Genomic DNA, 72,089 nt, shown 5'->3' with positions numbered 1-72,089 from the left:
CAGGTCATGATCTCACAGTTCGTGAGTTTGAGCCCCGCATTGGGCTCTGTGCTGACAGCTCAGAGCCTGGAGCCTGCCTCAGATTCTGTGTCTCCCTCTCTCTCTGCCCCTTCCCCACTCCTACTTTGTCTCTGTCTCTCAAAAATGAATAAATGTCAAAAAAAAATTTTTTTTAAAAAGAATGACCAACAGTTGATATCTGTTCTCTGAGCTATCTCTGAATATGGTACTAAAATGATCCCCTTGCCTTCAGCTGACATTAGTCAGTGATGGGTACAATAAACACAGGAGGACTGATGGACTTTCGGCAAAAGGTTACCTCACTCAGCTCCGCATCTAGAATATGGTTTTGGGTGATTTCAGCCTACATTTGGTCTTCCTCAAGGGAGACTGCCTACAACAGGCTGGATGCTTGTCCCAATTGGGAGTCACAGTATCTATCCTGCCTTTCCAACTTCCATGGAAGATCTGCCATTGCAAACCCAACCAAGTGCATCACAGCCTCATGACCAGAATGGGTTTCTCGGCATCCTTTATGAATGTCTCAGGCTGTAGGAGAAAACCATTCCCTCTTGTTAAGACAGAACGTGGTATTTAACAAAGATAGCTGGATGAGAAACCAGGACAGTTGCTCTTGGCCTGGTTAGCCACTAATTTGCTCTGGGATTTGGGGCCAGTCACGTCATCTCACTAGACCTCAGCCTGTTTTTGAGAAAAATGGGGACTGTATGAATCTCAAGCTCCATAGGGTGTGAGTTTATGTTCTGCAGGGCCAGTGGCCCCCGGAGGGATACAAAATGCCCACACTGAGCCCTCAACCTTGCTCCTTGCAACGTCAGGGGCCCTCCCACTCCTCCCTGCCCACCATCTGCCTAAGGACTGCCACAGTGCGGGGAGCATAGCCGAGGTGGAAGCCGCTCAGCACAGTGGCTTGGCTCCACCCTCTATCAGCTCAGTGGCTGTGGGCAAGTTCTTCCACCTTCTGCACCCCAGTGTTCTCATGTGGAAGATGGAACAATGAAAGGACCCACCTCCAGAGCAGTTAGAGGATGAAAAAGGGCATAACACACACTTCGAGGTGCCTGATGCAGAGCAAGTGCTGGAAAGACACTGGTTTTTATTAAGGCATCTATGAGAGACAGATTGGCAAGTTCTGGTTTTGAAAGGTGCCTTCAGCCCTCACACTGTTGGCATGAACCTGGGCCGAGGAGGGGAGCCCTAGTGGCTTGAATTAAGCCAGTGTCTGGATAAGGGGAGCCCAGTCCCAAAAGCAGGTCTTTAGGAGTCTGGCAAAGCAAAGGCCTATCATGGCTTTCCAGCCTTTCTGGACGTCTCTTTCTCTATTGCCTCCCTTTGTCCTTGTGGCCCTGCGGGTGCTTTTACCTGAATAGAAGGGCTCTGACCCCTGCCTGGGAAAGGGATGCCATCCTCCCACGTGGCAGTAATTGAAACCCGAGGCACAGCTATAGGGCTCTCTGGGCCCAGGAGGGCTGCCTCACTCAAGGGGGCTCAGAGCTGCTGGCTGCTCCATGTCTGAACATTCTGAGAAGGGCTTTGTCTCCAACGAGCATCCCTTTGGCTACCAGACTCCTGCATGTATTCATGGCATAAGGTGCAAAATAGGCCACTGCCCAGAGAGAAGAGAGAAAGGGTGGCTGTCCCCCTGGCAGCGAGGAGAGGAGCTCTGGGTTGACACTGCAGAGGGCTCAGGCCGCCATAACAAGGTACCGCACACCGGGGAGCTTGAACAGCAGAGACCGACTGTCGTATAGTCTTGGAGGTCGGACATCTGAGACCCGGGGATCAGTAGGGCTGCTTCCTCCTGCGGGCTGTGGGGGAGAGTCTGTTCCCAGCCGCTCTTCTAGATTCTGGTGGTTTCCTGGCACGCTTGGGTGTTTCTGGGCTGGTGGACGTGTCAGCCCTATCTCGGCCTTCACCTTGACACAGTGCTCCCCCTGTGTGTGCGTCTTTGTCCTGACTTCCCCCTTTTATGAAAACACCAGTCACGCTGGATTAGGGGCCACCTTCCTCCAGTGTGACCTCATCTTAACTAATTGCATCTGCAGTGACCCAGTTTCCAAATGTGGTCACACTCCAAGGTCCCGGGGGTTAGAGCTCCTGCATAAGCGTCCAACTTACCGCAGTTGGTTGTTGCATGGGGAGGGGGGCAGTACTGTGCCTTCCTATGCCTGCGCATCAAAGCTCAGGGGAATTCACACCTATCCTTACAACCATCTAGAGAAACCGGCACTATTATTGTGCCCACTCTACAGATATGGAAGGTGAGGCACAGAGAGGTCCAGTACTCTGCTCACAGTAACAGGAGGCTTGAGCCCTAGGCAGGGATTTCCAGGACAGGTAATACTGTCCCCAGGAGGTGGCAGGGACCCTGGGATAAAATGGTTGCTTCTAAGTGTCTATCTGCCCTTTACTGAGAGGAGTGGACCAGCCTGACCGCCCCTTGTCCTTGGCTGCTGCAAGTATTTACGGGTGGTCTCCTTTGTGAGAAAAAACAAACTGTTAACCATCAACCCTGTTCTCTCCTCTGCTTGAAGGATGTCCTTACTTTGACATCTTTCTCGAGAAGATACTAGAGAAATCCACAGAATTACCCAAAGTGTCCAGGGGTCTCCATCTTCCCCTCCACACCCATTAGGACGACCCTGGAGGGGTTGATCTCAGTTTTCCAGCTGCTTCTGGAAGTTCTGGGAGGTCCTTCAACCTGAGCATCCCCAGAGGCCCATATGGGAGGTGGAGAGGTCCCCACAGTTCTTGTCATTAAAACTCAGACCAGGCTGGGTACGTATGAGGCCCCATGGGCTGTGACAGGTGCCCTGGGCTGGTGTTGGAAGATCTCAATGGTATTCTGTCCAAGAACTTGAGGGCTCTCTTTGGACTGGTCATCTGGCCTGGACAAAATGGGATGTTTTAAGCAGTCACGTGAGAGTGAACAGGCAGTGGTGGGCTCTCAGAGGAATGAGGTGAGCTGGGCAGAGCCAGGGAGGCCGGGTGACCACAGACAGGTGACTCACCTGCTTGGGGCTCCCCCGTCCTGGGTGTGGGCATCACGGTACTTGTGGAGGTGGGGGCGGGGGGTAGAGGATAAAGCACGGTGTGGAACACGTTTCTGGTGGCCAGTACTGGCAATGTGGACAGCAAGCGGAGGCACACATTGGTTTCCTCTCCCAGATGCCATGCACTCCGACCTGGGGGGCAAGGCAGAGGCACCTGTTGTGTTCCTCCACCTCAAAGAGAAGTTCAGGAAAGTAGGGTCTGAAGGGAAGAAACACTTGGAACGTGATATGAAAACTAGGCAATTCTAACCAAACTTCACCATTTCATTGGATTCCACTTCTTACTGGATGAACGTCCTTCACCGCATGCATTCTGGGTTGGTTCCTCACCCACATTGTGAACCCTCTAAAGAATGGGGAATGGGCAGGCCAAGGTCAAAGTCAGAGGGAAGGAAGGCAAATCCCTCGTGTTCTGCCCTCCCCACCCTGACGTCTAGGATGAGCCTTTTCACTCAGGTCACTGGTTTTGCCATGCTTTGTCCTCTATCTCCGAGCCCCCCAAGTCCAGAGACCCTCGGACTCCAGAGACCCTCTGACCAAAGGTTTCTTCCCCACCCCCGGACACGGGAAGTTTTAGCTGAGGCCAAGGAGCAAAACAAACAAGGCAATATCGGCTTTGTAACCATCTGATGGCACCAAATTTGTGTCGAATGAAGATTTTACATCATTTATAAGGGCCCTGCAGAAATGTACTCTTTGTTCCTCCAAGGGAGGCAAGCAGTTTGATTTTTTCTTTTAAAGCAAGGGTAAAAGAACAATATAATATGTCAGAATACAAGGCTAAAACATGTATTCTTCCAGAAAAACAATAATAACCTATTTATAGTGCATTGCTAATGGCTATCAAAAAAGTCTTTCCAGGAAAATTACCGCCGATGTGAAGAGCTGTAGTTGAACATCTTTATACAGAGTGTGGTTGACGTTACTGAAACAATGAAAGTATCGTGGTTTCTCCCACCGGTTCCCTTGTCAAGTTCAAATTAGGATATAAAAGTAATGGGACGCCTGGGTAGCTCAGTTGGTTGAGCTTTGGACTCTTGAATTCCGCTCAGGTCATGAACCCGGGGCCATGGGATCAAACTCCACATCACGCACTTAGCTTGGAGCCTGCTTAAGACTCTCTGTCTCTCTCTCTGTCTCTGTCTCTCTCTCTCTCTTCCTCTGCTCCTCTCCTCTCTCTCTCTCTCTCAAAATAAAAAAAAAAAAACAATAGTAAAGCATAAAGGAGGTTCAACAAGATTCTGGTTTGTCTATGATAACTACTCTAGTATTTTTTTGAAATGTCAAACATGTAATTCTTTAACTTTTTTTAAATGTTTTTATTTATTTTTGAAAGAGAGAGAAAGACAGAGCATGGGCGGGGGAGGAGCAGAGAGAGGGGAGACACAGAATCGGAAGCAGGCTCCAGGCTCTGAGCTGCCAGCACAGAGCCCGATGTGGGGCTCGAACTCACAGACCGCGAGATCATGACGTGAGCCAAAGTCCGGACGCTCAACTGACTGAGCCACCCAGGCGCCCCAACAAGCATGTAATTCTTTAAAGACACAAAGATTTCCTTGTTTTGCTAACATCTAAACACGTACTTAATTTTATCTCTTTGTGATTTGATGCCCTCATTCCTTAGAATGACTCGCCTAAAAGGAGCTTTCTGAGCCCAAGGATATGCATCTTTGCAACGTTTTGAAGACGCATCGCATCGCCAAATTGTCTTCTAGCAACCACACACAAGTTTGCATTTTGTGGGGTGACCTTAGCTCCACACCCTGTTTACTCACCCAGTTAGGCAAAAAGAGGCTCATCTTTGTCTCCATATGCATTCTATTGACTAAGGAGGTTGAACCCTTTTTTCATATGTTAATTGGCTATTTACATTTACCGTGAGAATAGTTCTTATGCTGAGCTATTTGTTTCTTTCCTAGCCCTCTGTCAGCGCTCTTTGTATTTTAAGTATATTAAACCTTGTGTTTGTCATGTATTACAGCGATTTCCCCAGATATAATTGACCTCTCGTGCTTTTTTTAGATTTATAAAACTAAAATATTTTTCATAATCATTTCTCCCACTATGTTGTTTTATTGATTTTTCCTTTGGTGTTATGCTTAGAACATTTTTCCTATTACAAGATGATGTAAGATTTTTACCCCATTTTCCTTCCAGTACTTTGATGCTTTTAAAAAATATATGATCCATACGCAAATTATTACCATGGATGTTATGAGGAGGGAGTCTAGCTTGATTTTTTCCACATGGTTAGCCAGTTATTCCAAAATCATGTATCAGGTGACTCAACCCTTCCCCCATTTAATTGGACCGCCAACTTTATTATCTCTTGATTACTTATGTCTAGTGAGAGCTCTTTCTTTGTTTTTTTATTCTGTTCTTTTTCTTTGTTGGTTTCTAAGATAGTATCAGTCTATTTACATTTTTGTCACTTTAAAAATGTTTTAATATCCAACAAAACAAGTGCCCTTCCTTCTTCTAACAAACAAACAAATAAACAGACTGACCAGTTCCACACATTCTGCTAAATCAACTTGGAAATCATTGTCAAGTTCCAAAAACAACCTTATTGGGATAGAGGCTGCAATTCTAATGAGTAAACAGAATTAGTCTGGGATGAATAAGTATGTTTTCAGTGTTAAGCTCTCCCAACTCTGTTCTTTCTATTTCTAAAGTGAGCTCTTAAAAATTTATTGAGTAAAGTTTGTGGTATTCTGGTCCTAGCTCCTGTATGCTTTTCCCCTCAGTATTTTATATTTTTGTCGCCATTGTGAATGGATTTCTCTTTTTTTCCCTTCTGTTTTCCAGACACCCACGGTGGCTGGTGGGGTGCTAGGCCATCCTCAGGCCATTCGAGATCACCTTTCCCCTCACTAATGTCACCGCTGAGCAATCTGATGGCAGGTTCTTCATAGACTCAAATTCATTGGACGCTGCTGGGAATTGGTAGAACACTCTTTCAGGATCTCTCAACACCCCTTCGATGTGATAAAGCAAAACAGGTATTCCGGACACATTTCATGTTACTCTCCGCAGGCAGTCTGAATTCAATTTCCTCTTCAGCCTCTCCTTAAAGGAGGACCAGATACCCCAATTCCACTCTAGGATGTCCAGACAGAAAGCTCTTTGATGGTCTGTTTCACACTTCTGTGCATCCCTCAGGCTTAGCACCCCGATGGGCACAAAATCAGGACTCAGCATAGATCCCTGATTTGGACCACTTGGACACCAGACCCTGTTCAATGGTTTTCAACCCTGACTTAATATTAGGATCATCCAGGGAGTTGGAAATACTACTGATGCTTGGGGATGCTGGCTGAACTGTTCTGGGATTGAGTATCAGTATATTTTAACCCCCTACTGCACCCCGGACCCCAGGGAACTCTAACGTGCAGCCAAGGGTTAGAAGCACTGCTTTAAACGAGGCCCAACCTTTTTTGTCAAATTCTAATTTACAGCCAGCAGAAAGAAACGATGGATAATATGTGCAAAAAAAGGGATTGATTTAAATAATATTTATTTTTTTAATTTTTTAAAATGTTTATTTTTCAGAGAGAGAGAGGGATACACAGAATTCCAAGCAGGCTCCAGGCTCTGAACTGTCAGCACAGACACAGTCTGTGTAAGAATATGGTTATAAAATCTAATTTTATAATATTTTCCATAGAAAGAAGAAATCAATTTTTCTTTTATCAGAGATGATATAAATGTCTTTTTTAAAGCAGTCTTTTTAATATGGTTTTAGAGTTACAGGACGATTATGAAGATAATACACAGAATTCCTATAACCCCTCACCCATTTTCCGCCATTTGCATTTATTACAACTAATGAAACAATATTGACTGATACATTACTATTAACTGGGCTCTGCACTTATTTGAGTTTCATTAGCTTTTCCCTAATTTCCTTTTTCTGCGCTAGGATGTCACCCAGGATAGCATGTTACATTTTGTCATCATGTGTCCTTGGGCTTTGCCAGACCGTGAGTTTCTCAGATTTTCCTTGCTTTTGGTAACCATGACAATTTTGAGGACTACTGGGCAGATATTTTGTAGAATGTCCCTCAGTTTGGGTTTGCCTAATATTTTCCCCTGGTGACACTGGGATTGTAGGTTTGGGAGAGGAAGACCACACAGAGAAAGTACCAGTTTCATCCCATCAGATGTTAAACTTGGTCACCTGGCTGAGATCCAACTTTGTTTCAGATTACGTACAAGTTTTGAAAGTTCCTTTCGGCTCATACCCATCACTGGCAACGTCACAAACCGTTGTTGGATTGTTGTCAGATTTGGGAGAATCTATCGAATTTCGTTTGTGATGTGAAGCTTTGGGAGGATTTTCCCTAGACCAACCTCTGACTCTGTGCCTTTCAACTCTTGCTGTCCCCCACTCTCCACGTGGTTGCAGGGCCTGGCTCAAAGGACACATCCACACTGCAGTACAAATCCTCACCCTGTACCTTCATGTCGGAGGCTCAGTGAATTGGCACTGTAGGGGGTAGAAGTGTTCCTCATAGCGTTGTGACCCCAGGGTGGTTAGCAAAGGCTATGGAAGTAATTACGAACTGCATAAATGTGTCACACTAAGCCTGAACTAGATGTGTCCCAGCTCGTTCCCCAAAGTGCTGCAGCCACTTCAACCCCACGCAGCACAGAACGAAGTGTTAACAAATGGTTGGTTGGCGTGGAAGGGGACAGCAGTCTTAACCAATTGCAGAAAAATAGCTTGCTTTTACAGATTTTATAAAACCATGTGAGCGTGGTGTTGGAACCCATTTTTGGTCCTATGAAGAGGCTCATGCAAGCGAGGAGCCCTGAAATTGGAGTGTCATTAGACTCACCGTCATCTGGCTCCACCAGTGCCTCCATATGCATGCTGACCCCACTGGCCCCGAGAAGCTGCAGTTTGAACCCCTAGCACCGCCGTCTCTGAAAATGAGACGTAGAAAAGATTCTCCCCCTGCTTGCTTTGCTATGTCAACACCTTCTGATTCAAAATCTGGAGAGAGGGCTTTTGATGGACGGTGCCTAGATCACATGTCATCACCCTGGCTGCAGGGGAGGCTGGAAATGTATCTAATCCGAGCCTGTGGTGGGGAGGCGAGCTCTAGTTTCTAACGGGGGATCCCCCTAACTAAAGAGGAAGGCGCACTGCTTATATTTGCATGAGGAAACATGAAATGATACAAAAGCGGTTACCTAGAGGAGGAGGGTAGATGTGAGATTAGGAACACGACTTCTTAATGTGAACATTTGCATATCATTTCGAGTTTTGAAACATGTGCGTAGATTACCCAGCGACCAAAAATCTTAAAGAGTAATATAATCACATTGCCAACTGTCACAAATCTAGGTAACATTTTTCTTCGATCAGCATTCTCGGCGAGGATTAAAAACGCGACAATACAAAGTACGCTACGTTTAAATCTGTGTTATTTAATGCCACCAAATCCATCAGGCCAGTTTGCTGCCTTCCTTTCTTTGCCTATTTTGGCTTGCTCCCAAATGACTCATCTTCACAATAGCACCATGAACTGGCAGTGATCACCCTTGCTAGAGGGGGAGAAATGGTGTGGGTTTCCCATACAGTGCAACGTAACATGGCTTGGTTTCTTGTTGGGAGATTTCAGAACAATTTCTCACAAACAACGAGCCCTGTCACAACCAAGCACCACGTTAGGCTCTGAGGTAGAATGGACTAGTGAAATGATCGTGAAGATTTGTTTACTGTCCAGACATGAATCCCTAGGGCTTGTCAAGTTGGGCTGGTGGCAGGGGCGGGGGGGGGGGGGGGGGGTTGGGGGTGGAGTGTGGAATTACCATCCAGGAAGAGATATGGAAGTTTCCAGAAAGTGTCCTCTGAGGTCATCTTTGTCCATCAGGAAGACCAGATTCTTCTTTGAGAAGAGAAAGCCCTTGGTAGGGAAGATAAGGAGAAGACGCAGCCAGGATGATACTCAAAATACTTAACAACTTGTATGGGATGAAACTGACCAGTCAAGTGGACTTCAGTTGTTACCTTAGTATCATCTGTACTGCTGATTTTTTCAACCCTGTCCTTAATCATCCACATCAGCATTTCCACCAAGGTTTCTAGAGCTTCTCCAAAGCTCTAAAACACGTGATCCAGGAAGAGAAGGTAGAGAGACAATTAGATCCTAACTACTACCTTTCATGGGGCGGTCAGATGACACCACACGTAATCCGTATAGACCCTGGACAAAGAAGAGAATGCGCTCCTTGCACTTAGCGGGTGTTCAATAAATGTGTTTGACTTTGGGAGAAACATGGGTTCCTTAAGAGTGAGCTTTAAGGTGATACCCCTGAAACTCAGTCCATTGTCAGGTACACAGAATGTGTTCAGTAAGTATTAAACACAGATCAATTAAATAAATGTGGTGGCTACAGTCTCCGAGAAAGTCTTTACACAAGGGTCCTCCACCTGATTTTCGTCTTAGAGACATTCAATTCTCAATAATCCCATTCCAATCCAGTAGGGCCTGGTCTGAGAAGTGGGGGAGGATCTTGGTTCTGAACTGGATTTTTTTCTTGGCAGGATGGGCGTGAATCTGCTATTCATGAGTTTGTGAAGAATCTACCTGAGGAAGCTGGGATTCACCTGTGGTCACCCTTGCTTCCCACCCCCAGGAGAAGGGAAGGCGTCCTCTCTGGATACCATTTGGAGCCTCTAATCTGCTCCCACACCCAGGTCCTGTGCCTGGCCATCAGCACACGTGGAGTGTCAGTTATCACGGATATAATTATCTGCTCCATAACCAGGTCAAGCTATATATAGCTTGGAAATTTTCAGGTGCTCAGATTCGTTATCATAACCAATGAGATTCCAAATACTTATCTGTTTGGATTTTTAAAAAGTTTTTTCGGTTGGACCACTCCAGTCCTGGGTTTTTTTAAAATCAGAGAGACCCATCCAAGCATCACAGGATAAGCACCCAATAAGAAGGAGCTTCTGGTATCTCAGCGACCCTCTGAGGGTATGACCCTCTTCTTCATGTCTGCTCGCTTTCCCTTTCCAGGATTTGGGGCTTTATCTCCTGTGATAATCCTGAGATTGTCCCTTGGATACAAGAACAGTTGAATTTCTGTCGGAGCCTCCGCCGCATATTTGATCCTTTGATCTTCCCTGGGGATAGGCCTTCCTGATCAAGAATGACACTTGTGTGCAGTATAGGATTTACCTTGCTGAATAAAGGTTTGGCCTTTGCCCTACCCCCTGGAAGATAGCGTCTAAGTCCTTGGGATGTCCTGCCTGATCAGAGTGCCTTTGCTTACCTGGGGGCCTTAGGCCATGCTGGAGAGTCTTTGCTAATACTGTGGTTTATGGTGGGGGACCTTGGGCCATATGGTATCAATCTGATGTCTGGAGGAGCTGGAGATAAAGGTCAGCCACGGAGACAGTCAACCATCTCCATGACTACATGAGCATAACCATGTCTACATGACTGAGCTCCAATAAAAACTCTGGACAGCCAAGCTTGAACTTCCCTGGTCAATAATAATGTGTTGCCTGTCATCACACATCATATTGTATCATGGAGAAATAGGTGCTCTTGGCACGACTTGTGTCTGAAGACTCCTGGCCCCCGCCCATATACCTCTTCCCTTGGCTGATTTTAATCTGTATCCTTTTGCCGTAACAAACCATAACTATGAGCACATGAATTTACTCAGTTCTGTGAGTCCTTCTAGCAAATTACTAAGCCTGAGGGTGTTTTTGGAGACCCCTGAACTCTGCAACCCTAAAAGCAGAACAGCAGCATCAACCCACCTGGCCAGAACTCCCATGGGAAGCAACGAGTATCTCCATCCCAAACCTTGGGGACATTCTATTCTTATTCTCATCCTGGTTAACAGGTGTCTTCTCAGTCACCCCATGCTTAGAACAGTCTCTTTCTACTACTGAATTTTGCAGGCATCTCTGCCTCAGTCACAAACCATGTCAAGCCATCCTTCTTTCTGTTTATCTTTTTGTAGAAATGCCTCCCTTTTCTGTATTACCACCTTCTTTTGTCAAGCACACACCCCAGGCTCATACCTATCCAAATGAGATCCTCCTTCTAAGAGTCAATTCCTCAGCCATCAGAATTCATCATTTCCTCATGCTAGCATTTGTATATCATACCAGCTTGCTCAATAAGTTCCAGTATACAGGCACAGTAAAAAAGAACCCAGGAAATTCACTATTTATCACAGAACCCCATGGAGAGGTCTTGATGTAAATGCAAGAAAGCAGGAGGCTCCTGATTTGTACAGAAAGAAATGACACGAGAATTAAAAAAGACAGTTCTGCAGCTTTTGTAAGACAAATCCGTGAAACGCAAGAGAGAAAATTAGATTTCCTATTCTGTTTTTTCAATAGCGATCCGATTAATACTTGAGCTAAATGCCATCTACAATAGTATTCATGTTTCTCGAAATCTCAGATTAAATGCTGGAGAAGTGCAGGAAAAGCACAATAATTTGAATCAATTGGTAAAGAGCTCCATAGGAGTCAGCGACAGAATTACAGAATATAGTGGCAGAAAAACAATTATATTACTTCCAAAAAGTTACATGAATTTTTGAAAAAGATGGTACCCAAATAGATGTCTTATGGGTCAACTGTAATGAGTAGACAATTTTCCTATGCCATTTGACATTATTTAAATACAAATTGGTGTTACTGGAGTGCTTTAATAATGTAGAAAATCATTTCCATTCTTATTAGGTTAAATATTTTCCTCCCAAGGCATCTAGTATTGTTTGGTAAGCTTTGCAAATAGTGATTCTTGTCTCTCATGAAGACAAAATTTGAGGGAGGAGAAAAGATGGGGGGAGGCCGAATTAATAAAGAATTGCTTGATTTGAATGTGTTGGCATATTATAGCTCAACACAATCAAGAGATGGCTTGCTTTCCACAGATAAAAGTAGATACACACACTGGGGGAAAAATGATCCAAAAGGTACTAGGAACTCTTCACTTCATCTCTTTATTTATTCTTCCATAAACTCATTCATTCGGCAAACATTTCTTTAAGACCTATGTCGTGCCAGGCCCCCTGTTTAGTTTTGGAAATGCCAACATGTGTAAAACACTGTGTCCTCAGGAAGTCCACTGGGGGTTCCAAAGGACTACAATTTGGGATAGATGGCCTCCTGGTGTGTTCTCACAGAGCCCAGGATAGGAGACACTCACCCTCTTCCTGAGCTTAGAACGAGATATTTTCTAGCCTTCTTTTAAGGTCATATGTAGCCACATGACTCAGTTTTCACAATGGAATATAGACAGGTGTCATGCTGGCTCCAGCTGGGTCTAGGCTTTAAGAGATGAGCATACTCTCCTGCACTCTTTCTTCTCCTTGAAACTGAGACACAGTGGTCCCGCTTTGGCCACAAATGAGGGCAACGTCCTTGGGTCTAGGGAATGACGGAACAATGACTGGACAACCTGGAAGAAATTGAGTCCCTGCCCACCAGCCTGGCACCCCGGAAGGAACAGATGGAACAGAAGTGCCCACACACTTGGCACACTCACTTTGGTTCTGTTACTTGAGGGGAGGGGGGGAAACAACTATAGTTTTAAAGCCACTTTCTGATGGAGTCTGTTTATTTTTATTATGAAAATGTTCAAACATATAGCAAAGCGAGAGGAGTGACACAGTGGACAGCCATCTGCTCACAACCTGGATTCCACCACTAACATTTTACTATACATTTCTTCATTATTACACATCTATCCATATTTCCACCCATCTATTCATCCATCAGTCCTTTTTATTTTTTGGACATAATTCACAGTATATTGCAGATTTCTAAGTATTTCACCATGCATATTATTAACTAGGCTTCAATAATTGTTTTCCCTCTCTCTCTCTCTCTTTTTATTTTAAAGAGGAGGGAGAGAGAGCGTGAGCAGGGGAGAAGGGCAGAGGGAGAGAGAGAGAGAGACAGAGACAGAGGCAGAGACAGAGACAGAGAATCCCAAGCAGGCTTCACATTCAGTACAGAGCCCGACGCAGGGCTCCATCCCACGACCTTGGGATCATGACCCGAGCCGAAATCAAGAGTCAGATGCTCAACCAACTGAGCCACCCAGGCTCCCCCATAATTGTTTTTCTCTTGATGAAAACTTTATATACAACAAAATGCACAAACTGTAATTGTATAATTATAATTGTTGAGCTTTGACACACGTTACACCCACATTCCAAAACCCCTATCAAATAAAGTTCATTTCATTTCTTTAGATGTTCTTTTAGAGTATTTCTGTTACAGCAATTTAGCTTTACCCTAACTCACACAGAGTAATAATTTTAATAATAGCTCCATGAGCTGAACATCTTTTATGTGTCAGGATTATATATGCATATCTTATTTAATTTTTATGATAACGTTATGATGTAGGTATGATTAGCTCTGTCCTGCAGATAGGAAAACGAGGCATAAGAAATTGTTCAGGTTCACCCAGCTGGTAAGTGGCAAAGGTGGGCTCTTGAAACCAGGTGTGTCTGATTCCAAGGTCTGCTAACTTCTCACTATTTCCAGTGTGACTGACCTTGCCCAGGGACTCAAAGAAGCTTCGCTTTACAGAGGAAGGACATGGGAGCCACATCTTGAGCCTCAGTCCTTGAAGACAGAGCTGAATCCACTCACTTAGATGGACAAAGCAGGGATGAGCCTCTCAGGCAGGCGAAGCATCCCACAAAGGCAATGCAGTGTGAGGTTGTAACATTTTGAGAATGGCTAATGACTTCATCTGCCCACAGCTTATGGCAACGATGTAGGGGCAGCGGAAGATGAGAGTTAGAAGTTGACCAGGATTCTAGTGCTTTGCTAAGCAGATTGGACTTGGTTCTGTAGGCAGTGGGGGAGCCATCAAAGGGGTTTAAGCAGGAAACTGACATAATTAGATTTGTATTTTACAATGCAATTTTAGAATACTGTAGGTGATATAGAAAATTATATGGGAAAGATACATGAGCTAAAGAGACCAATTATGACACGGGTGAAATAGTCCAGAGGCTTAAGGACCCAAACTAGGGCAGTTACTATGAAGATGGAGAGGACAGCTGGGGAGACAGATCAGAGAGTCCTGATCAGGTTATTCCTGGGCAGACTTCCATCTATTCTGTATGTGCTCTGGCTAAGAAAATCTTTATTTATTTTGTGGTAAGGACCCCACATGGTCCTTTACTCCCTTCCATAGTCTGTGGCTTATCTTCTAATTCTTTTGTTACTGTCTTTTGCAGCACAGAAGTTTTCATCTTTACGAAGTGAGTTTCTCAACTCTTTCTTTGGCATCATATCTAAAATGGCATTACTATACCCAAGGTCATGTAGATTTTCATCTGTTCGCTTTTAATGTTATAGCTTTGCGTATTACATTTATGTCCAGGATCCACTTTCAGTCAATTTTTGTCACCGTCTGATTTTTCAACTCTTGTTTCCTCTTCTTGCCATCCCTATAAGAGAGGGCAAGGAGACTCAGCCGCACAGGCGAATCCCAGCCCTACTGCTAACAAGATGGCACCCTTGGACAAGGCAAATGATGTTCACGGCCATTGAAGGGCTCAGGGCTTAAAAAGTGCAACTTATTTGGTCTGGAATTGGGTTTAGAGGGGATTCCCTGCTTCTAAACTGTAGAACGAGGCTTAGCTGCAGCATCAGTTGTGTTTATTATACATGTCGAGAAACCGTTCTCTCCATGGAGCCTCCTTTGCCAACTTGCTCCCACCCGGTGAGGACTGTGCTGCAAACCGATGGACCGTCCCTTCCAATCCTGCAGCCCTGTCCAACCAGGGAGACTTTGTTGATGCACAGGCTGTAAGGAAAGACATGGAAAATGAAATCTGTGTTTCCGGATGGATGAATACCTTTTCCTTCTGGGAAGTGTTTTGTCTGTATTTCCTTTTCAGCAGGAATCGTCTTGTCGAGCAAGAGTTCTTCCTCTCTTTATCTTTCTGTCTCCAAACCTCAGACCAGTGGTTTTCACTTCACAGTGGGCGAGCATCACTAGAGGAGCTTTGCAAAAACATCAGGTCCCTGTACCCTATTGTCCAAGGAATCAGAATCCGTTGATCTGTGGTGGGGTCCAAGAAGTGGTATTTTGAGAAAAGCCCTCCTAAGTCAGTTTTTATGGAGAATGCTCTGGATAGAATGCATGGACCCTAAACTTGGCTAATATTTTCTGTACAATTAACAACATTTAGTAGCACAAACATTTCTTTTTTCTTTTAAGTTTATTTATTTTGAGAGAGAGAGAGAGAGAGAGCACACGAGTGGGATAGGGGCGGAGATGGGGGAGAGAGAGAGAGCATCCCAAGCAAGCTCTCTACTGTCAGCAGAGAGCCCAACATAGGACTTGAACTCAAAACTGTGAGATCATGACTTGAGCCGAAATGAAGAGTCAGACTCTTAACCGACTGAGCCACCCAGGCGCCCCCTAGCATAAACATTTCTGATGGAGAAGGAATGTCGGTGTCTTGTTTTGCCCTGGCATGTGGAAAACCCGGAGTCCGGGGTTCACTCCAATTCGGCCATACTTGGTCGTCCCAGCTTCACTTGTTCTGAGAGCAGGGACTGAAGGGTTTTCATTTCAACCCATTTTAGAAGCAAAGTCTGTTAAACGTCAAAGACGTTGAAACATCCTGAAGTCAGAGTTTCCACTCTGATGAAATTTCAAGAATTTTCAACCCGTGATCATTTTCCTGACCACAGGTTGAAAAGAAGTACAATTTTCGTGGTTGATTTGTGAAAAGCAGACTACCTGCCCCCTCTCCCTCCCTTCCTTGCAAACCTATCTTTCTTTTTAGATACGTCATTTGGCTCTTGGCAGGAGAGGAAAATCTTTCCCGGCCTGGAATAAAAGCACTCCATCTCTTGCAAGAAGCAAGTAGACTTTTCTGAAAAGAACCCTCCCTGTTCCCCTGGAAATGCTCTAGAAAGAGGAACTGTTTGTTTCCCCCCTGGGGACTTTGATGTGTTCTGATTTTAATGAACGACCAAGGATTTTCTAGATCTAGCTACAAAAGCACTTGTAGGGGAAGGGAGTTTTTATAAAAGGGGATGTGGTAGAAATGGAGGGGGACAGGACGAGGCGAATTTAAGGCATTCTGAAAACATGGCCACGACCAAACTACAAGGGGCCCCCGTTTTGGAATCCAGAGGCCACCAAGAGCAAGGATCATAGTCTGCTGACGGCTCCAGAGTCATGCATGAGCTGTGAATGTGCCATCACCTGCCAGTGTCCTCGCTCTGGGCCCTCACCTCTTCTGCCACACCCGAAGAGTGGGCTCTTCACCAAGGACCCTCTCCATGATCACTCAACCCCCATGACCTGCCTACCTTTGACTAGGATTAGCCAGCTGCACTGTGGGTCACCTTCTTGGAGGGCCCCTAGCGCCCATCCCAGAATCTTGTGTCTCAGTTTCCTGGAGCTGCTGTGACCAAGTACAATAAACCAGGTGGCTTAGAGCAACCGAAACCTACTGTCTCACCGTTCTGGAGGCCAGAAGTCCAAAGGTGTCGGCAGGGGCGACTCTCCCTCTGAAACCTGTAGGGGAAGGATCTTGCCTCCCCTCTTCCGGCTTTTGGTGGCTCCAGACATTGCTTGGCTTGTGGTCACATCATCCCAATCTGTCTCCTTCTTTGCATGACTGTCTTCCTTTGTCTCTGTGCCCGTTTTGAAAGAACACCAATCTTGGTATTTGCAACAATGTGGATGGCTCTGGAGGGCATGATGCTACGCGAAATAAGTCAGTCCGAGAAGCACAAATCCCAGAGATCCCATTCACGTGTGGAATTTGAGAAACACAAATAAAGAAGACGGAGACAAACAGACAAAAAAACCCAGACTCTTAACTGTAGAGGACAAGCTGGTGGTGGCCAGAGGGGAGGTGGGTGGGGGGATGGATGAAATAGGCAAAGGGGGTTAAGAGCACACTTCTCCCGATGAGCACTAAGTAAGGTATAGAAGCGTGGAATCATTATACACTGAAAACTAATGTAACACTGGATGTTGATTATGCTTCAATAAGAAGAAGAACAGCAGTCATGTCGGAGTTGAGTGGACTCTACTGTATGACCTCATCTTAACTAATTACATCTGCAGTGACCTTATTTCCAGATAAGGGCACAGGCTGAGGACCTCAGGGTTAGGACTGCAACGTATCTTTTTTTTTTTTTTTTCCCCTGGTGGTGGTGGCAGTGAGGGTCAGTGTTATAATTTAACCTGTAACAACTGGGATTAGAGGGAATTTGAATTGGAAATGCCGGAGCCCCTAAGCTGAATTAATAGGATTCCCTCTCCTCTCCCTCCCCTTCCTCCCCTTCCTCCCCTTCTTTCCTTCCTTCCTTCCCTCCCTCCTTCCTTCTTTCCTTCTTTCTCTACCTTCCTTCCTTCCTTCCTTCCTTCCATCCTTCCTCCTTTCTTGTTTTTCCTCCCCTCTCACACCTTCTCTTGCTTCTTTCCCTCTCTCTCTCATCCCCTCGTTTCTTCCCTCCATTACCTCTGTCCCTGCCCCTTCCCTCATCCATCTGTCCATCCATCCGTCTCCTTAGGAGGCCCAGTGAGATGCACAGATGAGGAGTGTCAGGCTACCCAGAATGGCATCAGCCGGACGCAGCTCGCAGACAGCTCGCAGGCCCTAGGGAAGGGGGAGGAGGCCAGTCTCAATCTGAATGTCCTTCTGCTCTGCAAACTTGTCTCCTCTGCCTGTTTTAGCAGCAGCTTAACTTGCAGAGACACTGCCCTGGCCCTGGTGCTGTCATCCCAACCCTGCGGGCGGTGCTTGGCTCTCCTACCCCACTGTCACAGGACACCCGCTGTCCCGCTGACAGCCAGCCTGCTTTTCTGACATTGTGAGGGATCTGCCTGGACAGCCAAGGCCGGCGCTGCAGTTGCCGTGGCAACCCAAGTGCCTGTGGGGACGCTAGTGGGACTCTGATCGACCGCTGGAAAGGCCCTGGACAAGATGTCAAGAGTTTAGGGACAGTGATCAACCCTCTGTGTTAGGTGTCGTCTGTGGCTCAAGGGACGTCCTCACTCACCTTCACGGGGCCCCAGCTTGCTTCTCTGGTGAAGAATTACAAAACCTGGCTACCTGCTCGAGATGGGGATGACAAGTAATACACAAAAGACGAACACAGACTCTTAAATATGGAGAGCGAACAGGTGGTTGCCAGAGGAAGAGGGGGGGGTTGGGTGAAATCGATAAAGGGGATTAAGAGGCACACACTTCCAGTTACAAAATAAATACGTCACAGAGATGGAAAATATCTCAAGGGGAATACAGTCAGCGAGACTGTGAAAACGTTTGGTGACCGACGGGGACCGCTCTAGTGGTGAGCACTGAGTAAGGGATGGAATTGTTGAATCACTGTGTCGTGTACTTGAAACCAATGTAACGGCGTGTTAATTATACCTCCGTAAAAATAAAAATAAAAAGAGAAGCACAACCACAAGCTAACACTTAAATGGACCACCTTGCCAATTGCCTGGGGGCTTTGGGTTTGCCGCCCACGGGTGCTTGGGGTTATACTTGTAGGAGGGAGTGATGGGGAGACAGAGAGACGGAGGAGCGGCAGGTGCCGAGTTCCTCCAGAGAGAGAGGCACAGGATGGGCAGAAGGCTTGGTTTTGAACAGAGGCACGTTGGGTCTTGCAGCCCCCACGGCACCAGCTGGGGCCTTGGAGATTCAGTGTGGGGCGGGGGCCCCTCGACTCCCTCTTTTCCTCAGTTTTGTCCCCGGTCATGGTGTAGCTCAGGACCTCTGAGGGCTTTGCTGCCTTGACTGGAGAACATCGGGACCAGGTAGCAAGTGCTGACGGGCTGGTGCCCAAAGGGCATGTCCCTTCTGAATCTGCCAGGCTGGTGAGCGGCCTTGAAGGCCTTGCAGGGACCACAGACGGGCCCCGGGGCTGGAGACTATGAATGAACGCTTTTAACTTTGGGAAATATTCACCATTGCAGTGATTAGCTAGAGCTTCCTACTTAGGGATTTTTGACAACCTGCGATGTTCGTTTATTGATTCACTGGGATGCATGTCGTTTATTGGTTACCGAACACGCTCTAGGACCTGCTCTCCTTTCCTCCTGGTAGGAACAGAACCGCCCAGCTGGATGACATTTCCCAGTTTCCCCTGCAGTGGCCATGGCCACGTGACTAAGCGCCAGCAATGGGGGTGATGTTGCGGAAGTGACGTGCGCCGTTTCCAGGGTCCTGCCTTTCAAGGAGGCTGCTTGCCCTCCACGCATCTTATCTGGGCTGGAAAGTGGACTCGGGGACAGTGAAGTGGTTCCAATGAGGATGGCATCACAGGGCGCAGTGGAGCAGGCGCAGGAAGGAGTCTGGATCCCTCCACGCCCTGGTGGCTCACAGCTCCTGCCCTCCCCCTCAGACTGCCCCGCACAGCTCAGACTTTACACGAGAGAATACTAAACCTTCTATCTTGTTTAAGGCACTCCTATTATCATCCTGTTAAAGCATCTGAATCAGTAGATCCTAAGGGGATCAATAAGTAATCTGCTTTTTATCACTCACGCTCATTGGGCGCCAAAACCCACGAGCGTTAAACTTGAACCTACCTGTTCCTGTCGAAAGTTCTGCTCTCGTGTTGCCTGTTTTTTTTCCTGCTAACCAATGCAATCCACCACTTCCCTACAGAGGTGTTCTTACGTCCAGGAAGCTGGCCCAGAAGTCTTTTAAAAATATTCAGATTCTCAGATAGCCCAGGGAGAGGTCAGATCAGATGGTTCCATCCCAGAGAGGAAACTTCAGAGGGAGCTTTGCGTTCAGGAGTTGTAGGAAGCCCTCGGGGCGCCATGACCGTATATCCCAGATTTTTATGACCATTTGAATTTAAAATATTCTGGCCCAGTTTACAGAAATGTCTTTGTGATTGCGTGTGCCACGCTTTGGGTTGAGAATTGTGGTCACGGTCCCCCACGGCCCCTCAGCTGGACAACATTGCGTTTTGCATTTTGTCCTCCTGGTCCTGGGACAGTCAACCCCGGAAGGTATATCCTCAGCAGACTGGGGACCGCTCCCTCTGAGCCACTCGCCCTGGCCTGCTCTCTGACTTACTTTTTTCTGTTCTAAGCCTTGAACTGAACGGCACTTATCTGTAGAGAAGTGCTTTTGCCTATTTTTTTTTTTTCTTGAGAAATTAAGCTCCTTTAAAGATTAAAGTTTGTCTCCCCCAGCCTCTTTACAAACTCCCAGGATGAAAACTGGGTCACAGAAAGTAGTTGCTCTGTTTTCTAATCAGACAATAGCTTCAGGCCGTGCCAGGTTCCCCTCCCCTGGGCCCAACTTCTGGACAGGTCTCTGCAACCTTGCCTCCTCTCCGGGCCAAGGGCACTCATCCTTGTCACTTACCAGCAAGAGCTGTGATGTCCCCTTTTTCTTGTCATCACTAATTTATGCTCTTGGCCTCCAGGGGTCCCCTCTCTGCCCCTCATCCCTTCTGTTCCTCCCTCCTCCCCACGGGAGGCATCATGATAAAGGGCGAGGACATTTTTTTTGGGTCATGGTGCTAGGGGTGGAAATTTTTGCCTGTCCTCGAGGGTTTCGTGCTTTGAGACTGTCTTAGATGGTGTCATTAAAAAATAGATGCTGGTCCTTCCAGAGGGAGATGATGCCCCGTCGTCACCCTCCCCACCCCCAGCATTGGGTTGGGCGGTCACTGCCACTTGCTCTCACCAACAAATGCAAGCAAAAGTCATGTGACATGTGTGATGTCCAGGCAAAAGCTTTAGGAACCAGTGCCTGGGGTGCTAGGGGGTCTCCTCCCTCTTCTACAAAGTGGACATGATGCAGCAGGAGGCACTTTATCAGCCTAGATTCCAAAACACAAGACAAGAGCAGGGACGTCAACCCAAGATGGACACTCAGCTTGAGCAAGAATTAAGCTTTCGTGGCTGTAAGTCACTCTAGGTTGGGATCATTGTTACCAAGCGTAACTCGGCCTTTTCTGAGAGTTCCAGAGCATATGTGGACACGGGCTCAGGCTGCTCTTCCTACGAGGCTACATTAGCTGGTCTTGGACTGGACAGCTGAGGAGACTGTAGTGTCATGAGAATTACGTTGTGGACAGATTAGTTTACCTCTGCTCTGTGCCTTGGAAAGAATCTCCCCCCGGCCTCCCCCGCCTCCCCCGCCTCCCCCACCTTATAATGGCCTTGGTGTATCCTTGATGTCAGCTGTTTCCACTTGTGCCTTCCGTTTTCATCACTGGTCTGCCTTAAGGCAGGATGTAGCCTCTCTTCCCAGGCCCCAGAAAGAAGGCGGTACCCTGAACTGGTAAGCAAGAGTGACCTTGCTGAATCCTTCACAGGGAAGACAGAGAGGTTTACATCCACATCCCAGTGCCAACCACTCATTCACGTCTTCGGCAGTTCTGCGTGGTATGGCGCACTGGAGCCAAAACACTCGGGTTCAAATGCCAGCTCTGTCGCGGGCAAGATACTTAGATTATATGTCTGAGTTTTCTCTTCGGTAAATTGGGGACAGTAACATTTCCTGTCTACTAGGGTCGTTATTATTGGTCTCGGAAAAGCACGAAAGCTAGGCTTGAGCCAACCCCTTCCTGTTGAAAGCTTGCTTCATCCTTTACTTGCTTTGTCTTGGTAAGCTGAGATAGACACATAAAACGAGGCTGAGTGGGACTACAATGGCTGACACACAATTGCACATTAGCGTCGGTTATCACTGCCATTCGCCTGTTGCTGAAACGTCTTCATCAGAAATTCTTGCCTTCCTCCCACCATGTTGTTTGTGGAAGCATCCTTCCTTGGACCTTCTCCACACAGCATCCAGCCTCATGGGCTACAGTCTCCTTCCTTCTGGATTGTGGCTCTCCCACCCTGACTCCTTTATGGATTGGGAATCTGAGCTCTCTCTCTCTCTCTCTCTCTCCCTCTCCCTCTCCCTCATTCCTCTCTCTCTCCCTCTCTCATTTCTCTCTCTCTGTCAGCTGTTCTACCTTGGAGAAGTTACTTTCAGAGAATAGCCTGGAACCAGCACTGAAGCTCCAGCGGGAAGAGACAGTCTTGAAGGATTACATCCCATAGCCCCAGACAAAGATGCAAGCTGGATACCCTCAGAGCCCGCAGCCCCCCAAGCTGGGTCTTCTCATCTCCTCTGCCGCTGTAGGTGGTTCAACATGGGTCAGGCGTTGTTCAAAAGAAAAGATGTTGGCAATTTGCTCCTCGGTATCTGTGAGTTTCAGTGAAGTTACAATCCAGATCTGGAGTATTTGCCTTTCAAGAATTATCTCAAAAACCCTGGTTAAAGGCGTTCCAGGACGATGGAAAATTCTAGTTAACTTAGGCCAACGAAATGTGACTGTGTTCAAATATCCAGAGCCAGTCCGGGGTGGGGCAGATGACAATGAGATGACAATGAGAACATACCCAGAACTGTCTGAGATGATCACATTTACTTTTTTGATATCTATGTCATAGTTTCAGCTCATTTAGTCTTGTGTTGCACTAAGACCCTTGGCTCTTCCTCATGGGATGCTTAGATTCTGATAAATTCAGTCTTCAGGGGCTGAGAGGTTGTGTGCCCCGTGTTTTAGAGTGTGGGGGTAGAGGCAGCAGACTTCCATTCCAGTCCGGGTTTGCCCCTGAAAAGCACCATGAGGCTGAACAAGTTATTCCTAGGCTCACGTTCTTCATCTGTAAAATGATAAAGGCTCTGAGCCTGTTTTTATTGGAAACTTGGGGGGAAACAGTATCGCGAAGTCAAGTACAGTTGACCCTTGAAATACGAGGCCTTGAGGGGTGCTGACCCCCACACCCTGCACAGTTGAAAATCTGTGTGTAACTTTTGACTCCCCCGAAACTTAACTCCTCTAATAGCCTACTGTTGATCAGAAGCCTTACTGATGGCATAATCAATTGATTACCACACATTTTGTATGTTACATGTATTACAAATAAATACACAATAAGGTACGCTGGAGAAAAAATGTTCTTGAGAAAAATCACAAAGAAGAGAAAATACATTTATAGTACTGGACCGTAGTTATCGAAAAACACCCATGTATGCTTGGGCCTGTGTAGTTCAAACCCATGTAGTTCAAACCCGTGTTTTTCAAGGGTCAAGGGCAGTCACTCTTGCTTATCCTCAACGTCTCTGGTTACTAACCAGGGTTGTGGACGGAGGGCCAGCTTGCCCCGCTTAGTTCACACGCTGCCTCGTACTATCCACACCTGTGGGTCGTCCTTCCTGTCTCATTTCATGGATGAAGAAGTGGCCCAGGGAGGTTGAAACACTTCCCAAGGTCACACAGCCAGAAAGTGGCAGAACTGGGGTATGAACCAGAGTCTATCTAACCCCCAATTTTTTTTTTAACACTTTTCTAGCATGTTCTATGCTCCGGGCACTGTTCTAATGACTTCACAAGTATTATCTCACTGCATCCTAACAGCTCTTCGAGGTAGGTACTGTTACTGCTTTCATTGTGTGGATGAGGAAACTGAGGTACGAAGGGACCAAGTCACTTGCCTGAGTTCACACAGGTTAGGGTAGCAGAGATGGAATTCAAACTCAGGCGGCCTGGTCCTGGCTGCTTCACCAAGCTGTTCCTCACTGCCTCTCGAAGTTCTAGTTTTCTCAGTGGATGGCTGCCTTCCTGGTATAGACATGCCCCCTTCCCGTCTCCCCTCAAGCCACTTAGTGGGGGAGCCAACGCTCCGGTGTTGGTCCCACGAGACCGAAAAGGTGAACCAGTCCCCTCCCCCCGGCCTCCTCCTCAGAAGCCAGTGGCCTCTGGCAGCAAACTCAGGTAGAGCCTGAGGGGGTTAACCGTGAGGTTAGCTGCCAGTGTAGACAGCTCAGCTGTGAGTTCCCCAAGAGAACCATCTTGTCAGTGCTGTCCCTGTTACCGGACCAGAGCCAGCACCCAGTGTACCTGTCCCCTGCAGGGACCCCATCCCCTAGCAGGACTCCTCCTAGGACATCATTTCACAGCATGCAAACAAACAAATTCTTAGAAAGATAACCTGCCGCGCCCAACACCATGAGATTCAACTCCTATCTGCCTGGGCTTCCATAGATGCGCGCCGTTTGGCAAAATAGTCTAGAGACTGTTGTCAGAGGAGACCCACTTTCTTTCCAACCTGGATTTTCTCTCCTTCGCGGGTCCTCCCCGGGCATCTGTGTTCAACGTGCTCTCTGATCAATGACATTATCTTAGTCTTTCTGTTTTCTATCGTCTTCAAAGCTGAAAAAAAAAAAAAATGCCCTTGGAGATTTGTCCAAGAGAAATGCTGAAAAGAGATTCTGCCAGAAGCAGGAGAAAAAGCTCTGGGTTACCCTTTAAAGAGAATTCTCCTAAGAACGTCAACTGAAGAGGCATCCCGCCACACTGCTCATCAACACGTTTGAAGCAGATGGCTTGGCAGTTAGGAAAAGGGTGAAGTGATCAGCAGCAGCCAACGAGCCGGCTTGGCTCAACTCAGCTGTAAGTGCACTACGATTCCATCTCCTCCACCGCAAAGATATCACGGCAGCCTTCATCACCTGCTTCATGGGAATCGGATCACGTGTCGGATCATTCTCTTGAACTTGAAAACGAATACCTCCGAAACCACGAACACAAAAACAAATGAGGTTGGTTAGTTTTTGAAGAGTACATGCTGATTCCTGGTGACGGCTGGGTTTTAAAACGTCCAAATCATCGGTGTCACGTTGAAATCAAATGGGACTATCTTAACCCCCAGTCATATTGACTGCTTCAGAGGAGGGCTCTTGACCCCAGCGCCACAAATCAGAGTCAACCCAGAAGCCTTTTCTGGGGCTATTTAGGACTGTTTATCCCCCCCCTTTCATGAAATGGCCAAGCTTGGGGGACACAGAGCTGAGGTGTCTTCATCATCCCACGAATAGAACCTACCCGAGAACGAAGTCAACATGGAAGCAAGTGGGGAAAACAGGGTGAGCGGGCTCCTCGTGACATGTTCTGATACCCCATCCAGATGTGCCCGAAAACAGAACCTCGCTTGGACTTTTCGGGAGGCAACAATTCCCCCAGCGTGGCCAAGCCCCTAGCTTTTTGAAATTTACGTCTATCTCATTTTTTTAGCCCCCCATGCCAACCAATATATGCATTTAAGGATATACATCTGCTTCTCAGCGTGGCTTTTGTTGCATTCCCACAAGCTGTCACATGTCACAATTTACTTAGCACTCGAAGTAAATTACCTAATTTACTCAGCACTTAGAAAATATTAGACATTTTCTAATACCCATTGTGATTTCTTACTGGCCCCGTGGGTTACTTGGAAGCATGTTGCTTAATTTTCAGACATTCAGGACTTTTCTGGATTCCTTTTAGTTATTATATCCAGGTGCCACCTGTCTGGAAATTTTATGCACAGGTTCTCATTTTCCTTAAGGTTTTCCACGTCGAGTGTTTTGGAGACTCCACATAGGCGTCTTTCTTAGACGTGGCCATGAGTCAGTTCTCTTTCTTCAGGGGCCACGCCAGTCCCACTGTTTCCTGATGCGAATTTGCAATGTGGGGTGTTATCGGCTGGTTATTTCGCATGGGAACGGGGGCCTGGAGTCTTCCGGATGTAAAGCTGTGCCTCATTCAATGGTGGAGGGGAGAAGAAGGTTTAGTTGGCCTACCCAGCATCCCTTCCTTGGAGGAACGATGCTTCCACTCTTCCACGTAGTTCGAGGGGGGTTGTCAGTCCTTGTAAAGTCCCTCTCTACACGTTTTTTTTTTTTTCGGCAGAAAGAGGCATGTGACTCAGGCTGGCCAATCGGAGTCTTTCCTGGGAATGTTTTATAGAGCTGTCCAGGAAGACTGTCTTCTTCAACTGCAAGATCATGAGTGTGAGTCTCTGGGGACCTCATACATAGCCCATGGGAAAGGTTTACAGAAAGAACAAAGTCCGGCTGAGATAAGTAGAGCTGAGAAATGGAACAAAAGCTAGAAAAGAGCCCTGCTAGCATCACTGGAGCCCTTAGGTCCACTTGAAGCTCGAGTCTCCCCTATACTTGCCATGTCCACGAACACACAAATTTCCCTTTCGCTTATTTGTCACATAAAACCAAAAGAGCCCTATATGCTTATGGTGGGTTAAAGGGTGAACCCCTCCCCTCAACTCCAGACCAAAAAATAGTTGTGTCTGTGTCCTAATCCCCAGAACCTGTGACTCTTACCTTATTTGGAGAAAGGGTCTTTGCGGATGTAATTAAGGGTCTTGAGAGGAGATCATCCTGAATTACCTGCATTGGCCTTAAATCCCATGACAAACAGCCTTCTAAGAGACACACAATAGAGAGGAGAAGATGACATGTGACAACGATGACGGAGACTGGAGTGACACAGCCACAAGCCCAGGGATGCTGGCATCTGCCAGAACCTGGAACAGGCAACAGACAGGATCTTCCCAAAAACTTCTGGAGGGAATGCGACTCTAGTGATAGATAACTTGATTTTGGACCTCTGGCCTCCAGAACCGTGAGAATAAATTTCTCTTGTTTGAAGTTACCTGTGTCATAGTGCCTTGGTCCTCACCCAGACCCACATCTGCCGTAGAGTGTCAGGCAACTGGCAAAAAAGACTTCCGCCCGCAGAGGGAGGGAGCTGGGAGACAAAAGAGGGAAGGCTTGCAAATCCCCAGGCAGAGACACTCGGTAGGAGCGATTGGGTTTCTCTGGGAGAAGCTGAAGTAGAGGAAGGTGGGGAACTAGGAAATCCGAGCCAAGCACTGGGTCATCATTATCCTCCAGGTGCCCACGGAAGTGAAAGGCTAAAGAGAGAAGACCTGGAACAGGGCCAAGACGAGAACACTCTTCCCCCTTGCGGTCCCTAATGGTATGATTGAAGGAGGAGGAGTGTTGCGCAGGGAGAAGGCATGAGACAGGAAATCCACAAACTCCCGTGCAGGACTTGGTGAAATATACGTGGCTGTGTGATGCTGTTGCTGGTGGAAACCCAGAGCCCAAGCCCTGCTCCCCTGCCGCCATGCTGTGCTATCCCCAGCTGTCACAGGGGCACCCTGTCCTGGCCCTTTTCCTCACCGGATGCTCCTCAGGATTCCTGGCATCGACCCCTGTGCCAGAGCACACACTTATTCGCCATTACTCCAAACAGCACAAGCAAAGGCCCACTATGGAGCAGTCAGGCAGTCACCCCCCTTTTAGGTGAAAGAGAAACGCCAGAACGCCTTCTTTGAATAAATCTGGTTATAATGTAAGTAATTACTATTTCTCACGAGCAGAAGTACAACTAAAAGTCAACATCATGCCAAGCCTCTTTAATTTCAGAAGGTGTTTATTTTCCCTCCAAAGCCAAGTAATATCTTTTTATTTTGTTTAATTGCATCCACATGGGGAAAAAATCAGAAACTAGAGGTATTTGAGGTTCCTGTAAAAAATAGTACTTTCTCCCACCTAATATGTGGGTTGCGTTCCTGGCTTGACACGTTATGTTTGTCTGAGCGAGAAACGAGCCCCTTGGGAGATTATTGTCCACTTGATGGAAAGCCAGCTAGGTCTGTTGGAACGGGCAGACGCGCTGCGCGTTGTTGGGAGCTGGGGGGCGGCGGGATGGGGGGGGGAGAAAGAGGGAGGGGAGGGGAGATTGGAGTAGCCCCGCCCCTTCGGGTAAGACGCCCTATTCGGGAGCTCGTCTCCCAACTTTGTCCAAATAGGACAGGTTTTGCCTTGTGTCACATATACCTTTCCTTCTTTAATAATTTCTGACGGTATACAGGAATGTTTGACTCTTAATAGAGGAGACTGTAAATAAGGGAATTGAGAAGAGTATTTTGGAGGGTCATATGCAATTGGGTAATTTTTCCCCAGATGTTTTAACGTTATATCACATTCATCACATCTAAGACTATCACCTTAAATAATTTCCTGTTATCCTCAGCGCTGATTTTCAGATTATGTATATATGCAGTGGAACTTGTTTTTCTCAAATGAAATCTTACACAGATCCTCAACATATAACAGATAAAAGTACAGCTTAAGCTAAGTTCTTTACAAACCACAGATGAGAGACTGGGGCCTTGACCAATGTGAACCTTACCGAAACGATGCTAGAGTAAGAACTGAGCACGCATAAAGATGGGGACCTGGTTGCTTCCATGTTTAAACGATTAGAAGGCCAGAGAGCACAGAGGAAGGAACGGGGAGAGAGGCCAGTGCACTCCCGGCCACAGGGGCCCCCTCCTCCAGCCTCCACCGGGGGATCACAGGCATCCAACTCGCAGAAGAACCTTTTTGAGGCCACATCCCCCCTTCCGGGCTTGGTCACCCTGTGGCGAGGTGGAGGGGCCCAGACACATTTGCACATCTGGTTCTGATGAGGGAAAACCCACCCAAGGCAGAGTGGCTTCAGTTTCCCAGAACAGCTGCTGCCCTCTCCTTCTTCTGGAAAATCCTTCTCCTCCTCCCATAAGGAAGGATCCCAGGCCTGTTCTCCGTAGGAAATGTGCTCTCAATAATGTTCACCATCAAATGAAAACACAACTATCCCCTTGTTCAAGAGAATGAGAACCACTCACAGTAATGTCGAGATTCTGTTAAAACAGAGTATTTCCTTCCCTACTTTTCCAGAGCAAACTACCATTTTGGAACCCTTCGCATGCTGTCTGAGAATGACAGAATGTGTCACTGACAGCAAGGGCTTGGCGACAAGTTCATGGCGGGACTTCTACAGAATGAACTGGACTTTCTGTACCTGCGTTCCCTCACCTGTGAAACTAGGGACAGGGCTCAGATGGAATATTCTGGAATTTCAGAATAACGCAGCACGAGCCTCCGGCTGCAGAGTCCATTCTCAAAGCATTTAGCTTTGAGGCTGTCAGAGAATGAGCTCGAATTCAAGGTGCTGCAGAACTGAAAGGAACCAAGAGCTCTATTGGTCCAAATCCCTGCATGTCAGGTGTGATGGTAGTGCTTATGTGTCCGCTTGGCTAGGCTATCGCACCCAGTGATTTAATCAAACTTGAATCTAGGTGTTGCTGTGGAGGTATTTTTGTAGATGGGGTTCACAGCTATAATCAGTTTTTAGTAAGTGAGGAAGATTGCCCTCAATAATGTGGGTGGGCCTCATCTTATCAGTTGCAGGTCTTGAAAGGCAAAATCAGATTTTTGAAAGAAGAAATTCTGCTTCAAGACTGTAACATAGGGGGCACCTGGGTGGTTCAGTTGGTTGAGCGTCCAACTTCAGCTCAGGTCATGATCTCGTGGTTCGTGGGTTCAAGCCCCATGACGGGCTCTGAGCTAGCTTGGAGCCTGGAGCCTGCTTCCGATTCTTTGTCTCCCTCTCTCTCTGCCTCTCCCCTGCTCATGCTCTGTCTCTCTCTCTCTCTCTTTCAAAAATAAACATTTAAAAAATTATATATTTTTTAAAAATACTGTTAACATAGAAACCCTGCCTGAGTTTCCAGCCTAGTGGCCTCCTCTGCAGATTTTGAACTTGCCAGTTCCTATAATTGCATAAGCCAATTTCTTAAATCTCTTTTCATAAGGTAGGTGGTCCTAGATTGTTATTGCTAAGAAACTGACAAGCCCAGGGCCCAGATCTCCTTGGGCTCGTACCTCTTTCCTGTTCTTCCTACCAGGACATACCTCTCATCCAGTTAGTGACCTACAACCTAAAACCTTACTTTAAACTGAACTTCCCTTCCCGAAAGAATTTAGATTCTTCTAGCAGAGCAGCATTTTTCTCTGCGAGGCGTGGACACAAATACTTCTTATACCGCCCCCCAATACATACATATGCATGCAAACATGTTTAGCATGTAATGAAACAAAAATTTCCTGAAATGATATTTCTCAGATGCAATACATTCGATCACTTCTATTTTATTGTACTTCACTTTTGAAAAATGTTAGTCATATGCTCTAGGTTGCTTGTTTGAGCCAAAATTGCCCACGATGGCCGATGTGTCTGGTGCCTGTAACACATCTCCCTCAGTCACAGCTGTGCTGGAATGTTCTGTGTGAGCTCAGGCTCACTTCACTCACGGCATCTCACTCCAGGCATGGGGTGCAGAGACCCCGGGCCCCTGTGGTGGTCCCTTTGGCTCCTAACCAAGTACAGCCTGGAAGTGTGGGGCAGTCCTCAGTCGGTGGGGAGAAGAGCTGGTCGATGGGTGGCCCAGCCCCCACCTTCAAACAGAGCACCTGCAGAAGCATTCTGTATGCTTCTCAAGAGGACCACCGCGGCGACCTTGACAATGCTCCTTATGTTAGCTCCCCTTTCCCTGCCTCCCCTGTCCTGTCGCAAACTATGGGCTCCTGGCATCGCCTCCCAGATCAATCACTTGCCCTGACTCCAGGCTTCAAGGCTCTACTTTCAAGAAAATTCAAACTCAGACCCATCCTTCTCCTCACTGTAGGAACCCTCTACAACTCCCTTCGGATGGTCACCGTGTATTTGCTGGTATCTCCAGGGATGACAAGCGTTCTTATTTCCTCAGCTCAGTCTTCTCGTTGCCGGACAAGTCAGGGGGACGGAAGTGAGACAGAGGGCATCCAGGACTTCCCACGGGTCGAGCGCCGTGCTACTGTATTCTTTCACTCTCTTTGTTAAAAGGTAGTTTCGGGTTTTTTTTAGACTTTAAAAACAGGCAAACTAATTTTTATAGTAGCTTTTTTGAGATATTTATGTTCCATACAATTTACCTATTTAAAGTGTACAAGTCAGTGGTTTTTCATATATTCGCAGGGTTGTGCAAACCTTACCCCAGGTTTAGGACATTTCCATCACCTAAAAAGAAACCCCATGCCCATTAGCAATTACCCCCCATTTTCTTCCGACCACCACCCCACCCCCAGCCCCAGGCAACCACGGATCTACTTTCTGTTTCTCGGTTTGGCTATTCTGGCTATTTGATATAAATGGAATCACACAATACGTCCCCTTTTGTGTCTGGCACAGTGTTTTCAAGGTTCATCCATATTGTAGCAGGTTATCGGCACTTCATTCCCTTTGTCACGGAATAATATTTCATCGTATGGATATGCCACATCTTGTTCATTTATTTTTCACTTGATGGACATTTTGATTATTTTGAAGAGTAGCTTGTTATGTTGCACTACAATCTGCCTTGGAATTTTGTCTTAGCTTTGAACTTCTAGGTTAACCCATGACAAACATCCTCCTTCTTCTTGCAAGATCCCCATGGTGTGGCTGTTCACCATCAGAGGCTGTTGATGCAATGGCGTGATCTCTAGTCCATGTCCTTTTCACCATCCTGATCATCTCCCTCTGACAAACCCCAGTTTACCACAACCATCCTAAAAGTGGGATGGTCAGGGAGACTATCACAGCAAGTACTTATCCTTTTAATTATTCATTTATAGCATAATTAATGATAAGACAACAAGTTGAATGAGAATCGTACTAAGAAGCTCCAGAAGAGGTGTCCAAAAGAGGGTACATCCATTTTTTTTTAAAATACTAATGTGCTCTGAGAAAACTAAGGGCCCATTTTACTACAGTGACCTTCCTCTGGTCAAGGAGGAGGGCCCAGCTGCAATAATAATGCCAATCATTCAGGAAGCAGTTCAGTAATGTTCCTTTGTGAAATAGCTCCCTACCATTCTTTTCTCTGCTGTGTAAATGTGACCACATAATTACTTGCAGCTAAAGAAGAAGTTTGACAGAGATAGACCTGCTATATAGGTGTCCAAGAGAATGAAAGGGATGGAGAGGGAAAGAAGGGCAAAGACTGCCCCATGACTCTCTTGTACTCCTCATCAGCACTGGTGATCCTAGCTGCACAATTTTTGCTGCAGAAGTGTGTCTTCCCAGATTGAAAAAGGACTCTTCTGGTACAAGGGCCCATCTTCAACCTGTCCCTAATATCCTACACAGGTCTTTCCGTAACCCCTACAACTATGTGCTCAGTAAATATTTTTAGAGAGTAATAAATAAAGGGATGGATGGGTGGATGGATAGATGGATTGATAGATGGATGAATCGATGATGGATGGATAGATGGGCGGATAGATGGATGGGTGGCTGGATGGATAGATGGATGATAGATGGGTGGATGGATATATAGATGGATGGATGAACGGATGATGGTGGAGAGATGGATGGATGGATGGATAGATGGGTGGATGGGTATATAGATGGATGGATGAATGGATGGTGGTGGGGAGATGGATGGAAGGATGGATGGATGGATGGATAGATGGGTGGATAGATGGATGGATGATGGATGGATGGGTGGGTGGATGGATAAATGGATGAATGGATGATAGATGGGTGGATGGGTATATAGATGGATGGATGAATGGATGATGGTGGAGAGATGGATGGATGGATGGATAGATGGGTGGATGGGTATATAGATAGATGGATGGATGAATGGATGGTGGTGGGGAGATGGATGGAAGGATGGATGGATGGATAGATGGGTGGATAGATGGATGGATGATGGATGGATGGGTGGGTGGATGGATAAATGGATGAATGGATGATAGATGGGTGGATGGGTATATAGATGGATGGATGAATGGATGATGGTGGAGAGAGGGATGGATGGATAGATGTGTGGATGAGTAGATGAATGAAGGAATAAAGGGAGAGAAGGAGGGATAGAAACACATAACCACAAAAATGGAATCATCACCTCAGGGTTTAATCAAAAACTTGTATTGGGAAGCAGCTGGTCCAGGCCTGATCATGGCCAGCTTCTGGAAGCTCACTCTGCTTCTTCCAGTTGGTGAAAGAACATATCTTTTTCATATACTCACATCTGTGTCGGGTCTCCCAGTAGCCTGGGCAGAAACTGAAATGCTTACCATAATAGTTCAGACAATGTGCATGGAAGGCTCTGTAACTGTAAATACCCATTTGGGTGTGAATTGGGTGGGGCAGCAACACTATTATTTCCTTAGTGTGTTTGGGTACAGGATGCTGATAGGTATTCTGTCTGCCCATTGGCAATAGCTTCAGCCTGCCACGACCCTTCTCCTTGGTGCTGTGGCAGGAAGTTGAGGGCTAAAGAGTGTCAGGTGGTTATAGGAGCCTTAAAAAGTGGGGTCACCTTGCCCAACTACCTTGTTGTACAAATAAGGAAGCTAAGGACAGGAAAGGAGAGGTGACATATTTAAGGTCAAGTGAGTAGTTAGTAACTGATCCAGAATTTGGACCCAGGTTACATGATTCCTCCTTTCTTTCCCCAGACTTTCTCTCTAACATCTTGGCTGGATCATTTTATAAGGATCAAATTCATCTCGAAACCACTGCCGTTACTTTAATGACACCTTTCTGGAGACCCCAGCAGAGCACAGGTGAGTACTACAAATTCTCTTCTGTTCCTTTTTTTTTTTTTTTTTTGAACTTGTTGACTTAATGGGAGGGTCTCCTGGCTCCTTTCAACCCATTTCTTTTTTTCCCCAGAGTGTCCTTTATCTCCTGGTTTGGCCCAGTGGCAATAAGCCTGAAATATGCTGGTGAGAAGGGGAGGCTTACAGAGCCTTTGAGACCCAAGTGATGTCTCCGATGACGCACAACCTCCTCACAGGACGTGGTGGGCTTAAAAAAGCTCTTTCCAATCACTCAGATTATTTCCCCTGGTAGAGCTCTGGCCCAAAATATCCAACAGTCCATTCCCAGTGTGCTTCTCAAGGCTCAGATGCTGCAAGGATGACGATCTTCCTGGGAAACGCAGCTGCTGTTACATAATAAGGGGGGGGCTCTTCCCTGTCTTAGCAGAGACAACCGTCCCTGTTGATTGGGGCAGGGAATTCATCAAAGTCATACTTCAGACTCAGCGCTGACACTAACTCTCTTGACTCCGAGCATTCTTCAAACTAGAGAGCACCTCATTTCTGCCTCTGGTAGGAAGCAAGCATGTGGGAGTCAGAAGACCCAAGTGGTGGGGGGTGGGGTGGGTGACTGCCTGTCCTGGACTTGTCGGGTGAGTCACCTGACCTAATTGAGTTTTAAGTTCTTTATCTGTGAGATAGCAATAGTAATCATAACAGCTCTGTCACGGGCCGATATTACAAGTAGTGAGAGCCCTTTACATCAAAAATACTGCTGGGGCGCCTGGGTGGCTCAGTGGGTTGAGCCTCCGGCTTCGGCTCACGTCATGATCTCGCAGGTTGTGAGTTTGAGTCCCCCATCGGGCTCGCTGCTGTCAGCCTGTCAGTGCAAAGCCTGCTTCGGATCCTCTGTCCCCCTCTCTCTACCCCTTCCCCGCTTGCGCTCTGCCCCAAAATAAATAAATATCTTAAATAAATAAATACTACTAACGAAAAAAATTATTCAACGACCCTTGTGAAATCACGGCAAGGGAGATTTTATTCAAGGCAATAAGGACTAGGGACCACTGTAATGGGGAGCATTGGACTCAAGTCTGAATACCACATGGGCACGTGAGATTGATAGCCACGGGGCAGGGTGGGAGCCAGTGGATGGATATTATTAAGAGGAAACATCAGGGGTAAAGGGGGATTCTTGCTAAGTGGACCAAGGAGGATTCTTGCTGAAGGCAGGCTGAGGGGATCAGAAATCCTCTGCGGGATGGTGGAGGATAAGAAACTGGATCCAGATGGCAAAGGTCGGGGATCCTGGCTGTGTTGACTCGGCAGGATTGTCACCAAAATGGGGCAATGCAGAGGTGAAGATGAGAGTCCGAAAGTCAAGGTCCTGCTTGCGACGTTCAGCGGAGCCGAGTAGTTTGGTAGAGGAGGGAATCTTCGTGAATACGAGTATTAAATGTCTTCCGACCTGGTTGCTTAGGACCGGTTGATAGCAAAGGGGGAGCGAATGGAGAAACCGAGGCACCAACGCCTTTAGAAGCGGGCCCAACAACTGACCTTCGGGCCAATCCCACCTTGCCCAGAGGCGATGGCCCACGCGGCAAAACATTTCCTCCTTAGACCTCAGATGCCGGAAAAATTCATCTCCGTTTTGATTTTCCAGTTGCAGACCTTGCGCATAAGGAAGTAGCCGAGCGGAGACTGATGGTTCCAAACAGCACAGTGAACCAGCTGGGGAACGAATGGGGGATCCAAGCGCTTCCCCAGGCGCTTCCCCACCCGAACCTAGGAACTCAGGACGCCACTTCCGGGAGGCCTCACCTGGATGCCCACTTCCCCTGGCTCAGGAGTTGGAGGCACTTCGACAGGCACTCTAGGGGCCTCTGGACTACAGGTATGCTTCGAAAACACCTCTCTTTTAAAAAGCAAGCTCACAGGGCACCTGGGTGGCTCAGTCGGTTGAGCATCTGACTTGGGCTCAGGCCACGATCTCACAGTTCGTGAGTTCGTGCCTCACCTCGGGCTCTGTGCTGACAGCTTGGAGCCTGCTTCCAATTCTGTCTCTCTCTCTCTCTCTCTCTCTCTCTGCCCCTTCCCTGCGCATGCTCTCTCTCTCTCAAAAATAAATAAACACTAAAAAAAATTTAAAAAGCAAGCTCACCGACCCCTTCATTTTTCAAGGATGGCAAAAAGATTGACTGGATTTCACACGTCCAAGGAAGCAGAGTTTCCCTTCTTTCCCCTTCCAGGCCGCTGCAAACATGTCACCGCCAAACCACCAAGGTTTTGCTGGGACGCAGTGGGACAGTGCGACTTTACCTCGTGAGCTTCTTCCTCGCCATCTGTGCTCCCCCAGCACTCCTCAGTTAAAACAGACATATGGAATTGGAGAATCGGCCCCAGAAAGAAAAAAGCGAGAGTCCCGAGCTAAGGAGTTTGGGGGGGGGGGGGAAACGTGCGTTTTCAGAGAAGGAATGAGCAGCCGTTGGCTCTCGCGGGCTGGTTAATCATAATCAGCAGTGGGCACCCCAGGGCCCCCACCCCACCCGGGGCACAGTCACCGCCCCTCGGTGGCCAATGGACGGCCTCCTGCCGGTCGGGACCTTATTACTTCCTCCCTCCCCGCCCCCCACCCCTGCTCCGCCTCCTAGGCCTCACTTGGGGCTGCAATTAAACTTTTCAACTTGGAAGGTAAACATCAGGGAGCCAAAGGGGTGGGTTCGGAGGCTTCACGGAGACAGCTAAGAGGTCGGGCCCGGAAGCAGCCAGCGGAGGCCCAAGGGCTAGAGGAAAAGGCAGACCGAGGGGGGAGGTCTGCGTGTCTCCCACAGGCCTCCCAGCGCGGGGAGGGAGGTGGGGAACCGGTGGAGGGGTGGAGGATGGGAGCTTTATGGAGAAAGCCTGGTAACCCTGGGAGGAGGGGAGAGCGAAAGACAGAGGCGGGGAAGAAAAGAGCCACTCGAGGTACACAAGCCAGAGGGAAGTTTCTCCCAAGACTTATGAAATCCAACCACGCTCTTTCCTCCAATTCTTATTTTCTAAAATTAACAGCAGAGTCGCAGAAGTAGCTTAGATTGTGAATGCAGCTTTAAAGGGCTCTGCATATTTTTTGTGAACGTCCGGAAGGAGATCCTGTTTATTTCTCTGGACCCCAGACACCCCACCCCCACCTCACCGCCCCAGCCTCCCCTGCTGAGTCACTTTGGCTCCCCCCCTCCCCTCCAGGATGGTCTGTATGTAAATGAGGATGCCTTTTATAACATTTTAGAATAGTAATATTTGTTCTGCCTCACTGATTTGGCTTGGCTTTTCTTTTTTAATTAAAAAAAAATTTTTTTTGACGTTTTATTTATTTTTGAGACAGGGAGAGACAGAGCATGAGCAGGGGAGGGTCAGAGAGAGGGAGACACAGAATCTGAAACAGGCTCCAGGCTCTGAGCTGTCAGCACAGAGCCCGATGCGGGGCTGGAACTCACAGAACACGAGATCATGACCTGAGCCGACCGCTTAACCGACTGAGCCACCCAGGCGCCCCTTTAAATTTTGTTTAATGTTTATTTATTTTTGAAAGAGAGACAGTGAGAGGCGGAGGGGCAGAGAGAGAAGGAGTCACAGAATCCGAAGCAGGCTCCAGGCTCCGAGCTGTCAGCACAGAGCCCCACGCGGGGCTTGAACTCATGGAGTGTAAGATCATGACCTGAGCTGAAGTCCGACGCTTAACCGACTGAGCCACCCAGGCGCCCCTGGGCTTGGCTTTTCTGAAATGCTGGTTGAGCCCCTCTTGCGTATAGTCCTGCAGACACCCTAGTTCCACTGCAATTTGGAAAGTTTGTGTGGTGCCAGGGAGAGCCAGGATGTGATCTAAGGAAGGAGAAGGGTGGTCGAGTAGAGGAACATAAGACCAAACTATGAGCCATGCGTGATGCATGAAAATTTAAAGTATATCAATTTCAGCCAACAGGTTAAGTTCTAAGTCACCCGTTCTGGTCGGTAGTTCTGTCCCCTGGGGATTCTCTTGTGTTTCAAGTATTCTTTTACTTTTAATGCACTTTGTACCTTTAGCTGAAAATGTTGCTCCAAAGGTGCGGGCCGGATTAAATGACTGCCCTGGGTTTCAAAGGGACTCCCAGCAATTCTCGACTTCCCAGGGGGGCCATACACCTGATCTTCGAAAGGCCTCTGCCCAAGCCCTGGCTTGGAGTCCTGGAAACGGCATCTGCCTGCAACCAACCATTTCACAGTTCAGAAAAATAGTCACAAAACTGGAGTGAAGAGTAGTCCTGTCCCATGTTCAAGTACAAGCAGCCGGTTGGTGCCAGAGCGAAGGCTAAATCCTAACTCCGAACCCCTACCCTAGTTCACACATCTCACTCCACGGCCCTCCTTCGAAGGCTGGAGCTTCAGGAGCAACCTGCTGGAGGAACGTCTTCAGCCACCAAGATGGCATCTTTGTGCTTGGAAAAAAAAAAAGATACACAACCTGGTCAGCAGAATGAAGAGACCCGTGTCCAAGGAGGTAGCCATAGGCAGCTGAGTATTAAGAAAGAAGCAGAAATTTGGAAGGTCTCAAGACTTGGAGGCCCCAAGAACCCAGGATAGCAGGGATGTGGGTGGGACTAAAACTGATACCAGCACAAGAAAGAACTAGACCTCCCAGATGGATGCAGCCCGGAGATTATCCTTCCCTGACCCGGCCAGACCTACATCAGAGTTTGCTCCTGGAGAAGCTGAACCCAAGTGCCTTGGACTCCGAGATACCGGGAGGAGCCTAGTGGGGTGAGATAGCACACTGAGGGAAGGAAGGTTGGGAGAAAGTCAGCGTGCCTTTTACTCCCTCTGGAGCTCCCAGACACCCGAACACTGGGATCCAGGCTTGCACCCCAACCCAGGCAGGAAGTTGGAGCACTCCTGGCTGCGGAAACCGAACCGTCCAATGGGAAAAGCCAACAGATACTGACACATGGAAACCCCCGTGAGATGACAAGATTCCTGGCCAATCCCTTGGGGTCGGGTCTACCAGTCAATGGGCTCAACCCAGGCACAACAGAGATCCTAGTCCAAAGCAGGATGTACCCCTCCTCTCTGCAAAAAGAAAAAAAAAAATGGTGATGAAACTCACATAGTATAAACCTACCCATTTTAAGGTGAGCAACTCAGTGGCAGTTGGTACATTCACAATATTGTGCAACCACCCCCTCTGTCTCTTTCCAAAACATTTCACCGCCCCCAAAAGAAATCCTTGTGCTTCACTTTTGACTAAAACGTGGGCAACCAGGTGTCACCAGGCATCTGAGGGAAAAGTTCTAGCCTGAATGACAGAAAAAGACAACAGGTAAGAGGAACTCAAACGACAGAGAGAGGGGCAGGAGCAGACCTCTCCGTTATTATTTATTTATTTGGTTTTAGTTCTGATAATTATTATTAATTGTTGTTATGTTAGTTTCACGAGCGCAGTGTAGTGACTCAACACTTCCGTACCTCACCTGGTACTCATCACGACAAGTGCGCTCCTTCGTCCCCATCACCTACTTCCCCCGTTCCCCACCCACCTCCCCTCTGGTAACCGTCAGTTTGCTTTCTATAGTTAAGAGCCCATTGGTTTAAGAGCCTTGGTTTGTCTCTGTCTCTGTCTCTTTTTCCCCTTTGCTCATTTGTTTTGTTTCTTAAATTCCACACATGAGTGAGATCATGCAGTATTTTGACTTATTTTGCTCAGCATGATGCTTTCTAGCTCCATCCATGTTGTCGCAGATGACAAGATTTCATTCTTTTTTATGGATGAATGATATTCCATTGTGCATATAAACCACTTCTTCTTTTCTTTTTTAGCTTTTTGAATGTTTATTTATTTTTGAGAGAGAGACAGGGTGCAGGTGGGGGAGAGGCAGAGAGAGAAGGAGACAGAGGATCCGAAGCAGGCTCCAGGCTCTGAGCTGTCAGACAGAGCCGGATGTGGGGCTTGACCCCACGAACCGTGAGATCACGACCTGAGCCAAAGTCAGATGTTTAACCGACTGAGCCACCCAGGTGACCCCCACATCTTCTTTATACATTCATCTATTTTTAAAAAAAAATTTTTTTTAAAGTTTATTTATTTTTGAGACAGAGAGAGACAGAGCATGAACAGGGGAGGGTCAGAGAGAGGGAGACACATTATCCGAAACAGGCTCCAGGCTCTGAGCTGTCAGCACAGAGCCCGATGCGGGGCTCGAACTCACAGACCACGAGATCATGACCCGAGCCGAAGTCGGCCGCTCAACCGACTGAGCCACCCAGGCGCCCCTATCCATTCATCTATTGATAGACACTTGGGCTGCTTTCATAATTTGGCTATTGTAAAGGGGTAGAACATATTTATTTATTTATTTATTTATTTATTTATTAGCATTGATTCATTTTTGAAAGGCAGAGAGAGACAGAGTGCAAATGGGGGAGTGACAGAGAGGAAGACACAGAATCTGAAGCAAGCTCCGGGCTCCGAGCTGTCGGCACAGAGCCCGACGCGGGGCTCAAACTCGCGGACCACGAGATCATGACCTGAGCTGGAGTCGGCTGCCCAACCGACTGAGCCACCCAGGCGCCCCAGGAGTAGAACATTTTTATTTTATTTTATTTTATTTTATTTTATTTTATTTTATTTTATTTTTAAAGTTTATTTTTGACACATAGAGAGAGCGTGAGCTAGGGAGGGGCAGAGGCAGAGGGAGACACAGAATCCGAAGCAGGCTCCAGGCTCCAAGCTGTCAGCACAGAGCCCGACATGGGGCTTGAACTCACAAACCGTGAGATCATGACCTGGGCCAAAGTCAGACACTTAACCGACTGAGCCACCCACGCACCCCTGGAGTAGAACATTTTTAAAACAAAACTTGAAAAAGTTATCCTCAGAAAGATGAGAAGGTATTGCGTGTTTGAAACAAAAAGCTGATCCTGGGAGAGGTGATATTTGTAGAATGTAGAGAATGAGTGAGAGCTTGTGGAAATTTGAAGTATGAGAACAGAACTCTTTTTATTTTTTTATTGAAGTATAGTTGACACACAATGTGCCATTAGTGTCTGGTGTACAACATAGTGATCTGGAAAGTCTGCATGTTGTACTGTGCCCACCACAAGTGTGACTGCCATTTGTCCCCAGAGAGCACTATTACAATACCATTGACTGTATTCCTATACTGTAGCTTTTATCCCCACGATTTCTTCATTCCACAATTGTAAGCCCGTATTTCCCTCCCCCCCTTCACCTATTTTGCCCACCCCTCCATTTTCCTCCTCCCTGGCAACCATAAGTTCGTTGAGAACAGAAATTAAAAAAAAAAAATCAATGGAAAAGGAAAAAAAAATAATTGAAGGATTAGAAGATAATGTGGAAACGATCACCCAGAAAGACAAAAAAAAAAAAAAAATGTAAAATTGGAAAGAGAAGCTAAGACAATTACAGTCTGTGAGTCAAAGGGTGCGAACGTTGCATAATAGGAGTTCTAGAAAGAAAAAATTGTATAGAGGGAAAGATTTTCTTAAAGAACGAATACAGGAGAAATTTCCAAAACTGAAAGCATGTGTCTCCAGATTGAAAGGGCTAACTTGAGTTTCCTGCATGAAGAATGAAAATGAGACCCACATCAAGGCAAACGATTGCATGATTTTAGAAGAACTGTCACAGGAAAGTATCCTAAAATTCCAGGGAGGAAAAAAAAAAAAAAGTAGGAAACATATAGAGGGCTTGGAATCAGAATGGTATCAGAATGATGAAAAGTAATAATGGAATCTGGAAAATAAGGGAAAAATGCTTTTCAAACTAGGAGCGAAAATTATTCGTAAGCTAAAGTTTTATACTCAGCTGTGTTAGAATTTTCCAGAAAAACAGAACCAATAGGTTATATAAATACAGATTATCTACTGCTATAGATGCAGATACAGATTAGAAGAGATTTTTTATAGGCATTGCCTCACATGGTAACGGAGGCCTAGAAGTCCCATAGTCTACTGTCTGCAGGCTGAACAACCAGGAAAGCCAGTGATACAGTTCAGCTTCAGGCAGAAGGACAGAGAACCGAGGTACCACTGGTGTAAGTCCAGAGTTCAAAGGCCTGAGCCAGGAGTTCTGACATCCAAGGGCAGGAGAAGATAGATCTCCCAGCTCAAGAAGAGAGAGTGGGGAGTCACCCTTCTCTCATTTTTGTTCTATTTGGGCCTGTTCACACCAGTAAGTATGGATCTTCTTTACACAGTCTACTGAATCAAATGTTTATCTCTTCCAGAAACACCCTCACTGGCACCCAGAAATACTGTTTTACTAGCCATATGGCATCCTTTAGCCCAGTTAAATTAATGCATAAACTTAACCATCACACCAAATTCCCTGGGGCACCTGGATGGCTCAGTTGGTTGAGCGCGAACTCAATTTTGGGTCAGGCCATGATCCTGGGGTTGTGGGGTTGAGCCCCAAGTTGGGATCCATGCTGGGTGTGAAACCTGCTTAGGATTCTCTTTCTCTCCCTCTGCCCATCTCCCCCACTCGTACTCTCTCTCTCTCTAAAAACAAAACAAAAGCAAAAAAAAAAAAAAAACAACAGAAAAACTTTAAGTATCACACCAGCTAATCTAGCAATCAAGTGTGGAGGTAGAATGAAGTTATTTTTTAGCTATTTATAAACTCCATTTACTAAAACACTCCACCAAAACAAGGAAGTAAAATTAAAAAAAAATGATATGAAGTTAAAGAAATAAAGGATTCAACATGGGGAAGAGTTAAAAGAACCCCCAGAATGGTCCTGAAAGGAAATCCTATGATGAGTATAAAAAGAAATGACAGAATTGTCGTCTGGGGTCTTTCTGGAGGCAGGTCTTGAAACTGTCTAGAAGAGATGTACCTAGGATAAAAACGGAACCTGATATGCAGGGATTCAAGAAATCTCAGCTCTGGTAGAGGCAACATTACCAATTAATGGTAAGGACATGAAAACGTAAGCAAAATTTTTAAATGAGGTAATTATTAATGGTAGGTATGAAAAAGAAAAAGTAATCCTGGTGAGTTCTATGGCACACCTGTGATTGATATTTACATGGCCAAAATAATACAAATCCGGGATGCTGATTTGACCAGACATCATTATAGAAACAAATCAGCTGGCTGGGGCACAGAGAAAGTAAGAGTATTGGGCTATAAACACCAAAAGTATGCAATACGATAGCAGGGTATACCAACATCCAGTGCAGAGAAAGCAAGAAATTGCAATACACACGTGTTATTTAGAAACCCAAAGGAAGACACCAGAAGAACACCTCAAAAGATTGGGAAGTATTCGCCTCAAGGGAGAAGAACTTTCAAGGGGGTAGGGGGCAAGGGACTGCTGTTTTCAAGCAGCTTTTCTTTTAAGTTTATTTTGAGAGAAAGGGAGAGAGCGTGACAGGGGAGGAACAGAGCGAGAGAGAGAATCCCAAGCAGGCTCCGCACTATCAGCACAAAGCCAGATGCAGAGCTGGAACTCACAAACCGTGAGACCACGACCTGAGCCGAAACCAAGAGTCAGACGCTTCATGGACTGAGCCACTCAGGCGCCCCTCAAGAGGCTTTTTAGCACTGTTTTGCCTTTTTAATCTAGGGCCACAGACTTCTCGAATAAAAATCTAGATGAATGGTTCTTAAAACCCCTCCATGACTGCAATCTGGCCTCAACAAAGTGAGTTACAGTCAGTGCCACGGGATGGTCCTCCTTCCGCTAAGTGCTTCACGGACTGGAAAAGCTACTGCTGTCAAGTCTCATTCCTGAAAGATGGGACCTCTCTTTCAACCCGGAGGAAACGGAGCCACTAAATACAAGTCAAATCCGGTTACAGTCAGAATCCGAGTGAAGCGTGGCCAAGATATTTGTAAGCCGCAGGTAATGGCCTAGTTCCCCCAGCATGATTTGTTGTAGCGGCATTTCGGAGCACTAAAACAGTTAATGCTGTTTTTCCACACCGGGCTCTCTCAACCTCCCCCTGCCCTGACCCAGGCTCTTGTCATCCTCTCCTGTATTTGTTGGCCGTTGGGGTTTTTAAAGAGTTGGGTTCCTGGACTGTCTTGATGAGGACCAAGACCACAGCTGACTGATTTTTTATTTTTATTTTATTTTTTTTGTCCCCTGTGTCTAACGCGGTGTATACCAATATAGGGAAGGCACGCAGGCAGGGTTTGAATCGGTGAAGAAAGGGGGAGGAATGGATGAATGTAAAAGGAAATAATCCAAGCAGCCGCCGGGATTAATGCTGCATAATGAAAAGGACCAAAAAAAGAGGTCCATTTTATTTATTTATTTTTAATTTTTTTTTTTTAACGTTTAATTTATTTTTGAGACAGGGAGAGACAGAGCATGAACAGGGGAGGGTCAGAGAAAGAGGGAGACACAGAACCTGAAGCAGGCTCCAGGCTCTGAGCTGTCGGCACAGAGCCCGACGCGGGGCTCGAACTCACGGAACGCAAGATCATGACCTGAGCCGAAGTCGGACGCTTAACCGACTGAGCCACCCAGGCGCCCCAAGAGGTCCATTTTAATAAATAGTGGCGAATATGGCAAGGACCGTCGCGTATATAGTGTCGTGGTGTGCCAGGCACTGGTCTGGGAGCTCAATGAATCCTCATGATGACCCATGAGGCAGGTTAACACTGCTCCCAAGTACAGAGAAGGAAGTAATGGGCCTCAAATCACACAGGAAACGAGTGATAGATGAGCCAGGTTTAGGACCCAGGCCACCTGGCTCCAGGGTCTGTGAGGTTTGCCCAAGGGCTGTAGCCCCAGGGAGCTGATCTGGCTGTGTGTCCTCCGCTGGGTTGGGCTTGTTAAGAAAACGCCAGAGCAGAAGGTGTCTTTAGTATTAAATGGGGGCTTGTAGGATGAAAACTCTCGGGAGCCTTGGGGGCCTCGCCCCAGGGCCCCCAGCTGTCCAGGGGGAGGGCTACCTGTGCCTCCCAGATGTTGAGCCTGACAGGGAAAGAGCCAGCTGATGGGAGACAGTGACCAGGCACAAGTGGGCGTGGGCCAGAGGGAGGAGCTGTGAGGTGCTCCTGGGTGAAAACACTCTAACTGTCCGATGTCCTGATGCTCCCTGGACATCAGGGGAGGGCAGCAAGAGGACTGAGCAAGTGAAGGTAAGAGCTGGTCCGTGAAAGTTTCTGCAGAAAACAAAGGATCCAAGGAAGCTCTGGTGAGGGAAATAGCAGGACCAAGGAGGTGCCGTTCATAAGTCAACAGACTATCTTGGGTCCTTCCATGACATCAGGGCACTATGGCATCCCTCACCCTGGGATACACTGATTACAGAATGGCTGCAATCTTTCACCTCTGCCTGTGTCCAGTCCTCCCGATGTCGCTTTGCAGCCCTGACCCGCCTCTCTGATCCGCAGTGGACCCCAGAGGGATGAATGAGCCCAGCAGAGTCCGGAGACTGGTCCAGCCTACCTGTGGATAAAACAAGGCTTGCTTTACCCTCTTGAGATTTGAAGCGGTTTGTTATGTACTAACTGTTACAGGAATGACTGGGACACCAGGAAGGGAAGAGTCGTGGGATAGCTCAGAGCTCCCTCTTTCCCCCCTCAGATGCACCAGCTAGCCAGCAGAAGCTATCAACTAAATAAGAAAATAGCTACTGTTAAATGAGCACTTACTATGTGGAAGGCAACCTTGTGAGGTAGGGGTAAGGGCTGGCACTTACTTCTAGGAGCCTACCCAATACATACTCTTTTCTTTTGTTACTAACTTTATTTGGGTTCTGGACCCAGCTTTAAAAGTGACATTTCTTAACCTCCCTTGCAGTTAGGGGGTGGTCATGTGACACTGTCCTGGTCAATGAGATGGGAGTGGGTAGAGCTCTGGGAAAGCTCTTTCGGAGACAAGTTGACCCAGCTGGTGCCTGCCTTTTGCTATTTTCTCTACTTATTCCTGCTTCCTGGAAAGGCATTGGAAGGACTGGAGTTGTTGCAGCCATCTTCCTACCCCAAGGGAAAAGCCAAGAGAATTGCAGACACCTAGACCCTGACATCATGTAGTCTCTGAGCTAACACTGCCAACCACCTACCCCTGGAGAAAATAATAACCCCTGGATCATTCACACCATACTTATTGGGGGGTTTTTATTACATGAATCCAGTCTATTTCCAATGAACACGCATGTTATTTTCCCATTTTACCGGTCAGGAAACCAACCAAGGTTCAGAGAGATCAGAATTTGGTCAGGGTCACTAGTGTGGAGATTGTTATGTTAATTCCCCAATGCATTCTACCTCCCAGGATTCACATCCTTGTATAATCCTCACCCCCCACCCCATGTTAACTATGGACTTGACCATGTTACTTGCCTTGCACATCAGCACAGGTGATACAAGCAAAGGTTTGATAATCACGTGTGCATTGGAGCTTCCCTTTTTTGGAACCGTCTCTCCACTATGTGAAGACACTTTGTCTAGCCTCCTTGAGGATGAGAGACCAGGTGGAAAAAAGACCACATGGAGAGAGACGCCCAGCAGTCCCAATTATTCCAGACATTCCTGTTGAGCCCCCGGGGCATGGTAGTGAGTATATCTGAGATCAGCCAGCCCTCACTGCAGCCACATGAATGACTGCTCACAAAGACCAGCTGAAGAGCCTCCCCGCTGAGCCCAATCCCAACTGTGGAATTCTGAACAAATACATGGTTGTTATTTTAAGCTACTAAGAATTGGGGTGGTTTGTTACATAGCAGTATATAACTGCTACAGCTAGCCAGTAAATGGCAAACGCAGAATTTGAATTTAGATCTCTTTGACCCCAAAGACCAAGTTTTTAATCACTACATGCCACCATGGTATTCTTGTTTTCCTTAAACACATGCTTCTTCTGGGCTTGGAAAAAGACTTGCATTGCTCAGATTGTGTGAATTCCCTTTGCCACCCTGGTGCTTTTCGTTTCGACCCTGGGCTCTGGACTCCTTTTGACAGAGTCCTCGTCAAAAACAAAAACAGTTTAATGCTGACTGAAACGGCAGACCCAGCCTTGCTCTGATCTCCATGTCCGTGGGCTCCAAAGTCTTTAACACGTGTGCAGAATTCAATCACGCTGGAATGGCAGAGATGGAACAATTCAGAGAACATTCCACTCACCCTAATAATGAAATGTGGCTGTCCCTCTCTGCTCCCTCTCTGCTCCCGGCCCCAGCTGCAATTTAACGGAGAGCATTTTCCATTCAGGGCGTGCCCTTCACCATGGATGCTCCAAAATGCTCGGCAGTCCTGAATTAACCCTTCCAGTACCAAAACCTGCATCTCATCCCCATCTCTGGCTCCCAACACTCCCTCGAGAAGACCTCAAGATACGTACGTGTACCTTTTGCATTCTGGGATGCCAGTCAGGTTGAGTTAGAGACAACCGACCACAGGACAGGTGAGGGATTTACTAGAAGCAGTTGGTACCAGCCTCACCTGGGGCCCCTCTGTTCATCCCACGGCCCCTCATCTTCAGTTGGTTGGACCAGCTTCCTTACGTGACATCCTCAGGGCTGTGTTCTCGTTTGGAAAGTCACTTTCACCACATCTATTAGAGAAAATCACAAGGCCAGCCCAATTTGAAGGGATGGGCAAATAGACTGCAGTTCTTGAGCTACAAAGAGCCTGTGGCCATATTTAGTCTGCCACGCTATATTTGGGGTTAATTTTCTTGCCTAATATTATTTGTGCTGAAGAGTAGGACTGGTTTCCGTGAGAGGAATGCTTAGTCATCCATTCATCTTCAGCCTGAAGAGAGTAACTGGTCCTGACAGGAGATGCTGGGGTCAGTGCCGACACACAGGACAGTGCAAAATCATAGGGCAGGGCAGCTAAGAGAAAGACCAGGGTGGAAGGCCTGCCGTGGAAAGGCACCTGGCTGAGAATGTGTTCGTAGAAAGAACGAGAAAGAAGCTGAGGATGCTGGGGAGGCTGGGAGGAGGGGTGGGTTGGGCACATACCTACCATGTGCCAGGTGCCTGACACAAGTCATCTCATTCGGTCCCCATAGCAGCCCATTGTGATCCTAACAGCAAACGCTCCCATCATGCTTACTCCGTGCCAGGCACCATTTGGCTTTGCACATAGTCACTCAGTTAATAATAGCAACGACCCCGAGATAGATACCAGTGTTTATCCCATATTATAAAAGATCGTTAAGGCCCAGAGAGGTTACGTAGCTAGTGCAAGGTCACACAGCTAGTAGGCGATGGAGTTTGGTTCAACCATGCATGGATGAGTAAACTGAGGCTCAGAGATATTAAATCACTTGCCGAAGGACACAGAGCTGCACTAAGATTCATGCCTAAGTCTGATCCCCGAGTCTGGGCTCTTTCCTTGAATACCCTGGGCTTTCCTAGGGAAGCATACGCTTCAAGAGAAAGATTATTCCAGACTCTTCCAGAAAGAAGAGACTGGAGGACCAGGGCACTCAGACCTTAATAGTACAACAGAACGGACACGAAATTAACAGTGGCCATTTGTTTAAAAACAGCTAAGAACAGAAATGGTGAGTTCTGGACCCCTAATAATACAAGGGAAGTAGAAAGAGGTGGTATGTGCCTGGTGCTTGCATCGCTTTCCTTTTCTTTCTGTTTTGGCATTTCGTTGCTTGTCAGTAAAGAGAATTAACTGCTTCCTGTCTCTAACAGATGTGGGCATCTTCGGGGGGGGGGGGTGGGCTGTGCGCAAACACAGGCAAGCGTTTCACTGGGAGACCCTTCGCAGGGGATTCTCCTGTGTCCCCGAAATTCACAGCCGGCCAGTCTGGTGGGATAGCAGCAAAGACACCCCCTGATGGCTCAGAACAGAGCGAAGGGCCGGAAACCCCAACTTCGGGCGCCCTAAGCCACTGGCGGAGAGGGGGCTTCCCCGGGATCCCCAGCCTGCTCTGTGTTCCCCGAGGCAGCATTTGCATCTTCCTGCTGGGAAGGCAGCCCGAACAGGAATCAGACCCAACCCATGCCTGACTAGGGAGAGCAGAGAAACTGGCACAGGTCGGTCCGGGTCTGTGCTGGGAGAAACGCCTCCTTGGGTTTTGTCAGTCTGTGTGCTATGTTCCAGAAAATTCCACGGGAGCCCGAGGGACGAAGCCATTCTGGATGGAGCTGAGAAACCCAAGGTGGCTACACGGAGGCGGGATCTCGAAGGCCCGGGGGGAGGGGGAGGTGTGTGCGGGGCCAGCCCCTCTGAGAAGGAAGCTGGAGCTCCCTGCTCTTGGGGTGACCCTGTTCTGAAGACAGAGCGCTTCAGCTGCTGACTTTTCCAGGAAATGACTCGTGTGTGTGTGTGTGTGTGTGTGTGTGTGTGTGTATGCACGTGTGAGCTTGGAGGTCCGGTGAGGATCGCAGCAGCGGCCACGAAAGATCAGAATGGCACTAGTGAGTGGCTGAAAAAGCTCCCGTGAGGAAAAGGACCCCTTCAGCACAGCAGCAGGTGCTGGTGTTGAGGGTTGACGTTTCCGTTAGCGTGTCCCCTAGGGCGTCCCTTCACGTCCCCTGGTACCCACGGGGCCCCCGTGGGTGGTGGAGGGAAGTCCTCCCCTGTCTCCTCTTCAGTTAGGTGAGCCAGCCTCCCCGCCTCCCCGGGGTTCCCTGGGGCAGGCCTCTTCAGTTTGCCCCATCCCTGTCTGCAAAACCATTCCTCTCGTAGAAGAATGGAATTCTTACATAAAAGCAGGAAGACTGTCTCCTCTCTCCCTCCTAGTCCTCCTCCTCCCCTCCTCTGCTTCCCCCACCTTCTCAACCCTTTCTCACCGCCACCCTCCCCCCCTCTGGCCTCACCAGCACCTGGTTTGGGCTCTTGACTACGTGTCACTCTGAGCCCTTCTACATTTCAGGCCACGGAGCATCATCACCAGGACCTCCTGCCTCTTGTTTTGGGCTATGGTCAGATGGACCCACTTTTGTTCCTTTGGGCCTCGAGCCCTGCCCCTCAAGAACACCCTCAGACCTCTAAGGCAGCCTGGAGCTTTGGCACCTTGGGGGTTCACACTGGGACCCTGGCAGATTGCAACTAACCTCCGCCAGGGTCACCCCCAGGGGATTGAGTGGCTTTGAGCCCAAACTTGGAGTGTCCCAGAGGAGAGGTGTCCCAGCAGATACAAAATTCGATTCGGTCTAACTTTCCAGAATCTCCCCAAACCCCCAAAGTCTCCCCAAAATTGTAATACAGATGAGGTCAGCCCCCTTCACTTGCAGGGGAGAGGGAGGGAGGGAAGCACATGCATGCAATGGATAAACCGACCCTGCTTGAACTTGAACTTGAACTTGGTTATCATGAACCAGTTTGCTGCTGGGATTGTGATTTTGGAGGAGCTGTGACCCACTTCATTAAAAGCAAACACACGGCTATGTACACCCAGCTCATTGTCTCCTACACAACCCCAATGCACACCGGGGGCTTCCAGAAATGTTTGTTGATGGAGGGAAGGACCTTGCCCTCTCACAAGGCTGCCACCACACCGACACCCCCAGGAAAGGCGTCCGGGAGCTCCCTGTGGCAGGGAACTCATCCGACGGTCATCTTTTAGTTTGTTTTCTCTGAAGTCCTCACAGTGGGTACTGACTGTTCATATGTTACTGCAAAAAAAAGTTGCAAAACCTCCCTCCCAGAAAATCAAACGCTGCTTTACATGTTGTTGGAGCAGCATGATTTAAAGCTCCTCCGAAAAGCGCCAGGCAGAGTGATTCATTCTCTTTGCAGCGGTAAGCCTGACATATGCTGTGCACGTGTGCCCAGTGTAGACCGAGCAGCCAGGCTGGATTCGGAGAGTGGGCCCACTCAGAAGAAAACTCTTTATTTTTACCCTCTGCCAAAAATGGAACCTCACCCCAATTCTCCCTCCTAAATAGCACAGCCAGCAGCGCAGGCCTGCCATTTCAGAAAGGCTGCCTAGAAGCTCCAAAATGCTCAGTTGAAGTTAGACCCCAAAAGGACAACGGGATTTATAGAAATTGAATCAAACTCCTTACCTAAAAATAAAAGGACCAGGTTTCTAAAAATACAGTAGTATTTATTCCCGGCCAGGCGCCTATGTTTGCATCCTTTTAGTTTTCTTAGGAAGCTGTTCCTTCCAAAATGCGTTCTGGTGCCCTAGCCACGAAAGGACGTTTCCCAGGGCGGCAGAAGACTGTGGATGGTTCTGGAGGCTCCAGTTACACTGAAACCCTGGAGGAGGACACCTCGTGGAAGTACAAAAGACACAGGTGTGTGGCGACTGAGAGGTCTGGGTGGATTTTTGTTGTTATTTTTAAAGGCAGCCAGAGAGTTGAGGGCAGTGCGAAGTCGCCCTGGGAGGAAGATTCAGTCCTTGCAAGGCACTGACTTGGCAGATAATAATGATGTTTTGTATTAATACTGTTACCCCCAAGATGCATGAGAAATGACAGGAAAACATCCCTATTGCTCCCTGGAGGAAAGGGAACTTGATTTACAAAGGAGGCTGATAGTGATGAAGCTATTTGCCCAATATTGTGCAGCAAATGTGGGTCCTTTGTTCTGGCTCCTTTCCACTGACTTGTCAGGCGAGCATCTCAACAGTTCAGTAAGAGCTAGCTCTCACCCAAGCCTTCTGCCTGGGGGGTGGTCTTTGTGGGCAGGGAAAGCAAGAATGGGTAAGGGGACAATAATAGTGTCTGTCTTGGCTCCGGTGGGAAGAATTATAAGGATGTTTCTCTCCCACGATCGCTGAGTCTATTCTGTCTCCTAGTTTGCCAAGATCCTGACACTGAACTGCCCAAGACCCGTTGGGCCAAATCTAGGCTTATGTCCCTCTGATGGGTTGAAATGATCCCACTCCGCCCCCAAGGATGTGTCCGTATCCTAATCCCTGGAACCTGTCAATGTGACCTTACTGGGACACAGGGTCTTTGCAGATGTGCTTACGCTCAGGATTTTGAAAAGAGGAGATTATCTGGGTGGCTCCACAGTGCCATCACAAGCGTCCCTGGAGGATGCTTGGACAAAGAGGGGGAGAAGGTGGTGTAAAGGTGGATGCAGAGATTGGAGTGACGTGGCCACCAGCCAAGGGACGCCTGCAGCCACCGAAGCTAGGAAGAGCTTCTCCCCCAGAGCCCACACAGGGCCTGTGGCTCGGCTGACCTCTGGATTTCAGACTCCTGGCCTCCAGAACTGTGAGAAGAGAGATTTCTGTTGTGGTAAGCGGCCACGTTTATGACAATTTGTTACAGAAGCCATAGAAAACCAGCAGTGTTCCATCCGGGCTAAACGGAGGCCCCCAAACTCTGAAATCGTGGAGGCTGTTTTTCCTGTGTCATCATTATTTCTTTTTCTTTTTTTTTTTTTAATATATGAAATTTATTGTCAAATTGGTTCCCATACAACACCCAGTGCTCATCCCAAAAGGTGCCCTCCTCAATACCCATCACCCACCCTCCCCTCCCTCCCACCCCCCATCAACCCTCAGTTTGTTCTCAGTTTTTAAGAGTCTCTTATGCTTTGGCTCTCTCCCACTCTAACCTCTTTTTTTTTTTTTTCCTTCCCCTCCCCCATGGGTTTCTGTTAAGTTTCTCAGTATCCACATAAGAGTGAAACCAATGGAATACTACGTGGCAATGAGAAAGAATGAAATATGGCCTTTTGTAGCAACGTGGATGGAACTGGAGAGTGTGATGCTAAGTGAAATAAGCCATACAGAGAATGTCATCATTATTTTAATGGATATTTCTTGAGTGCTATAGATGCTGAGATACGACGGTGAGCGAAAGGATAGGAACCCCGTCCTCAGGCAGCTTACGGTGGGAGAGATGGTCAGTAAGCAAACAACGCCGCTGTCATTACGGTCTGCAGAGCCCAGGGCACGGTGACAGGTGATGATGTGGTCACAGCCTAGTGTGGACACTGAGGGAGTGAGGGTTAGACGGCCTCGGACTCCAACAGGGGAGGTCACATGGAAAAATCTGCAGGAAGACCCAGAAAGAGGAAGGTGCAGCATGTGTTCAAGCATTCCCAAAGGGCAGAAGGGAAGGAGGGTTCTGGGTGGGGGTGGAAGGCAGCCCATGCCAACCCCAGAGTCCAAGAGGAAGAACTTGCATCTTAGGGCATGTGGGTGGCTCGGTCAGTTGACTGACTGACTCTTGACTTCGGCTCAGGTCCTATCCCAGGGTTGTGGGATCAAGCCGTGTGTTGGGCTCCGTGCTGAGTGTGGAGCCTGCTTGAGATTTTTCTCTCTCTCTCTCTGAGCCCCTCCCCCACTTGTTCTCTCTCTCCCCCCCTCTCTCTCTGTCAAAGAAAGAAAGAAAGAAAGAAGACTGGCATCTCTATCCTAAAGGCATGCGGACTACGAGTTTCATGCAGGGGGGTGGCCCAATCAGACTAAAGTTTCCCGGGGATCCGTGAAAAAGAGGGGCGGAAGCCAGTGGTCCTCGGCCAGGGAGGAGTCTCTGGAGTAGCCTAAGCAAGAAATCGTGGTGGTTTGGACTGGGATGTAGCAGCTGAGACTGGAGAAGTGGGTGGATTCTAAAGAAAGGCAGGCGGTCTGGCTTGGTGACGGAGAGGAGGTGGGTGGTGAGGGAGGGGGCGGTGTAAAGGATAGGGCCTGGGCTTCTTGTTTTTACCATGGGCAGAATGATGACGCCAGAGCCACTGGAAACTCTGGAGAAGGAGCCGGGTTCAGGGAAAGAAGATAATTCGTGTTTTCCTTTAAAATTATCTGACTTCGGGGCACCTGGGTGGCTCATTCGGTTAAGCGTCTGACTTCGGCCGCAGGTCATGATCTCACGGTTCGTAGGTTTGAGCCCCGCATCAGGCTCCGCGCTGACAGCACGGAGCCTGCTTGGGATTCTCTGTCTCCTCTCTCTGCCCCTCCCCGCTTGCTCGCACTCCCTCAAAATAAATAAATAAATGAACAGACTTAAAAATAAAATAAAATAAAAAAGATCTGACTTCTCCATTGTCCCTGGGACAATCCACATTATGCCTGTTACCTCAGAGTCTTGTCCAGAAATGCTATTCCCCAGAAATGTCCTGGTTTGAACCCATAGACTGTATGGTCACCCTGGGCTAAGATTTGTGCGATTTGAAAGGCCCTTGGGACACCCAAGAGGAGACCGTGAGAATGTGAAGCGAGAGAGAAAAGGGCTGAGGAGTGAGCCTTGCTGAACTTTAATGCCCAGGATGGCAACAAGAGCCAGGCTGGAAAGCCAGACAGAGGAGAGAGGCCAGGACACTTTGCATTGGACGTAGCCAGGGATGTTAGAGGAGACGCATGCCCCTCTCCCCGGGTGTTCCCAGAGAGACACCCTGTAGAGCAGAGGCCGGCAATGTTTGACTTTCCGGGCCACGCGGTTTCTGCCAAGACTCCTCAACTCCGCTGCTGGAACAGGACAGCAGCCTTGGACAATTCATAAACGATTGTGTGTGCTTGCCAGTAAAACTCACCGACAAAAATGGGCTGAGAGCCAGATTTTGCCCCCAGGGAGGAGTTTGCAGACCCTTCCTTTAGAGGAACACTCTGGGAGCCTGTTCTCCTTATTCCTTTCCTTCCCCCACCCCCGGGGAGGTGTTGGGACTGATGGGTATTTCCCTGGAGAATTGGGGCCATCCCTTCTTTGGGGTAGCTCTGCTTGACTGCGGGGGCGGGGGGTGGGCTCCATGGAGAGGACAGGACATCCAGGGGACAGGATGGGGCAGGACATCCAGGGGACACCTAAAGCTATTCTTGCCACCAGTGACAGAGCCACGGTTGCAGCCTGATTCCAGGGTGAGGTCTCATCAGGCCCACTTGACTAAGAGGAATAACCACGGTCTCCAAATCTAGTTTTATCAGAAATGAAAGTGATACTGTGACTATATCTGCTCGATACCTGTCTCTTATCTCAATTATTCCAAACTTAGGAGACTGCTTCCCTGGCCAACTCCAAGAGTAGGAGTCTATTTCTCAACTCAGCCGGCCTCTGTGTTGGATCTCTTTGTCTCGCAGATTTGCAACTCTTTCCGGCAACCTCAGAAACGGTGTGGCCACGGTGGAGTCTCGTTCCATCTGTGTTCTCTTCAACTAATGAAAAACTATGGAGGTCTCGTTAGTAAGTAACGCATGTAATGCCTGTTGATGTCAACGGTGGTTGGCGGGTAGAGTTTGTGTGGGAGCACGGCCTTTATGCCTTCGGGGGCTCCCACAGGGCACCTATGTTCTTGTTTCTGCCTCACTTTCAGATACCTGCCTTCCCTCAACACCAACATTAGGTTTGTCCCAATTAACAAGGTACTATGCACTCTTTACTAACTACTATGATTATTAGAAAATACGAACAAGCAAAGAAAGAGGCAATGAGAACCCCCTTTAGCCCCAGCTCAGAGATAGCAATTATTAACAGTTTGATATGTATCTTCCCAGATGCCAAAATGAGATCATAATGTCCATGTTGTTTTGTAACCCGCTTTTGGCATTAAAATACAATAAATAACTCTCCGTGTCCCAAAGCAGGAATGTATACCATGATTTTTCGTCGTGACATGATTCATCCACCCGATCCTCTGCTATTGGCCATTTAGGTTGTTTCCAGGTTTGTTCAGTGAGAATAATGCAACAGTGAACACCCTTATAACCACTTGTGGGAACACATCCTTAATTATTTACTTAAGCTAAATTCCAAGAAGGCGATCATGACTATACAGTCATTTTTTCAGAAAAATCACACATTCCACATCTTTCTCAGGGGACCTCGACTTGAAGTAAATTCACCCATAGGGGAAGAGCAGGTTCATGTCTGTGTTTAGATGTTTGCTTCTGGCAATCCCCCCAGACAGCCCCTGTGGGCCAGGAGGTCAGAGCCCAAAGAATCCCCCAACCCAGAAAGTCACATCAGTGTGGAACGTCTGCCCCTGGGGGGATGGGCTTTGTCGATCAATACTCCATGGAGACACCAACCAAATGGGAAGATGGGGAGACAAGATGAATCCCAGCCATTTGGAAGAAAAAGGACTGAGAACACCCTACATTCCTGGGGATGGGCTCTCCTGCCTTGGGAGGAGTAGGTGACTCCTACTAAAGTTTCCTCCTCTTATCTTCTATAGTTTACATTCTGTGTTATTAAGGCTCAGCAAGTTTCTCACAAGGGCTGGGAAAGACTTCTTGGAGGGCCCCCTCAAGCGTCCAGAAAACAATAGGAACAAAAGACAGAGGAAAGGGGCAGAAGCCTAGCTCTAGGATTTAAAGGGAAGGAGTTGGCCCAATTCAGAAGGTCAGGAAAGAGCTGGACTAGGGTCAAGTCACCTGCCTCTTGCTTTGGTCTCCCCTATTCTCTCAGGCCCAATGAGGGGCGGCAGGCAGGCTTCAGTACCCACAGCAGAGTAGAGGGCTTCCCCGAAAAGGGGTCCGCTCTCCGAATGGCCCCCTAAGCCCCTGAGGTGCGTTCGCACTGGTCCTCCAGCCCACCATGCATCTGAATTACAGTGTGCAGACTTAAGACACAAAGGCTGAGGCCCCAGAGGTTCTGGAGAGGTTCAGGGTGGAGCCCCAGCCTTGGTCAGATTTTCAAAATGTGAAGAACCACTGAGTGATCCCTTTAGACCCACATCACTGGCTACACATGTTTTAAGAGCAGAATATACGGGAAGTCTCTGTGCTTTGGAATTGGCCGATCAAGAATTTGGAGAACGGCAGTCATCGTGGACGATGATGCACACCACTGTGAGGGGGCCAGCACGCGGTGAGTGCTTGATGGATGGCAGCCCGATGTGCTGAAGAGCAGTTACTTTCGCGGCTGCGAGAGGGAAATATAAAAAGCAACGGGAGAAGGGGCAGGGAGAGGATTAGGAGACAGTCTCTTGCTCCTCGAGACTGACCTGAAAGTCTTGGCACCAAAGAGCAGTTGAGCTTTCTGCTTTGCCGTGAACGAAAAGCGAGAGGCCAGTCTTAAATTTCAGCTCTGGGGTCCAGAATGCCTATTTTTACCAGTGTGCTGTGCAAATCATATAAGGATTGAGTGGCCATTTAGTTTTATCTTCCCTTGCTGGCCTGCTGTTTAACCGGGGGCTGGGATCTGCTTTGTGTTAAAGATTATCTCCCCGGAGAGAGCGTAATCTGGTCTTATTATGTCTCGTAGGTGGAGGCCAACTGCTTTCCCACGGTCTCCGTCTGAATCCTGCTTTCCCCACTGCTCCATTTTGTAGCAGCAATTGGCCAAGGGAAAGCAACCTACAGACCTGAGTCCAAAAGCAACCTAAAGACCTGAGTCTAACAATAGGCATTTCCTCCTGCATGGTGGGGACGATCTCTTTGTCTAACAAGGAGGCTCTAATTCCAATCAGGACTCACAGTCAAGCTGTCACACGATGACTCTCGTAAAGTTGGGTGCGGCATGAATGAGCCCAGGGTAATTCAAGCATTCTTTCTTCTTCGGATCACGTTATACTTCAAGATTCCGGTCCCTTGACTTTTTAATCGATCTTCACTCAGCACTTCACACTTGGAACGCTTCGGCCAGAAGGTTCTTTGTCCCGCTCCTCAGAAATTAATGGCGTGTGGGGAAAGTCTTAGGTGCACTGGGGGGAGCTCCAATTAAAAGAGGCCTGGGTGGGGATCTTCTGCAAAACAATCATCCTTCGAATACGCGGAGGCTCACTTTGCCCAAATCTGTCTGCGTCGCAAGTTTGCGTTTCGTGTATTAGAGTTTCTTAAAATAGGACTCACGGTTGAACCTCACTCAGGTTCTGAGTTAAAGTCTTGAGCCGGGTCTGCAGGGAGCAGAGCGAGCGAGCTGCTGTGTAGTGATGAGGGCCACAGCCTCACGCTGGGCTCTAAATCACAGCTAAAACCCCAGAGCTAAAAGCACCATTCCTCTCTGGCACTTTCGATTTAAAAGCCATGCTATATTTTTGTTTCCAATTATAGAAGGAGAAAAATAAAAGCATCTGGAACTCATTACTGTCCCTTTATTCCACACCATAACTTTAAGAAAGCAAAATAAGTTCTCTCCAAAATGCACGGGCAGAGAGAGGAAGCGGTGCCTCCAGCAGTAAGCCCTCACACCCCAGCCCCCGATTCCCCTGTGCATCTCCTCGGCCACATTGCAAACACATGGAGTGTGGGGTTTATGACGGAACCTTGACAGCTTGTCGGCTCCTGCAGGGAGGAAGTTCCAGGGAGCGTGAGGGTCACCCAGCTTCTCAGGCTGCTGCCTTCCTCTGTCTGGCCATTCCTCACGTGCAACACTTGACCCCCCCCAGCCCAAGAATCCAAGTCCTCAGGGTCAGGCCTTCTCCCCAGACTTCTGCATGGATCGCAGATCCTGGTTCCAGAAACATAAGATTCCAGCTTACGGCTCCAGAGAGGGCAAGCCCATATTGCCTTTAGTGCCTCACACAAGATGGACACGTGGCTACCTGCGGCCTCAGGACTTGAATCAAACTCTTGGGTATCCAACACAAGGCCCTTCCTGCCCCACCCTGACACTGCCCTGGATTTGTGTCACTCACTCTCCCTGAGCATGCTGTCTTCTGCCACATGGTAGTTTATTTCTCTAAACACATCACAAACACGGAGCGTCTGGGTGGCTCAGTCGGCGAAGCGTCCGACTTCGGCTCAGGTCACCATCTCGCGGTTCGTGGGTTCGAGCCCCGCGTCGGGCTCCGGGCTGACAGCTCGGAGCCTGGAGCCTGCTTCGGATTCCGTGTCTCCCTCTCTCGTCTTTGCTCAAGCATCTCCCTCACTTTCAAAGCCCTTCTTCAATCCACTTCCATGCCTTGGAAACTCCCACCCATTCTTGATCATCGGGCGCAAACAGTGCCTTTCTTCAGAACTCGCCGAAAAGAGTCACTGCGGCCAACCGTCTGCTACGTGTGATTGTAGGCACTAGGTCTACAATAGACAGAAAGATGAGGCCCTCGCCCTTCACGAACTTAAAGGGGAGACTCCATTCTGGTTGATTCACTTTCAGCCAAAACCTAAGATGCATCTGCACTATGGGTCGTATTAGCTTCCCAGGGCTGCTATAACAAATGCTCACAAATTCAGTGGCTTAAGACAGCACAGATCCATTATCTTATGGTTCCATTGGTGGGAAATCCAACACAGGCCTTGCTGGGCAGATAGCAAGGTGTTGGTAAGGCTGCGTGACTTTCTGGAGGTCAGGGTCCGTTTCCTTGCCTCTTCCAGCTTCTAGAGGCCACATGGGCCCGAGGCCCATGGTCCCCGGCCTCCATGTGTATAGCCTGTGGTAATGGCAGCCTCTTTGTCACATCGAATCAGGCTGACCCTCTGCTGTCTCCCTCTTCTGCTTTTAAGGCTCTTCATGATTTCACTGGGCCCATCCAGACCATCCAGATTAATTTCTTTATCTTCAGGCCCACTGATTAGTTCCTTGAATTCTATCGGCCACCATAATTCCCCTGCACCTTGTAATGTAATACACGTATGCATTCAGACCAAAATGTGGATTGGACCAGGGGAGGGACATTATTCTGACTACCACAGAGGATGAGACAGTAAAGAGGATACTGTCGCTTCCCTCAAAAAGACTTTCCTGCAAAGCCTTCCTTATATAAACACGGGAAGGATTAATAGTCCCTTTTATATTCCCATTACACTTTTTGCACTTTACAAACGTCTCTTTTACAACATTTAACAGACTTAAAGCGGTGTTCCTCAGAGCGTGGGACATGTGATACTTGATATTTTGCATTTAGTCATTTTGCTTTTTAACAATTAGGCATTTATGCTCATGTGAATTTGAAAAGCATAAGTAGCATGTCCAATCTGTGATATAATCTTGTATGTATTTTTTTTAAATTTTAAGCGTTTATTTTTGAGAGACAGAGAGGGACCATGCAAACAAGGGAGGAACAGAGAGAGAGAGGGAGACACAGAATCTGAAGCAGGACCCAGACTCCGAGCTGTCAGCACAGAGCCCAATGTGGGGCTCGAACCCACGAACCATGAGATCATGACCTGAGCCAAAGTTGGACGCTTCACTGACCGAGCCACCCAGGCGCCCCTATAATCTTTCTTTTAAAATTAAATTGACTTAAGCTTTTGAAGAGTGAGACAAATAAAACATGAATTAGCAGTACATGTATAGGCCAAGGCAGAAACAAAATGTGACGGTGATACTTGAATGAGTGTAATATAGGGAAAGCTGTCCTAGAGTTAATGCTTTCCAGAGAAACCCTAAACTCTCTGAGGGCACAGAATTGCCCATCTTCTCATTATTGTGTCCCCGGATCTAGCAAAGTTCCCAGCACAAAATAAGTTCTCAATACATACTTGTAGGATCTACGAATAACCAATTAAATGACTAACCCTCACCTCTTGAGGACAGGAACTGTGCTGATTAATTTTCATATTTCTGGAACCTATCACAGCACAGGCACTCAAGGTCTACCAAATGAAGAAATAAAGTAGTCTTGAGCTGTGGGCACGAATGTATACCTTTTAGCTTATTCCCACATTATGGAAATGTGGCTAAAGGAATGATGGAACAGTCTGCTGATTTAATTATTTTACTATAATGGGATTTTGCTACAATGCGTACTCTGGAGGAGGTAATACATGAGGGCACAAATACTGAAGACTAAATGTAACTGAAACCCAGATTCTTGGTAGTGGATTAACGACTGAAAATTACACGAAGCCCAGGAAGGTGAAAGTCTGTATATGCATGCAAAGCTCTCAGCTTTTCCCTCCTGGTTCCTGAATCTTCGCAGTAACAGTGTCCTGCTTTGGTGGATGTTTCCTGAATTACATGGTTCATTAGCTTTTTCATGCACGCAGCATCACGGAATGTCCACTGTGTGCAACAGTAAGCTATATGCGAAGGACACGAAGATGAATAAGACCAAGTTACTATTTTTGACAAGCTTACCGTTCAGTAGGGGAGAGACTCACACACCTGTTATTGTGGTGCAATTGAAAAAAAACCCATCCCAGGAATGACAACAGGGCTTTGGAGCATTGAAGGTGAATTTGTAGTTTGAGTTCAACCAAATTAATTAGATGCTAAAACAAAAAAGGCAAAAGTGAATCAACTGTCTGTGAAAGAACATAACAGAAGCCAGAATTCCACAACATAAACTTTACAATATCCAGGATATAATAATTAAAAAAAAAAAAAAAAACAACAACTACCCAACATAGGAAGAACCAAGGAAATACTTATTCTCAAGAGAAGAAGCAATCAATAGAGACCAAACAGATGTTGAAATTAGCAGACTTGGATCTTAAAGCAGCTTTTGAACTATATTAATTGACTTAAAGGAAAACAAAGAACTAGAAATTATTTTTCAAAAGAGTCAAATAGAAATTCTAGGACTGGAGAATAATATCTGAAATTTAAAGTTCCCATGGGGGGCCTGGGTGGCTCAGTCGGTGAAGCGTCCAACTTCGGCTCAGGTCATGATCTCACGGTCCGTGGGTTCGAGCCCCACGTCGGGCTCTGTGCCGACAGGTCTGAGCCTGGAGCCTGCCTCGGATTCTGTGTCTCCCTCTCTCTCTGCCCCTCCCATGCTCGCAGTCTGTCTCTATCTCTCAATACTAAATAAACATTCAAAAAAATTAAATTTAATTAAAAAAAAAGTTCCCTGTGTGTGATTGAGAATAGAATGGAAAAGATAGTCAATTAACTCAAAGATAGAACCATAGAACTATGGATCCAAACTATGGATCTGTTAAATGGGGGGGGGGGGGGGAGGGCAACAGAGAAAAAACAATTGAAACAAACAGAGCCTCAGGAACCAGTTGAAAAATTATCAAAAGGTATAACATACATATAATAGGAGGCTCAGGAGAGCTGGAATAGATTGGGGTGGAGTAGAGAAAATATTTAATAAATAATGGGTAAAATGTATCCCATTTGGTAAAAGACATAAATTTACAGATTGAAAAAGCTTAGCAAACTCTAAGCAGGATAAATGTGGATAAATATGAAGACAATATGTACAAAAAAGCTTAGCAAACTCTAAGCAGGATAAATGTGGATAAATATGAAGAAAATACGTACACATTTATGGGTACTTTACAGCTAAGTGCCAAAAATAAAATAAAGAGAAAATTTTGAAAGCAGCCAGAAGAAAATGACACATTACACACAAGGGAACAAAGATTTGAGTAATGTCCAATTTCTCATAAAAAAAACTCTGGAAGACGGGGCGCCTGGGCGGCTCAGTCGATTAAGTGTCTGACTTTTGGCTTCGGCTCAGGTCGTGATCTCATGGTTCATGAGTTCAAGCTCCACGTCGGGCTGGAACTGACAGTGCAGAGCCTACCTGGGATGCTCTCTCTCTGCCCCTCCCCCACTCTCTGTGCCTCTCTCTCAAAAATAAATAAACTTTAAAAATTAAAAAAAAAAAAAAAAAAAGAAACTCCAGGAGACGAAATGGAACAATATCTTTACAATATTGAAAGGGAGAAAGACTTCCAACCCAGAGTTTCTTAACCAGTATAAATATTCTTTTAAAATGAAGGCAAAGGGGCGCCTGGGTGGCTCAGTCAGTTGAGCATCTGACTTCAGCTTAGGTCATGATCTCACAGCTTGTGGGTTCAAGCCCCGCATCGGGCTCTGTGCTGACAGCTCAGAGACTGGAGCCAGCTTCGGATTCTGTGTCTCCCTCTCTCTCTGCTCATGCTCTGTCTCTCTCTGTCTCCCCAAAAATGAATAAACATTAAAAACTTTTTTAATAAAGGCAAAACCAAGGTATTTTTGGATAATAAGAAAGGAGGATTCATTTCCAAGGAACTGCACGACCATCATTGCAAAAGAACATGTTCAGGTTGATGAGATATCAACCTTGTATCAGGTTGATACAAGATAAAATCCCAGCTCTTTAAGAAGGAATGAAGAGGATCAACAATGGTAAATGTCTATGTAAATATTACTAACTTGGTAAGCTGGGACCTACTCCCCACACCCCCTTTCCTATGAGTCCAGATTTCAGCTGAACAAAAGGGGAAATCCCATATTGCCAACAGAGGAGGAAGAAGTAGCCATTACTCTCTGAAGGCCTTTCCGTAGTCCTATGTCGTCACTGAGGAAGAAAAAAACTAGATTTGGTTTATAGATGGTTCTGCAGGATATGTTCCTACAGATGAATAGCTCTATCACTGTAATGCCACCAAAGAACAGTGGTTCTCCCAGCTGGCAAGAGTTCAAGCCATGTACCTGGTTGCTCATTTTGCCTGGAAGAAGAAATGAGCAGAGATATGTGTCTATACTGATTTCTGGGTAGCCGCTAAGGGTTTGGTTAGAAGGTCAGGGGCTTGGAAGAACCGTAACTGGGGAATTAGTGACAAGAAGACCTAAGGAGGAGGTATGTAGCTCAGCCTTTCTGAAGGGGCACCCTGTGTAAGGATGTTTGTGTGTCATCTAAATGCTTACAATAAAGGGGCCGTAGCAGGGGAGGATCTTAGAATCAATCAAAATAGCCAAGAGGACTCATTCTGTGGATATCAGTCAGCCTCTTTGTCGCCCATCTATGTCCTTGCCCAATGGACTCACGAAGTGGCTAGGGGAATAGGGGTGAAGATTATGCGTGGGCTCAACAACGTGAGCTTCCACTGATCAAAGCGAATCCACCTACAGTCGCTGCTGAACGTCCAATCAGCCAATCACAGAGACCAACAACGAATTCCTGATATGTTATTGCTCCAGAGAGAACCAGCCCGCCACATGGTGGCATATCTATTCCACTGTAGGACTTCCATTATGGCAGGGATAGCATCTTGGTCTGAGTGGAATAGACACTGTCTGTAGCGATTTGCCCGTCTTGCCTGCAGTGCTTCCATCATCATCCATAGACCCATGGGGTACTGTCTTTAGTGTCCTGGTATTCCAAGTGGCATTGCTTCTGGAAAGAGCTCATTTTACCGCATACAAAGGGCAACAATGGACTCATGCTCGTGGGATGCCCTGGTTCAACTATCATCCTAAAGCAGCCGGGCCTGATAGAATGATCGAATAGCCTTTCGATGACTCAGTTGTAGTTCCAGTTGGGTGGCAACTCCAGAATGCGGAATATCCTCTAAATTGGGATATGATGCTGTTTCTGCCATAGCCCGGGTTTAGATATCTAGGGTATCTAGACGTCTTCCACCACCAAGGGGTGGAAGAGGCAGTACTTTCTCCTATTACCTTTCATGACCCACCAGCAAGGTTTTCACTTCCTGTCCCCATGATTTTGGAGCCCGTCACTCTAGATGTCTTTGTTTCTATCAGAAGACGCAATCATGGTTCTGTTCAACTGGAAGCTGAGATTAACCCTCGGCTACTTTGGGTTCCTCTTGCCAATGAACCAATAGGAAAAGAAGAGGGTGATTGTACTGGTTTGGGAGATTGATCCCATGGAAACTAGGTAGTCATTACTCGGTGGGGGCAATGGAGTACTTCTGAAACGTAAGAGGTCCTCTGGGGCACCTCTTAGAACCCCCATGTCCTGTGATAAAAGCTAATTGATGTGTATTTAACACCACTGAACAGTACACTTAAAATGAATTAGATGGGAAATTTTGTGTTATGTGTATTTAACATAATAAGAAAATTTAGAGGGGTGCCAAGGGTGGCTCGGTCAGGCGTCCAGCTTCAGCTCAGGTCATGATCTCAAGGTTCATGAGTTTGAACTCCACATCGGGCTCTATGCTCACAGCTCAGAGCCTGGATCCTGCTTCAGATTCTGTGTCTCCCTCTCTCTCTGCCCCTCCCCCCCTCAAAAATCAATAAACATTAAAAAATTTTTAAAAAGAATCATATCCAAGATATCATATTACATTTTTTTAAAGTTTATTTATTGTAAGAGAGAGACAGTGAGCGGGAAAGGGCAGAGAGAGAGAGAGAGAGAGAGAGAGAGAAAGAGAATCCCAAGCAGGCTCCCTGCTGTCAGCACAGAGCCCAATGAGGGGCTCGAACTCACAAACTGCAAGATCATGACCTGAGCCAAGAGTCGGGCACTTAACGAACTGAGCCACCCAGGCACCCCTGGGATACCTTATTACATTTTGTTGTGTCTCCTTAGGCTCCAATTGGCTGTGACTATTTCCTAGAGTTTTCCTTTTTTTAAATGACAATGCCAGTTTTGGGAAGTGTTAGGGATTTTCAGGCTGCCCCACTACCGGAAATTTTCTGACTTATTTCCCCATATTAAACTTGGGTTATGTGCTTCAGGGGAGACTGTATCTAGTTGTTCACTGATGTAACTTCGTTGCTAGCCCCAGACTGCACACAGAGGTTCTTTAATAAATGTTTATGGAATAAATGGATGTCTACCAATTAGAAAACGGGTTCAGAAAGATAAGAAATGCGCCAAAAAAAATACCCAGCTAGTCAGAAGCAAAACTGGGATCAGAATCCAGGACTCTCTGACTCAGAAACTCTTCTCCTTTCCGATACATTCTATTAGCCTCACGATTATAGCAAAACATTTCAGATACTTTTCTAGATACTTTATATATGCTCTTTCTAATTTTCTCAACACTGTTTGAAGGAGGATATTATCTTACTTTCTAAAAGCTTGGTGGTACCTGGGAACTTCTCCAAGGCTACCCAGTAAAAAAAGTAGCTGTGGGTTGGAACCATCACTGGCTGTCGCCAGAATTTCTACTCATCCTTGTCACCATTACAAGGACGTTCAAAGATGACCAAACGTTTTTTTCTCCTTTCAAACTCTCCGAAGCACTGCTTCCAGCCCTGCCAGTGAGACTCCCCACTTTTCCGCTTGCACCCTAAGCTCGGGGCACAGCGAGCACCTGGCAGTTCTCCTGAAGAGCACACCTCTCCATGTGTCTTTGCATGTGCTGTTGTCATGCTTAGAACACCTTGTCTTGCCAACCTCTAGGGATCTCACTGATGCTTCATCTATCAATTTCAACGCCCAACTCTATGAAACAAACCTTCTCTGACCCAACCAGGCATTTTCTATCCTACCCACTCCATATGCCCAAAGTTCGTCGTATGTGCCTCTACACATTGGTCCTACTATAGTGACATTATTCATTCACAGCTCCCACTGTCTAACCAGATGTTGAACTCCTCAGGGCAAGAAACCTGTCTCCTTCATCTCGGCATCTGCCACTCCTAGTGCAGTGCCTGGCATGTTACCAGTGTTTAATTAATTAGTTAATTAATTATGAATGGATGAGTGGATGGTTGGATGGATGGATGGATGGATGAATGAACACGGAAGGCTATATAATAATCTTCCACACAGGGACATAAAACTCCTGAAAACGAACTGAATGCTGCCTCTACATTCTCTTCTCCAAGGCCAGGGGCACATGGCCAACCTCTCCAGGAGTTTTCAATCTTGCTATAAATGCATCTTGTTGGATGTGTGGCTGAGTAATGTCTGGAACCTGTGAGTGAGAAATTGGCCTAATCTCAGTATCTAAGTTATTTAATGGGCTGGAAATCCAGCTGAGCCTCTTCTGTCATTTTGCAAAGAAAATGCAAGAAGCGTCTCATCGTAAAGTACCTTAAAGGCCAGATATCTATTCCAAAAAGACATTTCCATCAGCTATATACAAGAGCATCAGATGCATGATTTAATCCCCCTTCCCTTTGGCTGTCCCTGAGCCATTCAAAGTAGAGTGAAAACCTGGCAGTCAACCAATTAACTTGATTGGAGTAAACAGCCAAATTAGATCATTGATGAGCATGTTGCCAAATTTCCACTTCATTTTTTTTTTTTCTGGGCCCATTTAGCCCTGAGACTACAGATGCATTACAAGCAAACTGCCCAGTTCTTCTAGTGAATCCTTCTATATCTTGAATCTTACCTCTTCCATTACCCCTGTGGCTCTTCTCCACGTTAGAAAACAACAAGAGATGCTCACAGCATCAGGATGCTTGCTCTCATGCCTGGTCCTGAATGGAGTCTGGTGGCTTCAAGCTGGCAGGTCAACCCAGTCCAAGGTGATGAACTTGCATTTCCTTCCTGTATCAGCATCCCAAAATTGGCTGCTCTGTGACGTTTGTCACAGGAGCCAAGAGAAGTGGAGGTCCCTTTCTGGAGGTCATGTGTTGAATGTGACTTGTTAAAGAATTGATCTTTTCGCTCTAGATTGTTACCTGCTGCCATTTTGAGTGGCTGGTGGTTGAGAGAAGCCTTATCTATTGCTTCCCCAAGGCTTTTCTGGTCCACCGTTGGGTCCACGGAAGATGAAGTGGCAAATAATTTCTAAGTTAAAAAAAAAATCTGGATTAAAACCTAGAGGTCCAAAAGAGGCAATCTTTTGTCACGGAGGTAACTATGGCCTATGTGGAGGGGTTGTTTTTAAGGTCAACCAGGTAAGAGTGTCAAATGCTCCGCACAGATTTTAATCAAGGGCGAGGAGGCTTAGGGACAGAAGACGGAGAGAACTGCAGAGCTGGTATTAGCACAGCCAGTCCACACTGCAGCAGCCTTCAATTACTGGTTTTTAGAATACTTAGGAGTTCTCAAACCTTTCAAGAAGCACATTTGTAACGATCCCAGATTAACCATACACTACATCGGGCCCATGCTGGGCCTTTATGCATTAAAATTTTTTTTTTTCATGAGCACCTACTTCACGTTAAGTGCTATTCTACAGAAATAATGACAAACCAGACAAATACCTCACAAGCCAGTCAGCAGACCTGCTCACTGCAACAAAGCTGACATTAAAACGCCATCTTGGGTGTTCTTCCCCGCTCCAAGGACTGCAAACAAGGCAGAGAGTCAGGATTAAAACTAAATGCGGAAGACAGGTAGGTGGTTGTGGGCGATGCTCAACAGAGTGAGCAGCTACAAAAGGGATGCACAAGGCTGTTTTTTGGTGGTGTCAGTGTTTTGTACGGTACCATGGTGGTGCATACATGACCATACCCATTTGTCAAATCCCATAGGACTCTGTCTCACAAAGAGTGAACTTTAATGTATACAAATTTTAAGAAGAGCCCTCAACCAGAGGTCAGAGAATCCCAGGATGGAATGCAGACTCTGACGAAAGACTCTATCTTACAAAATGTGTGACATAACCTCAGTAACTGTGAGCATGCCAGTCGTCCGATATTGGTTTCTAAATACCATTCTCTAATAAAAAGAAACCACAGCCTTGGAGAAATGGCTGGAGCTAGGGCTGAGACAGGGAAAATACGAGATGAACCTGGAACATCTGGCAGTATTAAGAATGTATGGCAATGTCAAAAAAAAAAAAAAAAAAGGATGGGGACATGTCAAAAGGACACAGAAGTCAAACTGAAAGAGCTCCCAATGGGCAAAATTGGAACAATCTGAGCAACCAATGATGACATAACATAACATAACATAAGGTAACGTAACATAACGTAACATAACATGATGTAACATAACGTAACATAAGGTAACATAACATAACTAACGTAACATAACATAACGTAATGTAACATAATGTAACGTAACATAACATAACCGTGTAACATAACATAACATAATGTAACATAATGTAGCATAATGTAACGTAACGTAACATGATATAACATAGCATAACAACACTGAATTATAACCCAAAGAATAAAATAATTATATATGAGTCCATACTGATATAAATATATGATTGAATAAGTAAATAAGGGAGAAGAGACTATTGTTTTCAAAGAAGAATTCCAAATAGTTATATAGATACCCCCTCTAAGAGATGAAGTTTAATTCCACTGCCTCTGCTTGAATATGGGTTGGACTTCATGACTTGTTTCCAAAGAACAGAATATGGAAAGGAGAGAAGGGTAACTTTATGGAAAAACCATCCAAATCTCTGGGCTAAGTGATCAAGGTTAGCAACACCAGTGGTAAGACAGGTTGAGAGCAAGCCCCCTCTGATATGAGGTGATTAGAAAGACATTTGTCTTCCAAAAACTAATAATAACCCCACTGTAACCATATGAAAAACATCAGCTAACCCCCAACTAAAGGACTTTCCACAGTATAACTAGTCAGTAATACTCAGAATTCAACATCATGAAAAACAAAGACTGAGGAATTGTCACAGAGCAGGGGAGCCAAAGTGGATATGACAACTAAATACACTGTGGGATCCTGGGTTGGATCCTGAAACAAACAATGGAAAAGGGCATTAATAATAAAACTGGTGTAATCCAAGTAAAGTCTGGAGTTTACTGAATAGTAGCATAGCATTTTTTTAGTTTTTAGCTTTCATTTATTTTTTTAAAGGTTTATTCATTTAACTTTGAGAGAGAGAGAGAGAGGCAGAAAGAGAGGGAGACAGAGTATCCTAAGCAGGATCCAAGCAGTGAGCAGAGAGCCTGATGTGGGGCTTGAACCCACAAACTGTGAGATCATGACCTGAGCCAAATTTGGAAGCTTAACCAATGGAGCTACCTCGGTGCCCTAGCTTTTAGTTCTAAAAATATATAGCATGGTAATAGAAGATAATAACATTAGGGGAGGCTGGGTGAAGGGTAGATGAGAACTCGATGGGTTATCATTGCAAATTTTAGGTCAATTTAAAATTCCTTCCAGATAAAGTTCATTTTAAAAGAAATGTAATTGGTCAAAACCCACTGAATGTACGAGACCAATGTGGACAGTAATGGAAGCTGTGGACTGTGGGTGACGATGTGTCCATGCAGGCTCATCAATTGTAACAAATGCGTCACTCTGATGTGAGATGTCCACGGTGGGGGAGGCTGTGCGTAAGGGCTTATGGGAACTCTATTTTCTGCTCAATTTTGTTGTGAAACTTGACTGCTCTAAAAACAATAGTCTCTTAAAAAAATATATAAATGCAGAGTTTTAATTCTAGCTGTGATGGAGTAAGTTCTTAGTAGGCCGATGCTCCCATGATGTGCACACACACACACACACACACACACACAAAGAGGAGCTGTATTAAAAGAAAAAACCCGAAACCTTCTGAAGGCATTAAAGAGCTTCCAAGGAAGCCAGGACTGGACACAGCAGATCCCAGAGAGAAACTGCATTGAAGAAACCCAACTTTTGCATGAAGCTTTTCCCTTCAGGGCATTTGCCAACCTTTGTGTGGGGCTGAAAAGCCAACCAAGCTTTACAAAACCTCACATGGTGAGGAAGACAAAAATCGGAGATTCTGGATGCCACAGCAGCCAGGTCTTGAGAGGCCAAGATTCGGAAGAGAAGAAAAGCACAGGAGGTGAGCCTGACACTCAGCATCAGCTTTTCTATTGAGGCATTTTTTTCCCTTCGCAGGCACGATGCTAAGAAGTCAAGGAGAAAGAGCTGAAAATCAGAGTAAAGTTCTCAGTGGTTTCACAGTGCTGGGAAATTAAAATCCCGCCTCAGGATTCACCAAGAAGGAGCCCTCAGAAATTTCTCGGTTCTTAGACTGAGCCTAACAAAACCCACAAATCAGTCTTGACCTTTCTCAGTCCCTGTGTAGATCAACTTGAATTTGTTTCTGTTGTCTGCCAGGGAAAGGGTGAACCTTCTCTGGAGGTAGTTAATATCATCCAGAGCTCTATAACTTACCACACACAGTATCTAGTATTCAATCTAAAATTACTAGTGAATAGGACCAGAAGAACAACTAGAGAGTAGACCTACAGGTGCCCATATATTCAAGTTACCTGACATAGATTTTTTAAATTTTTTATGTGTTTTTTTTTTAATTTTTGAGAGAGACAGAGACAGACGGAGCACGAGTGGGGGAGGAGGAGAGAGACAGGGAGACACAGGATCCCAAGCAGTCTCCAGGCTCTGAGCTATCAGCACAGAGCCTGACATGTGGATTGAACTCACAGACTGCGAGATCATGACCTGAGCCACCCAGGTGCCCAAGATTTTTTTAAATGTTTATTTATTTTTGAAAGAGAAAGAGCAAGCAGGGGAGGGAGGGGCACAGAGAGGAGGAGAGAGAGAATCCCCAGCAGGCTCCACAGTGTCAGCACAGAGCCTGACTCAGGGCTTGAACTCACAAACTGGGAGATCATGACCTGGGCTGAAATCAAGAGTTGGATGCTCGACTGACTGAGCCACCCAGGCACCCCTACCTGACATAGATTGTAAAGTAATTGTGATTGATATATTCAAAACACTAGATTATCAAATGGACATTTTTACCAAAGAACTAGAATCTATTTTTTTAAAAAACAGGATGAAAATGAGAAAACTAAAAATTATGAAAACTGAAACTGAAACCATTGTATATGAGTTAACAGTGGATTAAACACAGCTAAAATAAGGATTCGGGGGCTGAAAGCAAGGTCAGCAGAAAATATCCTGACTTTGCATGGAGAGCAAAAATAACGAGACATACAAAAACAAAAACAAAAATGCATGAGACACATAGCCTGGGGTGAAGGAAGAGCTAATGTCCACGGAATTGGAACAATATATGAAGAGATAATGACTAGGGATTTTTTCAAAATGAATGAAGGACATCAAACTACAAACACAAGGACCACAGACATGAGCGGAACACACGGGGAGAAAATCACACTGTCGTATATCAAATTCAACTGCTGAAAACCAAAGACAAGAAGGAAAGTCTTTAAAGCTGCCTGAAGAAAAACATTACTTTCCAAGGAGCAAACATAAAACTGGCGTCTCAACAACAAAAAGAGAAACAAGAAAATGATATGTTGCTATGGATCGAAAGTCTGCATCTCTCCCTAATTCATATGTTGAAGCCCTCGCCCGCAGTGTGGTGGTATTAGGAGACGACGGGGCCTTTAGGAGGTGTTTGGTCGTGGGGCGGAGCCCTCATGAACGGGATTAATGCCCTTATAAGAGATACGAGGAAGATGAACTGTCTCCATCCGGCGAAAACGCGGCAAGAAGGCGGTCTTCTATAAGCCAGGAAGAGAGTTCTTAACAGAAACTGAATTGGCCAGCACCTTGGTCTTAGATTCCCCAGCCTCAGAACTATGAGAAATAAATGCCTATGATTTAAGCCACCCTATTTATTCTATCCTGTTATAGGATAGGCATTCTACCACAACAGCCTGAACAGACGAAGACCGACATCATAGTGAAAGTGCTGAAAGAAAATAAATCGCGACATAGAAATCTACACCAATTTTTTTTTCTCATAAAAGTGGGAGAGAAATATAAAGCAGTTTTTGGTATTGGTGCCCACCGACTTGTATTAAGGAAATACTAAAGGGATTTCTTTAGGCAGTTAGAGGTGTATGAAGAATGGAACTCATTTTACATTGTATGTCAACTGTACTTCAATTTAAAAATATCTACATATGAAAGAATTAAGGGCCACAGAAAGGGTAAATATATGGGCAAAACTAAATGTGTGTGGACTGGACAAAATAACAATGTGTTATGTGGCTTTCTCTATATCTAAATAAAAATGCATACTGCAACAGCACAAAGAATAAGAGGGAGGGAAGTTGAGTGCAAGGGTTGTAAGGCCCTAGCATTATCTGGGAAGTGGTAAAGTTATGAATTAATAAGATTCTTTGAAATGGCAGTTGTAATATTTAAGGTGAACACTAAGAGAATAGAAGAAATATATATCTCTAACACCCGAGTAGAAAGTAGTAAAACAGAATAAATAATTTTAAAGGTATGAAAATGAAGGGAAAAGGAAAATAAGATAGCTGTAACAAATACAATATAAAAAGTAGGATAGTGGATAAGAGACCAAATACAATAGTAACTCAGTGTAAGCAATGTAAATACTCCATTTGAAAATTAAAGATTGGGAAGGCACTTCTAGGTTGGCAAAGCAAAGACCCCCAAAATGCCACTCCTCTGTAAGAGCAAAAAGAACTCTAGCAAAAATTGTCAAAATGAACTTGTCCGGAAGTCTAGAAATTAACCAAAGGCTTGCGCTGATATGAGGAACATTTATTCAATAAAAACAG

General features: G+C 46.6%; 2 long non-coding RNA genes across 4 annotated transcripts; one reads left to right on the top strand and one right to left on the bottom strand.

The window, feature by feature from the left end:
- Positions 1–23,444: 23,444 nt before the first annotated feature.
- Positions 23,445–57,217, top strand: LOC109249692 (uncharacterized). 2 transcript variants are annotated; one of them, XR_002072710.2, is made up of 7 exons: positions 23,445–23,520; positions 30,536–30,651; positions 33,255–33,362; positions 35,008–35,232; positions 54,190–54,377; positions 55,899–56,003; positions 56,400–57,217. It is a non-coding gene; the product is annotated as an uncharacterized LOC109249692 (long non-coding RNA). The 2 variants fall into 2 exon arrangements; XR_002072709.2 differs by having other exon boundaries at positions 55,894–56,003.
- On the bottom strand, positions 34,360–35,899 carry LOC109249691 (uncharacterized). Of its 2 annotated transcripts, none has more exons than XR_002072707.2 (2): positions 35,500–35,899; positions 34,360–35,069 (listed from the first exon to the last, which is right to left on the bottom strand). It is a non-coding gene; the product is annotated as an uncharacterized LOC109249691 (long non-coding RNA). The 2 variants fall into 2 exon arrangements; XR_002072706.2 differs by having other exon boundaries at positions 35,504–35,899.
- Positions 57,218–72,089: the final 14,872 nt, after the last annotated feature.

The sequence above is a fragment of the Panthera pardus genome, unplaced genomic scaffold (assembly GCF_024362965.1).
Source record: "Panthera pardus isolate Hobbes unplaced genomic scaffold, ASM2436296v1 HiC_scaffold_16, whole genome shotgun sequence".
NCBI classification, from domain to species: domain Eukaryota; kingdom Metazoa; phylum Chordata; class Mammalia; order Carnivora; family Felidae; genus Panthera; species Panthera pardus.
Note: the sequence above shows the minus strand (reverse complement) of the source record. Positions and strands in the feature narration are given on the sequence as shown.